The following is a 60,948-nucleotide window of genomic DNA, read 5'->3' as shown; positions in this document are numbered from 1 at the left end:
CAGGGACACAATAGCTAGGAGCCAAGGGGTGTAGGCCTCACAGGCTTAGGGCCCCGATGACCCATGGCTGTAAACATTTTAGAGGGGCCCACGTGTGCATTGACCCTGCGGCCCAAGGGACCCAGGGGGAAAGGGGCCCAGGGGGAAAGGGGGCTAAAGGCCTCGTAGCTGAGGGGGCAGAGGGGGTTAAGGGGCTTTTCTAATGAGAAGAGGATTTTTTTTTCATATACGGTGGAGTTGTATAAAAGCCAAAAATATACTGGATAGAAACTCACAAAATCTTAGAAAAAAATGGCAGACCACAAGAGAGACTTCAATCCAGAAATATACCATCTTGGATTCAGGATTACGGTTACGGTCCCAGAGACAGGAGGTCCTTCCTTCCTTCCTTCCTTCCTTCCTTCCTTCCTTCCAGAAGGGCCCAGCCTCTCTCTGAGGAGCAGCCCAGGAGCCGGACCGTCCCAGTTGGCACCAGTTTGGCTAAACTGCCGCCCAGGAGCCTCTCTGGCCAGGAAGGGCAGGGCCCAGCACTCGGAGCACAGGTGCCACAGTCTGTGGGACGGACTCGGGTGCCGAGGAGGAGGAGAGGAGGCCGGCAGGGTCCCAGGGCAAAGGCCAGCGGAGCAGCAGTAGTGGGGCACAAGCGCCCAGGAGGCTCCTTGAGGCGGGTGAGTGGGGGGCGCTGGGGGGCTAGGACTCCAGCTCCTCTTCTGGTCCCCGAGGGGCGGAGGGAGAGGGGCAGTGGGGCGGGGGTCTCCCCGGGTCTCCCCACAGCAGCCCCCTCCCCTGGGCTCCTGCTGGCTTTCCAGGGGGCAGCCCCTTCTCTGGGGGGGAGGGTGGGGTGGAAAAGGGGGGCGTCGGTGGGGAGCAGAGTTGGGGCAACGGGGGGCTCTTTCTGGGGGGGAGGTGAATCATTCCTTTCAGCCCAGGCAGGTTTCTTTAGAAAGAAAGACAGGAAAAGACCCCGCTGTCCTCCAGCTCCCCCCCCCGCTCTCCCTTCCCTCTCCTTCGGTCGTCCCGGGAGAGCTCTGTCGGGGGAGGGGGTCGTGGTCCCTCTTGGGAGCCCCTCCTTCTCCTCGGGGGGCGCCCTCTTGGGCTGGAAAAGGAGGCAGGGGCCTTCAGTGGGGGGAGGCTTGAAAGGGGGCTGGGGCATCCCGGCGGCCCCCTGCCTTCCTCCCCTCCTTCCTCGAGGCCAGCCTTGTGTCGGGTATCAACAAGGCCGAGGAGGAGCCACTCAGCCCCGCCGAGGGCCAAGGGCAGGGCAAGGGGAACAGGAGGCGCAGGAGGACAGAATCCTGCCCCCTTCGTTTCTCCCTTTCATCCCTTGTTTTACGATGCCAGCCTCCTGCCGTTTGGTCCTGTCTAGAGCTTGCCTCAGGACAGAGGTTTAAGCTGCCATCTCCAAGCCCCCAAGGATTCCGTTTAAAGCTTTCTTGATCAGATTCATTGTGATTTTGCCGAAGGCGTTCTTCCCGGCCTCGCCGTTTCATCGGCCCAATAGGGCTTCTCCGCCACACGCCTAACTTAGGGCCACTCTCAGGCGCTGTGGGCACTGATGCCTTCTAGCGTTTTCCTTTTGCCGCAAGGTCTTCAAGCCATATGGCAAGTGAGAGCCAGCCGGCGGAGCCCTGGGCGGTCGGTCAGTGAGGGTCAATGAGGCTCCGGCCAGGACTGCAGGCGGCAGAGAGCCTTCTTCAGAGGGAGGCCCTCCCTGTCTGTCTGTGTTCTTGGTTCCCACTTTAGGACAGAGATAAACCATTTTAATTAATATTGTGTCTTCAAAAGGGCTTGAGAAAACCAATTGAATTCTACCAAGATAGAATGTTTTGATGAAAACATATCTTTATTGATCATGAAAGAAGAAGAAGAAAAGCATTCTTAAAATGAAACCCAGAGAAAAATCATATCCCTCTGAGAATAAGCCCGAGTGGCAAACTGAGATTAACATCATAAAATTGAATTTGTGCTTCAAGCCTTTCATCTAATCAGCAGCTGGAGGGGGGGCTGTGTGTGTGTGTGCGTGCGTGTGTGTCTTCCCATCGCCTGGGAAGTGGGGGGGGGGGGGTTTGAGCAAGTCCTCCTCATTCTGGAAACACAAACGAGACCCTGCTGCCCAAGGACTCTGGCTGGCTGATGCAGCCCCTATTGATCCAGAGGGAACTCTGCAGCCCCTTTGATGGGGGAGGGACATGGGGGGTTGTGGGGGGGGAGTTGCAAGGACCCCATTCATCACTTCCGCTGCAGCCAGAAAGGAGCCATCCCTAGCCTTTGGCTCCTCAGATTCAAGGTTGTTCTGTTTCTGTTTTATACCATCTCTTTTATTTCTTCATTAATGAATGGCAAAATTTCTGTATTGACCATCAATGGCCAAACCTTTCTAGACAATTCACAAAAAAGATGTTGAAACCCTAGATTGAGAAATGTACCAACGAAACACAATGCAGAATCTACAAGCAGAGGGCAAAAGCAAAGGTGGGCCAGGTGCCAAGGGCCACAGCCATTTGGAAAGCCAGGGAGAGTGTGTCCAGGACAGAAGGGCTCCCCCATGACAGACAGGCCCCCTCTGTCCTCTGGCCAAGGGCTGCCTCTGGGCAGAAGGCACTGCAGGCAGAGAGCTCTCCTCCAACAGCAACTCCTGGGAGGACACATGGAGGACAGGCGGCAGGTTGGGAAGGGCAAGGGGAAGGGATGGGGAGACCCCCCCTGCAAAACTCTCTAGTCCTCTCCTCAGCCTCCCTCCCTTGCACTGCATTTCCTCAGTCTCTTCAGCCAGTTTTTGGGGGGTTTCGCTTCTGCACAAATTTGCATTGTATTTGCATATACTGGTTAATGCATATTGAAATGTTTGATAAGCTGATCTGTAAATTATATATATATATATATATGTTAGGAAGGATCGAATTAGGGGAATTTAATTAGCTCAAATTTACGAGAAGCATGTCCTAACAACGCACGCAGCGGATCGTGTCCCTATGTGTATACCAGAGGTCATCTAGTCCAACCCCAAGAAACAGAGACTCCAGTGCCAATGAGTTGCAATTAAAATGTAAACATTTATTAAAGCCACACAACAAAGGGGATCACACACACACTCACACATTCAATGCTAAAGCAAGAGAGGGGAAGAGTTTGGGAGTAAAGGAGAAAGGATAGAGGCACCGTTGAACTAATTACCTTAGGAGTCTTCTCCAAGCGACGGATGTGAGGGATGTTGGAAGGTGGACACGGCCGCGGGGAACAGGGAAAGCAAGCGGTGACCGAGGTGGCTAGGAGCTAAGTTCCAGCGGGCCAAGCTAACAAGAGGCCCGAAAGAGAAAGTGGGCTTTGTCTTGCCCAAGTGATTTCAGCGGGGCACAGTGCCCAAGAGAGCTCAAGTCTGGAGCAGTTGCTCGACAGAGTTTGAGGTTTGGAACTTTGTAGCTCACAAGCCCAAAGGAGGACTGGAATCTGGGTCTTATTTATACTGCAAAACGTGTCTGCAGGCTATAGCTACCTGCAGAACAAAGGTCTTGATGGCTTATCTTTGTCTAAGATTAAAGCTAAACAATGGATACACAAAAGGGTCTGCCACTTCTTTGGGAGAGGACCACTATCTAGATGGCTGAGTACTTAATGCCATCAATAGGAGAGGCATACTTCCTTTGTCCTCATTCTATCAGGTTGCCTGCGAAACTGGTAGGGCAACTCCCAGAACTGGTTTCTTAAGATTTAAATCTACCTTTTGCTATAGCCATGCCTTGCAAGGCTCCCTGGCTATGTGGTCAGCTCGCCTTTGGGATAATGGCGGCTGCGATGGAGTCAGTCAGGGGTCATGATTTTTGATCGCTTGGCACCCAAAATTTATATAAATCCAAACTCGATAACATATATATATATATATATATATGTGTGTGTGTGTGTGTGTGTGTGTGTGTGTGTGTTTTCTTCACCCCAGAGAGCACCCTGTGTGTGCTGTGTGTATGATGCCACAGTTGAGATCCTCCTCAATGTCTCTCACAGCTACTCATAAAGATCCAAGCAATAGATATAAAAGTTTCCATCTCTGCTTGACCTGCTGCAGCAATGTCTCTCCCCTTCCCTGTTTTCCTTTTTTCAGGTGACCCTGCCATGAAGTCCTCCATCCAGGTTGTCACACTCTGGGGGAGAAGAGCCCCGGCGCACAGCATCACGGCCATTCTGATCACTGAGGACCAGAGGAGCATTGTTACCGGCAGCCATGAGGGGCAGCTGTGTCTCTGGGACCTGTCACCAGAACTCAAGGTTGTGGGCCACCCACTCATCCATGAGGGCCTCCTGCCTTCCTGCCCCTCTCTCTTCTCCTCATTCCTCCATGTGCCCCCCTCTGCCTCGCCCCTGGGCTGGCCATGTTCTGCCACCAGACCCACGTGTCACTTTCTTCCAGTCGGCAGTCCCACAAGTGTCAGGTGCCAGGCCTGGGCAGGCTCTGGGCAGCCACAGGGAGGCTGACCGCAATCCCCCGGAGCTCACCCCAGTCTCTCCACACAGAAGCCCCTCAGTTCCAGTCTCCCTCCAAGTGCCCTCCCTGTGCTCTTTCTCCAAGGCAAAATCCACCAGGAACCCATAGCTCTGTCTTTCTCACCCACTGGACTTCTTGCTCTTCCAGATTTCACCGAAGCAACTGCTTTTCGGCCACACTGCCCCCGTGACGTGTTTGGCAAAGGCCAGAGATTTTGAGAAGCAGCCGTATGTGGTCAGTGCTGCTGAGAACGGGTCAGTTGCTTTGCACTCCCCATGTGCCCACCTTTCTCCCCATTGTAGTGACAAAAAGAGTGGCAGGTAAGGAGCCCCAGCATGGTCCTTGTTGGAGAGGAGCTCTTGCCAGGAGAAATGCCTGTGAGGAGCCACCAGGAAGGCCCCTTTGGGGCTGGCTGGGGTGGCACCAGAGATTCCCCCCATGGCTGCCCACCAACCTTCCTCAGGCGGCATTCTTGGTGGGCGATTCTTCTGCCTGGGAGGGAGGGAGGGAGGGAAGGGAGAAGTGAGGAGAGGGGTCCTGATGATGTCCAGAGGCCTCTGCCAGGAGCAAGGGACTGGTCCCCGCAGTCGATGTTCATATGGAAGACAGAGGCAGAGAGCAAGAGAGGGGTACTCTATGGAGACTGTAGTCATGCCTGTTCCAGTAATTTCTGTGGTGAATGGGAATGTGCCTGTTCCAGAGGCAAAATGGCAGCCTTTCCTCCTGATCCTCACCATATCTCACATCAGAGGAGGAGTTCCACCGTAGTGCTTTCAAAGTCAAGGATTGCATAAGATAGTGTCTACGTGTGCACACTTGTGTGCATAATTTTTGCCAGCTTGACCACTCCATGATGTTGCTCAGCCACATGTGTCCTGGTTTTCACCTGTGATTCTGGACAGGTGTGCCCCCTCTGCCCAGGCTGCCTGAAATCCTTCTCCCTGCCTCCCAGCAAAGGGTGGGGAGAGTAACATCTGGCTCTCTTTTGGGCAGAGAAATGTGCGTTTGGGACATCACCTGCGGGGAGTGTGTGAAGGACACCCGCCTTCCCTTCTGCCACACCGCCATCTGCGTAAGTATGGCCACTTCTGGCCAGGGCCCTTCTAACCGCACCTCTCCCCCCCTTGAGGAGCACCTTCTTTACTGCCTCAGCTCCTTCACCCCCAGAGGGTTTGCGGGTCTGTCTTTCTGTCTTCAAGGGCCAGAAAGCAAGATCCACAGAGATCCCACTCAGGGCTTTTCTTCCAGGAAAAGGTACCTTCCCTGCATGCAGGACATGGAGCTATCTCTCTGCTTTCCACCATTTCTTGCTTGAGATTAGGATGGGTGGTCTCATTTCTGTCTCTGGCGTCAGGAGCCATCAGTGCTGATGCACATGGCCAAGGGGGAAGGGAGAAGCCCCCAAGGGGAGTGGTATGCCATGGCAGGGTGAGCGGCAGTTGCAGGGAAGGTGCCAGGCCCTGACAGGTTCTCTGTGCCCACCTTTGGCCCGTGGCATGAAGGAGGGTCTGCCAAAGGAGAGATGGTACTTGGGGGAGTGGGGAGGAAGGAAGCCCACAAACCTGGCTGGGCTTATGGGGCCATGTTCCTTGTGATGATCTCTGCATCTGTTTGCCATGTTTTGTTTCCTAGCACATGAGCCCAGAGGCCTGGAACTGGGCGCCATCTTTGTTGGTGCACCAGGCTAACCTGCTCCGGCTTCTCCCCATCTCCTCTCCCATTACCACCCCACTCTTTTTGCTCAGTATTACCACAGCTCCTTCCGCATGACGGGTGAAGGCTGGCTCCTGTGTTGTGGGCAGTATGACAACATCCTCATCCTGGATGCCAAGACACTGGCCGTCCTCCATGCCTTGACTTCTTCCCACACACCAGACTGGGTCAGCTGCATGTGCCTGGTCCACTCCCCCCGGATCCAGGGTATTTCTCCCACTCCATAGCTCTCGGGGGAAGGGAAGAGTTCTGTTGGGGGGGGGACTGTGGCACACCAAATTTCCCCATTTATCCCCCTGTGTGCCAACCCCCTGTGGTTCTGCCCCACTTCCTTCCCACTGAGTGAGGTCCCCCCTTGGGCTGCCACAGCTGCTTCTTCCTCTTCCTCCTCAGAGGACTCCTTGATCGCTGTCTCGGCCACTGGAGTCCTGAGCGCCTGGGACCTCTCCTCTTCCATCACCAAGATCCAGGTGAGAGACTGGGGGGGGCACCTGAGGGAAGGTGGGCTGGCAGGGGTAGGATGCTGCTAGTAGGGAGTGTGGGTTGGCTGTGGGGGAAGGTAGCCCGGAGCCAGCCCTAGTGGGGCACAGGCTCTTCTGCCCCCCATTGGCAAGTAGGTGAGGTGAGGGAGGCCACTCAGCTCTGCCCCCGTCTTCTCCTGCTTTGGTTTGTAGGACGGGCAGAGGGTCGACGAAAGGGAGTCCACAGCACTGGGTTGCTCCTCCTGCCAGGCCATCTGCTTTTGCACCTACACCGAACGGTTTCTCCTGGTGATCTTCTCCACCTGCTGGAAGGTAATGGTTGCTGGTCCCCTCTCCCCACTCTGCCCCAAGGCAGGCGGGCAGGCTGGGGAGCTCTCTGGTCTGGTGGGATTCCAGGTCCCATCTGCCTCATTAGCCTCAGAGCCATCCCTCAGAATTTCAGCCCATCAGCACACTTTGCCCATCCTGATGTGACACAGAATTTCCTAAGGCAATCCTAACAGATGAGTAGAAATAGAAAAGCCACAAAAATAAAATTTCTTGTGTGAAGACAAAGTGAAGAAACCAAAGGGCTTTGTCTGATTTTGATTTCAACAAAGATTCACTTCTGCCCACTCTGGGGCACTAAACTAAGTTGATTCCAGGGATTTAATAAGTCATCTGGGGTCTTTCCTGTACCTGTCACAGAACTCTGTCTCAAATGTTCCTCTTGGAAAAATTTAGTGGGTCTTCCTCCTCCTCCTCAGGAATGAGGGGTCTGTCTTGAGGTCTGCCCTCCTTGCCCACACTCCAGAGCCCTCTGGCCCAAGGAGGCCGCCCCAGCCTTGACTCGGCAGCAGGCCTCCCATGTCAGACAGAGGGGGTCTCAGGCTCAGGCTCCCCTTTGAACTGGGGGCTCTGGGTTCTTGGGCCTAAAGGGGCAATCTCAAGCTCTCTCTCTGCCTGTCTAGAGGAGGAAAAGGAGGAAGAAGCCTGTCCAGGGATATAAACTGGAACCACCAATTTCTCATGCCAGTTGAAACAAGTTGAAAGACCTTTTTTTTCCTGGGTGTGAGAGAGACCCTTGTGGAATCTCTGCTCGTCAGGGACATCTCTGTTAATGTCTGTGTGTCAATACAAAAAGAGCACACAGACACATGCAGACACACACAGGGCCTCCTCCTTTTGTGACTTCAGGTGTATGATTACTGTGACTTTTCCCTGCTGTGGACCGAATGGAGTCCCAGGGGCCAAAGCTTTGCTGGGGGTGATGTCCTGGCTGCTCACCGGCTGATCGTCTGGACGGATGGTGGGCATGGATACATCTACCAGCTGCTGAACAGGTCAGCCCAGGGGAAGCCAAGAGAGAGACATGTTGATAGTGGCTAGTTAAATGTCCATGCTAAATTTATATTTTAGAATATTAGCGGCTTTTCTTACAGCAAATATATATAGCCTATATCCTGAGGTCAAATGTTGTAGCCACATTTTACTTATGTTGTGTACACATAAGCATATTTTCCTTGAATTTCCTTAATACCTTTTACTGATTTGTGCTGGCTCTGTGCCATAATAAATGTTGGATGTTGTTGCCCAGGAGCAGCCCACCCCACCCCAACCACATTTTGGGCACCAGCTGGCCCTGGAGGGGCTTATTGTGGATAAATGCCCCCTCCTCAAATGTTACCAATTGGCTGTGGTGGGTGGCATGGGCTGGTGCTGCTGGCACCAGGTTCTCTGAGGAGAGGGGCTGCCTGGCATGAGTCCGAACTGGACATGGGCTTCCTGCATATAACACACACACACACACACACTCCACTGCTTGTTGCAGAGATCCATTGCGGTTGTCTTGACCTTCTCGTCCTCTTTCCCAATTATTCAGCGGCCTTTCCCGGAGTATCCAGCAGCCATCCGGGGGAGGAGTCCTCAAAGAGACAGTTTACCCTCTTTTACTCTCCTCTATTGATGTAGAAGATGAGAAGGTAAGACCCCCTGCTGGAGGATGACTCTGTGTGTGTGCTGCGGGGGCAACATAGCGGGGTTCTTCACTAGAGGCAACTGGGGGATTCCCATGCTGGTGGGGCTCTGAGTCCAGCCCACGTTTTGCTCCAGGGTGAGAGGAGCTGCTCTCTGGGGGCAAGGACCGGGAGGTCCAGAGCTTTGGACAGCTCCTGTGGGGCTCCCCCAGCCCCCTGGGATGAGGGCACCAGCCACGGGGGGGGGTCCCTGCGGCCCCTTGGCAGGAAGGGGCCCCACCCTGAGCCAGTTCAAGGCAGGAGCCTTAATCTCCTGCCTCTGGAACTCCCTGAAGGAAATGGAGGAAGGCTGACATGGCAGCTCTCTCTGTCTCTGTCTCTCTCCTTAAAGCAGAGTTTCTCTTACATAATGGGCTTCATGAATGAGAGAAAAGAGCCCTTTTATAAGATCCTTTTCTCTGGAGACGCTTCCGGGAGAATCACATTGTGGCACATTCCTGACGTCCCAGTTTCAACTCTAGACGGTTCTCCGAAAGGTTGGGGCAGTTTCTGTTTGGGGTCTCTGGGCTGGACTGAGCAGTCTGCTGGATAAGACAAAAAAGCCAGGACAGATATCCAGTCAATAACGACCCATCAATGGAAGGAAGGGAGAGGGAGGCCGAGGCTTAAGGGCAGGCCTCAGTGTGCCTTCCAAGGCAGCAGCAGAATGTGGTCCCGTTGATCTCTGTGGTTACTGCCTACAGTTCATGGGATGAAATATGGGTGGCCGGCATGGCCATCATTTCAAGGCTGTTCTGCTTCAGACAGGCCTCCTTTGCCTTCCCTGCAGAGATCCCAAGAGTAGCATCCTCCACCCTGCAGGAGTCCTTCGACGCTCACCATCTGCTCATGGCAGAAGGGTTCTGGGGCCGCCTCTGGGGCAAAGCGGACACCACTCCCACCACCACATTCACCCTGTACATCCCTAGCCTCGATATGCTGGTGTGTGGCTGTGAAGATGGCAGGATTGTAGTTCTGCCAGCTCTGGCTGCTGCCAAGGTCTGCCTCTTGGAGGATCCATCCTTCCGGAAAGGTGAGTGGCACCGGCAGACTTCCCCCCAAGAGGAGGATCTGGTCAGTGGTCTCTGAGGGAGGAGGCTTCCAGGTGGGTGCCATGAGAGCCCCTCGTCCAGCCGCCAGCTGCTTGGCCCTTGACTCTCTGCCAGCAAAGCCTTCAGTGGCGAACAGGGGGCTCTCCTTCGGCCCTGCCTCATTCCCCCCCCCCCATTGCTGCCTGTCTGTGTTGACATTGCTGAGGAAACCCACCTCAGAAAGCCCTGGCCAGAATCTCCCTCTAGCCAGAGAAGGCTCTGTTTGGTCCAGACCCTTGGCTGTCACAGCAGATGACTAACTGGAAACCCCCAAGAAGCCCTCTCTCCTCCTTCACCCCAATAGTTGCCCCACTGTACCTCTGCCTTTCACTTTGGTGGCCATGTATAATGCCCGCCCACAGCTGCTAGCTTTTAAGAGACCTCCATGAATGTATCCCTCCCTATTTAGAGCCCACATCCTTTCTGTGGCAGTGAGTCCCACAGGTCAGTCAAGCACTTTGTGAAGAAATGTTCCTTTTTCTCTGTCCTGAACAGTTGGATTTGGGCTGTGTGAGTGGGTGGGAGAGAAGGTGTGTCCACTGGTGGGGGAGCCTTCTGGGGATGGCCACGGACAAGTCTGACAAAGAGGTGAAGGACAAATAGGAGGAGAAGGAGGATCACACCCCTGGTCCTGCCTCCCTGCAGCAGTCTTGGCCACCTTTCCCCTTCAGCTGCTGCAGCTAAGTCCCTGGAAGCCCATATGAAGAGTGAGCATCCACGTTTAAGACCCTGGAAACCCACAGATGGGGGCAGTCAGGGGCCAACCCGCCTCTTCTCCAGCCATCTAAACGTCTTTGTGACCACAGTGATCCAGATGAGTGAAGGGCCAAATTAATAGATTGCACATAGTGCCACTCCTGCGGCCCCCAGAGGACACAGCAGGACCCACTGCAGAAGCCCTGTGGGCCCCACAAGTGGCCTTTTACCACAGGATGTTGGCCCCCTTTTGTGAGGAGAGGTCTCCCCCTCCCTTCCTCTCTTTCAGATGCCTTGCCCTACAGGACGCTCAGCGGCCACAGCAGTGGGGTAACAGCATTGCTGTACCCGCATGGCCGATCGGCTCAGTTTGACCCCAGCTGGCTGCTCTCCGGGAGCCAGGACTCCCATGTCATCTGGTGGGACATATTCACTGGGGAGAAGCTGCACGACTTCTCCTTGCATGCTGGTCGCATCACAGATATGCTGCTCTCCTCAGAGAATTACCAAGTAAGTGGGGAAGGAATTGGGGGAGGGGGGGAGAAAGGCCCAGCCAAAGGACAGCACGGCAAGTGTTGGAGGGCAGCGGCAGTCGGAGGAGAGACCAGGAGCAGGGCACCATTGGCTGGCACCAGGGAACCTCCGTCGCACCAGGACAGTTCTTGCGTAGGCAGCAGGGAGCCAGCTCACAGTTGACGCTTCACTCGCACATCCATCAGCTGTTCGGTGGCCTCCTCTGTGCAATCGCTGCCTGCGCTCCACCTCACTCACCAGGCAATTTGCCTAGTTTGGCTCTGCAGCTATTTCTGTCTTGCGTGCTGGCGGATGGAATCAGGCAATGGGTGGAGGAGTGCAGCTTTTAAGATAAATGGCCTACCCTCAACATATAGAACCTCACCCAGCCCCTTTGCCTCCTCCTTCTGCACTAAGGCAACTGCTGCTGCTTGCGAGCGCCCTCCTCTGGTCAGATGTAGTTGCACTGGGATCTGAGTGCATTTCTGAGGATACCGCCAGTTTCCATACATGGAAACAGTGGCATGCCCACACTGGTGTCACATGGCGTGGGGGGCTTTGCCAGAGGGGCATCCAAAAGGGGGGGCTCAGCCCTCTCTTTGGCCATGACAGGAGATCTCATGAGGTAATAATAATAATAATAATAATAATAATAATAATAATAGAGGGCCATGATGATGATGATGATGATGATGATGATGATGATGATGATGGAGGACCCAACCAGGGGGGCCCCTCTTCTGAGATGTCACCCAGTGCAGACCCCACACCCCATGCTCCCTAGTGATGCCACTGCTTAGAAAAATGGTTTCTGGAGTTTATCACATGGGGACAACTGGAAGTATAAACTGATTAACCCGTAATAATCCCACAATTGCGCAAATGGTTTTCACACAACGTTGAGAGGAAACATGATTAAAGTGCCACTATCCTGTGAATAACCAGGCAAGAAACAGCAGCAGATCATTCACAGGATTTTCCCATGAATGACTTTTTGCTGTTTATTGCCTGGTTATTCCCTGGTTATTCACAGGATAATGACTGTTGTGTTAATCTCATTTTAATCATGTTTTAATATCAATTGCGATTTTCACAAGCTAATCACTGTTTAAACTCCACATTTCCCCCTGAGTGATAAACTCTGTTGGATCAGAAGTAGGTTCCTGGGCCGTCAACCCCTTTTGTGGGAAAGAGGAATCCTGGTTAAGTTAAGACTCAGCCTCCTATGGCAAAGTTCACACGTGAAAGTGCTGAATCTCTTCAGTCTCTCTGAGACTAGTTTTAGCAAAGTAAGGTAAATGGGCACTGTGCAAGTTTCATATCTAAAAATGTATTAATTACATTTAACGGCACATTCAAATCTATATGCAGGCAGTGCCTAACTATAGGAAAGTTTCAGGTAGAGGAGCCTTTCTGCAGATCTTGCCCTCACCATCTTGAAGGAGGAGGCGGAAGAGGCAGGGAAGGGAGGTCTTTTAGGTGCTCCTAAACACACTTGGAAGGTCCTCTGGCCACGTGTCATGGGTCCTTAGGAAATGCACCTCCACAATGGATGACCGGGCCAATGGGGAAAGTTCCAGGATGCCAAAGATGGAGGTGCGCCAGCAACCCTAACTGCCTAAGCCCCCTTCCTCTAACAGCAGTTGTGTGAAGGGGTTTAAAGGGAATGCTTGGTTGAGAAGCGCTTCCCAACAGTTTCCTAATGGAGCAGCTGCAAGAGAGAGCTCTGCCACCATTTACTTCTGCTTCTGGCCTCTGTTTAAGGTGGGAGATAAACTGCCCAAATGGTAGGCCATCTACTCAGAGAATTGCAATGCCCCTCTCCCCAGACTCCCCAGATTGTGAGAAGGTCTGTGTGTGTGTGTGTCAGTGTGTGTGTGTGTGTGTGTGAGTGAGAGAGAGAGAGAGGGAGAGAGAGAGGCTTTGTGCAGCAATGGCCTTGTCTTCAATGTGGAGGTGGAAGACACATTTTCACTGCCTTGAGACGCCCTGCGAAAAGATTGAATTTCCATACTCAATGCAAATCATTTGGATCTCCCAATTGTTTTGCTTAGGCATGTTCCCTTTGCCACTAACCTGACATTGAGCAGTGCAGCATTGTTGTAATTTTTAAACACTTCCAGAATTGTTTTCCTGGCCTTTCTTTGCAGTTTAAAAGCCACCGGCTTGTCTGCTGCCTGTGTGGCGACCACTCCGTGGTGCTTCTGCATATCCAGGCCCGGAGGTGCCTCTTGGAAGCCAGGAAACATCTCTTCCCAGTGAAGACACTGCGGTGGCACCCTGTGGAAAACCTCCTGGTTGTTGGCTGTGAAAACGGCTCCATTTATATTTGGGATATTGAGACAGGTAACCCAAAAGCACCTCTCCTGCCAATGCTGGGCGGATTCCCTTCTTTTTTGGTTCTGTGGCGGCGCTTCAAGAGGCAGACCCTGACTTTTCTCCAAGGAGCTTGAAGGCAGGTTCTGGCTGCTTTTTCCAATGCTCTGGACCTGGTCCGGAACAAAGGGAATTCTCACCCTATTTTTAGTAGCCAAATAGATGACCTTGTAGGAGCTGGAAATATGCCCACCCCACCCCTGCTCACCGAATTAACAAACTTTACCCCATGGAAAAGCTGGCTTTCATTTAGGGAGCCATTATGGGACCCTTGCATTCTCCCTGAGAGCTCTGCCAGCTTATGGCTTCTTTCCCTGGTCGCTTTGATTTGGGGAGAGGGGCTTTCCACAGAGGCTGGATCACAGCCATCTCTCCAGAGTGCTTTGGATGTAGATTCTTGCATGGCAGGGGTTGGGAGACATGGTCCTTAGGGGCCCCCTCCAACGCTAGGATCCATTCTGTGGGAAATCCTGTCATTGGCTACAGTGGTGTTGGGTTGGGCTCGACTGGCATCACTCCTGGTGTCCCTCCGAGGCAAGAGTAACTGCAGGCAAAGCCAACAGGAAGAAGGAGGGCTCCGTCAGGAGCTCCAGGCAAAGACATGTCAAGGGGAAGTACGTTAGGGAGACAGAGAAATCCTTGTTTAGAAGCCTCCTCCTCGTTGTCCAGTCTCCTCCTTCTCTTTGGCACCGGGAACACTAGAGGGCAGCCTTCCAACGCAAGTGGAGGAGAGGATCCTAGAAAGGTTGGGGAAATTTCAGTGGATGGAATGGAGTCAGGTGGGAAAAGGAGGAGGCCAAGGGACACCCACAAGCCTCACTGGGCACTCCTCCCCGCTGGGCACGCTGCGCATGTGCCCTTGCACTCCAGCAGGTGCCCTGGGCCAATCTGCCAGGCTCTGCACAGGCGCCAAGCTGCTGACCAGAGGTCATTCCACAGCCTGGATTTTTCTTTTCTGGGCTGCAGAAGAGATGCCTGTGCAAAGGTAAGTGTGTGTGTGTGAGTGTGCGTGATCGGGATAGGGGGCTGTGCATCTTCCCCTTTTTTGATAGGAAGCCCATTTACGCTTGTATGCACATGCTTGGTCTCTTTCTGGTCTTCTGTCCCAGAATGGTAGAGTTTGGCCCTGGGCTTGGAGGACGCTGATCACAGGCCTTGCAGGCATGACCGGTGTGGTGCTGCTCTTTGGTGCACCGTGTGCTGCATCTGCTTCACCACCTCAGGCTCAGACCCTTCCTGCCCCTCTTGTGCCCTAGGAGTTCTGGAGCGCCATGAGAGCGGTGAGATGGCCAAGGCGATCCTGGCTTCCTGCGAAGATTCGGCCATTGCCACCATGGCTGACCCCTTGCTCCGGGTGTTTGAAGAAGACAGTTGTGACCAACACTTTGGGGGCATACAAGCCTCCTGCATCACCTCCTTCTATTCCGGCTCCTGTAAACTTGGATCCCCCACTTCCTCCAGTGGCCTTCCTTCGCAAGCAAAGTCCTCTTGTCTCTGGGTGAGTGGACAGGAAGGGTCAGCTTGGGGGAAAAGAATTCGGAGAGGAACCATTTTATTTGCATTTCTATTCGTGACGAGCCCCATTGCAGAAGGGGTGTGTGTCTGTGTGCAGTATGCATACTTTAAAACACACGCGCACACACACAAGCAAAGCCATGTAGATTGTCCTGAGAGCATAGCAGGGAAAGCAGCCTGAAAGCCCCTTGAAAGTTCAGGGATCTTCTTTATTCAGAAAGCAAAGCACTGGAGGAAACACCTGCCTGCCTCTGAAATCAAAAACAAGTAGCTCAGTTGGGCTGTGGACCCCACAGTCCCTTCCATTCCCCAATGTTTGCTCTTTTGCAAAGCCTGCAAATCAGCTGGAAGGTGAAAGGTCCTCTCTCTCATTTATCTTGACCTGCTTGGGCCCTCTCCTGCCAGCCAATGCACCCATCTGTTTGGTGGAGATACTGCAGCGGTCAGGGGGAGGCTGCCTGGAAAAGGTCAGTGGAGCCTCTTGACCTTCTCTCCTTGTGTGTCTTCCCAAAGCGCTTGGAGCGAGGAGGGGGGCATGGAGTTGGGCGTAGGGTGCTCTCCCTCCTCCTCTGGGGTCACAATGGGAACCAAGGATGGAGGCAGAGTGGGAGTGCAACAGATGGGGCACCTGAGCTGGAGATGGGGCACCCTCCTTTGCTGCCCTCCACTCCAGTCGCAGCAGCTGCCCAGAGGAATCAGGTAGAGAGGGGGAGGGGCTCTGCACTTGGAGTGAAACAAGGTTCTGCTCCTGGTAATGGAAGCAGTGAAGGTGCTGGTGAGGAGGGCTGTTCTGCTCCCAGCATGACCTTCACCATTGGCTTGGACAGATTTTTGCCATGACACTGCCAGCTGAGCTCCTGGCTCTCCTTCCTGTGGCATGGGGCTGTGAGTGCCTGGTTGCTATTTACCTCCAATTTGTGCTGCTGCCCATGGGACATTCAGCTCACAGAGACAGTGCAGAGGGATTTGCTCTTGCTTCCCTCTCTCCAAGGCTGCCTGGAGACACTGCGGAAGGCCTCCAGTGCTCCAGTCAGGCCCCCTGCCCCCCCAGTCTGGCTACTGTGTCTTCTGGAGGCTGTCTTCTTTGAGCTCCGGTTGGGCATCCTCATGAGAGGGCTGGCAGAAGCAGGAAGAAAGGATCAAGCGGCCTGCCCCATGGGACTGAAACGGGGTCTGGCTCTCCTGGAGGTGGCCAGCATTCAGCAAGAGCAGCACAAATTGGAGGTAAATAGCAATTGGAGGTAAATGCAGGCCAGGCTGGCCCTGAAGTGCAGATCACAGAGACATGCATTTCTCAGATGGAAGCCAGGACAGGTGTGGCCAAGCAACACCAGAGTGTGGTCAAGATGGCAAAGGTTGTTGATGTGGAAGAAAAGATAAGCCAGGAGGGGCTGCAGCTGTTTGCTTTTGCTTTAGTCTGCAGGGAAAGGCAAGATTCCTCCTCTCCTTTCCCTGATGCTTCTGCTGTGATGCAGTGGCCACCCAGCAGCTCCTTTTGGGTCTGGCATGGCTGCTGGCTGAGTAAGAAAGGGACCGTCTTCCCTCCTGGCCAGCAACCCCACTGGAAGGGGCTGCCATGCAGAGGCACCATCCCACCCACACCAGGGGCCACAGCTGATGGATGGCAGAGGCTCCTCACCGGCTGTTCAGCCCCCTTTGAATGTCACCCTGCATCTCACTAGTGATGCCCCTGCTTAACAGGCCTTTCACTTCCTGCCCCTTGGTATATGCATTGCTCTGTTCTAAGTACTATTTGCAACTGCTTTGGACATTTGCTTTTTCACTGAAGATCTAGAACTTATCATGTTGCTTGCCACCATGCATCCCTTTAGTCAGGACAGTGGTGATGTTCCTCTTACCTTTTCTCTTTCAGCAACCCTCCACCTGCCCTGGCCAAAGGCCGTTTACCATCCTACCAGTGAAGACGAAATGGGAGAAGGCAAACTTCCACATCCTTCTGTTTGATCTGGAGAAACTGGCAGAGTGGCTGCGGTCCCCTCCGCTCAACAACCTGAGGTCCTCCAACTCCTTCCACAGCTATGGGGCTCTAAAGAGAGCTAAAAGCTCTGCAACAGAGAAGAGGATGCTGGTGCTAAGGAGGAACCGGACCTCCAGGTCCCTCTTCCCACCAGGTGGGGCGGCCAGGGAGGCTGGGGACGCACAGGCCTTTGGGGAGAGCCACACTGGCGCTGCCCCCATGACTCGGCCCCTGGACCAAAGCGGGAGCGGCCTCAAAAGGCACAAGAAGCCCAAGAGCTCAAAGAAGGCGAAGCGGCAGTCCTCTGGAAAGAGCAATGTGCCAGTGGCCACAGAGGTGGGCAAGCTGCTCCTGTCGTGCCTCTTGCCCTGGGGAATGGACGGGGAGCAGGATGAGCTCTGCATGCGGTGCCTAGACATCTGGAGGCTTCTCTCCCCAGTCTCCCTTGGACAGATTTCGAGAGACAGCCATCTCTCTCTGGCACTGCCAGGAAAGAGGAAGGCGGTTCTTCCCTGGACGGTGAAACCTGAAGGGAGGAACTTGTTTTCCAGCAAAGTGCTGGACTTGTGTGATAAGTATATGAGCATCACTCGAGAACAACAAGCCAGACAGAGCAGCAGAAGCACCAAGAGCAGCTCTGAAAGATCTCCAACTCTGGTTTATTTGCTGAGCAGGATATGTTTAGTCCAGAGGATTCTGAGGATGCCTCAAGAAAATATTGGGTAAGAACGTCCACCTTCATGCTTTGCACCAAATAAAGGCAGTGCACCTGTTCCTATTCATTTCCCCATATTTCTGACAGCAGGACTTCACACTGACCACCCTTGAATGCCATTTTGTGTGTTCTGCCCACTTTTCATCCCACCGAGAGCATTTTAAATCTCAACTATGTTGGTGGTGGTCCTTCCCAGGTCCCCCATGACTGGCCCAGAAGCCAGTCCAAGAGCCTGAGAAGGATACCACAGCTGGGTCTGGGGCATCTGCTCCTCTGAGAGGGACATCTGAGGAGGAGGGCTAGCGGCGGCCTCTTTGCCCTTTCGCAAACCCTTTCACACCCAGATCATAGTTCCCAGCTGTGGGATCTTTGTCAGCTTCTCCTTGGATGGGCTCCTGAGCCAAGCCAAATGGGAAAGATGTATTCGGTAATGGCTTTGAGTGGTGGGGATGATGTCCATCAGGAAACCAGGACAGCAAGAATTGGGGTTTGTGGGGAGGAGGGGAGGAGGAAGTTGTCATAATGCTGAATTAGGAAAAAGGCAGTAGGAGGGGATATTGGGAGGCAGTAGCCTCAAAGGCCCCCCCCTCGCCCCATGACAGATGGGCATTTGCCCAGTGACTCTGGGCGGGTCCGAGAGCTTTCCATTCCAGCTCTGTTTCCCAGGTTGCTGGGGACTGGTGCCACTGCCTCATTGGTGGGAGGGTTTTTCCCCTGTGAAGCGGCTCCATCCACAAAGCTTTTGACAGCAAATGGCTTCATTCTTGCCAGGCTCCTTTTGGAAGATTGCACTACCATCCTAGCCCCCATTGGGCTGGGACTCCGAGGGCCAAATGGAGGCAATGTGGGCACAGCTTGTGAATGTGCTGACAGCCCTCTTGGGAAAGGACTTTCCTTGGCTGGTCCCTTGGTGCTTGCCTTCAGGGCCATTTGAGGGCTGGATCATAGTGGTGGGGGGCAGTGGCCATGGTAGCAGAATTGACTGGCCCCCAGGCAAGGGGATGCTGTACTGGAGAGGCCTGCATGGCTGCAATCCCACTGAAGGCACCTTGCCCTGCGGTTGAGCCCAGCAGTTATGGCTGCCTCTATCACAGCCTTGGGGACCACCTGGGGACCAAGGTAATGGGGCTGGGGGGGAGTGGGATGCCAAGAGGTTGTAGGGGGCCTGAAAAACATGGGGGAGGAGGCTGTCCCCCCCACCCCCACCCCCCAGTGACCGGCATTATCTGTCCACTGCCACCCAGCCATGAGCACCCATCTTTTTGCCAGGCTGCCAAGGTTTCCTGGCCAGGCAGTGATGGTTTTCCCTTCAGTCCACAGAAACCAGAGCCTTCCCGCCCCAAATGGCGTCCTGCCCCCTCTACTGGGGTCCCCAGTCTTCACCAGGAGCCTGCCAAATGTGAGTATCTGGGGAGAAGGCTGGATCCTCCCCAGCATTGCCTGCTTCACTTCCTTTGGGAAGTGAAGCAGGGAAGCAGAGTCCATATGCAAGCATTCATTCTCAGCCTGGGGGTCTCCACAGGGTCTTCGGGGTCTTTGGGCCTTGGCACCCTTATAGGCCCCTGGATCTCCTCCCTGCCTCTGACATCCCACCACCCCTCCTAGCCTCTCCAAGCCAAACACCTCCTTCCAGCTTTTCCCAGCATTTCTTTTACCTTCTTTTCCTACTTAAATGGCTTCCTCTGGTGAACTCCAGAGTGGGGTGCCATAGACATTGGGGTTGGTGTTAGGGGGTTTCCCTGCTGCTGACGAGGAGAGAGCAGGTAGCACCTCCCTGGCAAAGCCATTAGGGAAAGGGTCTCTGCCTGGCGGGGGCATTTGGTCCTGGCACTCTGACGAACGCTGTCTCATTGGCTTTGAGGTGCATTTGGGGTCCCGGTTGGTGGTCTGGAGGACAGTTCCCTTGTCAGACTAATTTCTTCCTGGCGAGACCAGTCCGTAGAGGTAAGTCATGCTTACTGTACACTTCAGGCATACAGCAAAGTGGGGAGGGGCATGCATACACGCGTTTGCCCCTGTGGGTTGCCCCACTGCCTGGCTGCTCTCCCACCTTCCTCTCCCCCTCCACCTGTCCTTCCTTCGTTGAGCATGCCTGTCCTCTCCCTCCCTTGCCCCCCCTACAAGAAAGGCTGGCACCTCTTGCCCCCGCTCACCCGGATCTGCTTCTGTTGCAGGTGGCAGAGGCCATGCAAGCAGCTCTACTGGCAGAGGTCCAGTGGGGCACGAGGAGCCGGCGGAAGTCGCTGGCCAACGGCCATGGGCAAATGGGCGCCACTGCCAGGGAAGTGTCTGGCCATGGCCAGCCAGAGAGAAGGAAGAGCCCTCCTGTGCTGGGTGAGTGCAAGGCTCTTGGCCTGGGGGTAAGTGGGGAGGGGTCAGCAGGAGACCTCCCTCCCTCCCTCCTTCCAGTGGTCCATCTAAAAGAGAGGAGCCAAGGAGTCAGGTGGGGAAGTGTTGGGATATAGCAACTTCGCATGCTGAGACCTTCTAGTAATGCATGTCTATGGTAGTTTATTGCTTACTAACAACCCCTCCTCATTCCCTGTTTACCCAAAAAGAGCACACCTCACCTTTTGTCCCTGAAGAAGAATCGCCATTACTATCTCTTCCCTTGCCTTTGTCCAGAGCTGATGCCTTCATGCTGAGGGAACCTAAAATCCCAAGGTAGCCAAATTTTGGTTTTGTAGCTGAAGAATTGCTTTGGTGTCACGATGAGCAAAGCATCTGTGCCACAGTCCAAGGCTGTCTTCATCTATATGCCCTTGAAGCATATTCACTTGTGCAGTTGAAAGATCTACTTCATAGATGCCATCAGGAAGCAGGGGTCCTGTTTGCCTCCCCTGTTTGCTCCCATTCCAGCTGCTGGTAATCTCTGTATTTAAGGTACGGAGAGAAGCGTACATTTGCAAGTGCTTCTGGGTGTCAATGCCACCTTTGAAACCCCCCAGAAGCAACTGAGATGTGTCCTTTTTATGGCCAACATTAGGCAGCTACAAATTCTATGGAAACGAGGCAACATTCTCAGATTTATCTTTTATCAATGAGATCAGGTACCTATTAAGCGCTCGCTGTTCTCCTGTTGTAACTTTATAATACAAAATGTGGAGTCTTTATGATTTGGATCCACACCATGGAAATAAGTTTTACAGTTGGATCGTTTCTTTTTACAACAGACCCAGTCTCTACTGTATAACTTTTAATGCTTTTGCTCATGTGGTGGAGAGTCCGCATCTGAATTTATGTTACAAGGTGATATCCAATTTTCTTTAGCCCATTAGCTGAGCTTTAAAATTAAGTGACCCCAAGTTCATATTCAATCTTATTAGTGAGCCTTCTCAGTGATAGCTAATTTATAATCTCATGCTGTGGCTATCTGTCATGAAAATTTGTGACTAGGACAAACAATCCAGGAATCTAAGGAAGGTCCATTTTTTAAAAAGCCATAAAGAAAACCAACTGTCTTTTGGAGGGATGCTCATAATCACATGCCAGTACCGAAGCCCCTTCTCTCGCTGGCCCTTTCTGTATGGGGGGCAGGGGTTATGCTATGTTTTAACTGCCCCCCAACCCTGCATTTCAAATGGTTTCTCCTCAGCTCATGCTTTCTCTCTTTGTGCCTTCAAGTCACACATAGACTTCATGATGACCCCATGAATCTTCTTGGGTTTTCTTAAGCAAGGAATATCCCAGGTGGTTTGCCCTTTACTTCCTCTGAAATATTGCCTACAGTCCCTGCTATTCTTTGGTGGCTCAGAGCAGGTGGGATCTGGTGCCTTCAGGGTGTTTAGGCCTTCCTCTGTTCTACCCAGGTTTGTTTGGAAGGAGGGCATCTGACCTTGCAGGGAGTTCAGACTGCAAACAAGGCATTTGGGAGCAGGTCTTGGTTGCTTTGAAGGAGGCCTATTCTAAGGAAGCCTAAGGGTGCTCAGATCCCTCTGGTGGTGAGGGAGGAACTGGGCAAGGGGCTTTTGCAGCAGGGTCTCCATGGGCGAGGTGTCCTCCCCATCACTGCTGGTGCTGGCACTGCCTGGGTTTGGAGAGGTACCCTCTGCCAACTGCTGAGTTTTCCCATCTTCTTCCTTTTTCTGGAAGGAAAGATTGGGGTGAAAGAAAGTCGAACTATGGAATCATAGGTTGGAAGGGACCACAAGGGCCATATAGTCCAATCCCTGCCATGCAGGACGCACCCTTAGGGTATGCCAAGAGATAGTCATCCAACCTCTGTTTAAAGAGCTCTGAAGAAGGAGAATCCACCAACCTCCAAAGCTGTCCGTTCCATTGTCAATGTCCAGGTTTCTTCCCCCCGGGAAGGGCTCTCTGTGGGCGTCTTTCCCCCATTTCATAAATATGCTGCAGGAAGAAGAGAAGGGGTGCCTTGGGACTTTTGGAGTGCAAGGGGCTGGGGAAAGGCTTGGAGAAGGGGCACTTCATCCCCTGCAGGCAAAGGAACACCAAGGGAGGAGGAAAAGAATGCTAGGCAGCCTTTGGGGAACCTCAGTGGATGGGAAAGGAAAGCCTGAGAGGATCCAGAGGCCCCACTCCAGCCCTCCTTCTCGATTTAGCAATGTCAGAGCTTCAGGAACTCAGTGAAGAGAGGGCAGAGGACTACAGTGTGTGCATGTGTGTGGCATTATTGTAGAGAATTTATAACCAACTCAGTATTCAGTGGTTTTGGAGCAAAATTCAGCAGATTGAAGCAAATGATTGCAAAAAGTTGCAATAGCACATAATATGTTTGTAACAAGGAGGATCAGAACAGGTGTGCTTGTGTGTGCATGACTGCAGGGACCATTTGAGATGTTTGCTAATGCTGTACCTTTTCCCCTTTCCCTCCTCTTCCTCTTCAGGGTCCAGTGCCATGGACAAGGGCAAGGGCAAGGGCAGGGGCATCCTGATCTCTGCTGGCTTCCTAGAGGCAGAAGAGGTGCCAGCAGCTGTCCAGCGGGGCAGCTTGGAGGATTCGAATTACCCAGGTGAGAGATGATCACCTGTCCTGCGGGGCACACACCTGTTGTCACTATAGACCCCTCTCCTTCCTAGATGGGTCAAGCCCCAGTCACCTCCAAAGAAGACCAGAAGCTGAAGCTTGACCTCCTCCTTCCTCCCTCCTTTCCTTGGCTGTGAAGGTGGCAGGATGGGAGGAAAGGCCCAGCCCAGTAACCAAGGGGAGGATGAAAGAGCAGTGCAAGGTCTGAGAGGTACAGAGGGCAGAGTGTGGCAGGAAGAAGTGGCACACAGGTGCTGGGCCCATATTTGCAGCCAAGGGCCCTACAGCTCTGCCTGGGCAACCTCCCTTCCTGTGCTTCAAGAGCCTTGTCTCCGAAGCAGGAAGCCTCCAGAGCCCCCCTCCAGGGGAGATGTGGCTCTGTTGCCATGGCAACCTCCTTGTGCCCCCCTCCCCTCCTATTGATCTGTGTGGAAAGGCTTCAGTGGGAGATGAGTGTGAAGAAGGCATAGGCCATGATGGTGTCCGGGCTGCCAGCCTCCCTGGCGGTTGCCCACTCTCACCTTCACCTGGAGGGCAAGGGAGCCCCCCACTTCACCTCAAAGCAAGCCTTGTGCCACCCGCCCTCCCCTGACCCTGGGCTGCCTTTTAGCAGGAAGGGGAGGGTGAGACCCTCCCAAAGACCCCCACTGACCCTGAGAGAGAGAAAGAGAGAAAGACAGCATTGATGGCCTCTGGGAGGGAGGGAGGGAGGGAGGGAGGGAGGGAGCAATCAAAGCTCCTTTTGGGTCACAATGCCATAAAGTATGCCTTTGGCTTCATTCTGACAAATAGTTTTGCTCATCTTTGGGTGAAGGAGAGAAAGACAGAAAGGGTTTGCTTTTTTAAAGTGTCAAAATGTTCAGAAAGGCCAAACCCACCTCTCTCTTTTTGGCTCTTTCTCTCACAGAGGAGAAGAAGCCTCTGCCCTGGATAGCCAAGGTGTGTTCCTGCAAAGTGTGCTAGATTCCTGCCTGGAAAAGGAGGCTTTGGCCCTCTCTGGCCAGCCCTCCTCAGGCCCTTCTTCCACAGCAGCGCTTGCCAAGCATTTTCCCTTCTGCTTCCCTTCCCTTGCCTCAGTGGACCAAAGACCTCAGACCCTAAGGAAGAAATGCCCTCCAATAAAAAGACACAAGAAGAGGACTGGAACCACAGATCTGCCCTGGTTGCCAAAGCCCTCTGCTAGTGGTCAGCTGAGGGTCCTGGCAGTGCGAATGGAAAGAGAGAGAGCGATGAGACCCTTCCCACTTTGGTTCTGCCTCCATGCATGATGGCAACATGCTGCTATCGGGTTTTATAGAGTCATGGAATCATAACAGTTTGGAAGGTCCCTCAGAAGCCTTCACTCCTCCCTGGGGTCCCTTGCCATGATGGAAGACTACCTTGGACTGGGGCAGCGGGGCTGGAGGGCTGGGGCAGCTGTGGAGGGGGGGTCTTCTGGGCACCTCCCAAAGGAGCAGACTCCTGATGCCCACCCCAGCCCAAGGTCTTGATGGTGGGGAAACTGCTGGGAATCTTAATTTACAGGATTTCACCATTTGATGGCCTTCTTTAAGACATTACAAGTGATTAAAAGCAGCTAAATGTAGTCTTTAAAGCTACTCATGCATTCTTAATGGGCAGCCTGTTAATCTGAGGTCTAGGTCATTAATTTGAATGCTCTTCACTAAACACCTCTCTGGCAAAGAAAGCCAATTTTCCTTCAGGGCAAACAGGAATTCGTTAATTGTAATTAAATTAAACATCTGTGACTAACTGGAAATCCCAATTTACCTCCTGTGCAACCGCCAATGGCTAGTTGGCCCTCCTGGCCATTTTTCGGTTCTGGTGGGACAGTTTGGCCGGAGGGTAGTGGCCCCCAGGAGGGAGCATCTAGGGAGAGGGTTTGTGGGGACTTTGCTGGTTTGTTTAATTTATATCCCTCCTTTCTTCCATACAAGTTAAAAAGCACATGGCACATTCCTAGAGCATGTGTGAGGCCTTTCCACACCTGGCTTTCCTCCAAGGACCGCCACTCTTTCCAGGGGATTTTGTGACGGGTTGGGCATTATCACCTCACTTCATGTCATATTTAGGCAAGGCTTTCTTCCTCTGCAACGTTTCTTTCAGACTTTTTCCTCTCCTCATCTGAAATGGGTTGAGCCCTTTCCCGTTTCATCAGCCCTTGCTTCAGGGACATCTGTGGTCTCTTTGAGACTCTGTTTACTGCCAGGTCCAGTCAGCTCTGCAGTCAACCTAAAGGCATGTGGTCCTCTTGCGGTGGCTGCCAGTCTTGCCTCGCTTCTTCAGTCTGGCTTCCCTTTGGGCTGCCAACTCTCTTGCCTTCAGCAGCAGGATGCATAAGCCCTTCCCAGGGACTCTTCTTCTCAGGGCTTCTCTGTAGGGTCTTACCATATCTTCAGCAACCATGGGCAATTCATTGTTGTTGTTGTTGTTGCTGCTGTTAACTGCCCCAGAGTCAACCTTGACTCATGGCAACCCTGTGGATGAGGCATCCCCAAGACTCCTTATCCTCCACTGCTCTGCTCAGGTCCTGTGAATTCAGGCCTGTGAACTCCTTGGTTTAGTCCATGCCTCTGGTGTGCAATTTTCCTCTCTTTCCACAGAGGCTTTTAAATACAGCCAGTTGCTTTTTCAAAGGGCAGTGCTATGCAGAAAGGTGGTAGGTTGCAAGTCTTTTTGTGGCTTGTGGTACAGGAGGCTCTGTCCCTGCTTCCTCACTCTCTCTGGTTAGAAATGCCTAGGTTTTCACATCTGTTTTGGCATTATGTAGTGCAACAGTAGGGGACCCACCAATAGCGGACCCATTCCTGCATTTGCTTCACTGATAATCCCTGGCCCAAGAAGCAGCTAAACCAGTCCTTCTGGGAACCTGCTGCAGACTCCTGACTGAGCTTCAGTTCTGCAAAGAGGCAACTCACTCTCCAGGTGGCAGAAGAGTCCCAGAGGAAGGAAGGCCCCTATCTCAGGGGGGCTGGGACCATCCCAGTGTTTGGGTAACTTTCAATGAGCTCTAGGACCAGTGCAAGGACATTTCCCAATTAACTTCCTAATTAACTTCCCATTAACCAAAAGGCTACCATTGAGCCACAGATGTATTCTACTGATAGCGGCAGAAGTGGAGGTGTGTTTTCTCACTGCAAGTTGTGCATTGTACATTCTGCATTGTGGTGTGCATCCTATAGTTTGCACTGTGATTGTGCATCATGTCTTGTGCATTGCACAATGGTAACTAGTCATTGGCCTGTGTTGTGCAAGGGTGGTATTCTGGATGGGAATAGTGTAACTCTCCCTTAGCAAATCTTCACTGCGCAAATGGGATGTTGGTCCAAAGCCCCAGACGGTCCCCAGGGTCAGAAAGAGGCCCCTGGGAAAGCCTGGGGGGGCATTGTCCAGAGAGGCAAGGAGAGACCTTGAGCCAAGAGTGCCGTATGGTTGTTGTTGTTGTTGTTCTAAGGGGACCCATTATTGGCACCACACAATTTGGAGAAGTGGCTCCTTTGCGGAGGGATGGTGTGATGTTGCCACTTTAGAGGAAAGAGCCCATGAATAATTGACTTAATGAGTTAATGTTTCCAGACTCTCCAGTGAGGCCTCTTTAGCAGAAGACCTCCTCCTTCTCCTCCCCCCAAGAGAAGTGGGGCAGGCAGAGAGAGGCTGAGATGAGCCCCTGCCAGTCCGCATGGGGTTTGGTCTTGGCCTTAGCCTTGGCCTTGGATGGACACAGACTCTCAGGCCGGACCTTCACTCGCCTCCCTGCTTCAGGGCCCAAGAGGCTGGCTGGACATGGCAAGGGCCACAAAGAAGTGTGGTGCCCACCGAGGCTGTGCCAGAGAAAGGGGGCAGACGTCTCTGCCCCTGGCGAGGCTGAGCCCTTGGCATGAAGGAAAGGCCGCTCTGCCCGCCCTCCCTCCTCCTGGCACTTTGGGCAGTAGGGCAGCTGGGGGGGGGGCTTGACCTCTGGTTGAGGGGAGGGAGGGAGGCAGGCGCGTCTCCCAGGGCCATCTCCTCCTCCCCCGCTTGGTTTTTTGGTTGGTTGGGGATAGGCTGACCCCTGTCTTGCCCAGAGCCCCCTCCCCTCCTTGGCCCACTGGCTGGCAGGATCCTTTTGACGAAGCCTCCAAACGGCCCTTCCCTCTGCCCCCTCCCCACTGGGCTTCTTCGGAGCAGATGTGGCCCTCGGGAGGCGGTCCGTTTTCCCTTTTTCCTGCAAAGGGGGGGCCGCCAATGGAGACCCCCCAGGATCGGGAGCCCCAGGGAGGGCCGCTTCCTGGATTCCTTCAGAGGGCAAGAGCTTTCGCATTAGCGACTCGCAATCCCAGTTGTAAAAATGAATGCGAATGAATTAATAATGATTGCCTAATTATCTGAAAGTGTCACCCTCCTTCAGAATCCATTTCGCCCCTTTGCAGCAGGGGCTAATGACTCCCGCACTTCCGGTCGTAAGTCGAGCCGCGAAGCAGGGGCCTCAAAGGGGGGGACGGTGGGTGTCCTCTTCGGTGGGTGGCCCACTCCAGGCATCTGGGTCGGGGGCGGGAGGGGGCTGCTTGCCCTGAACCAAGGACCAGGGGCGGCGGGGTCCTGTCTGGGGCTGGACCAGCCTCGCCCTCCCCGGCCCCACCGGCCTTTCCTCTTCCTCTCCCTCTTCCTCTTCCTCTAGGCAAAGGGGTCGCGGGCGCTGCTCGGGGAAAGGGCTAATTGCTGCCCTGTTTAACTGAACTTTTTGTTGTCTCATTTACAATTAAATAATCCGTTTTGGATTTAGGACAGAAAATCCGATTAGGGCTACTGATCAGGGAAGGCGGCCGTGGGGTCTGTGTGAGGCGGGGGGCCTGAATGTCAGCCCTCCAGGGTCCTCCGGATCCCAGGCCGCCGAGGGCAAGGGAGGACAGGGACTCTTCCTCCTCCTCCGCCGGACCTCTGCCCTCCCCCTCGGCCCCCGGTGCGGTGGGGGGTGTCGCGGGGAGCAGAAAACACGGGGCTGCCCTCCTCGCCGCTGCTGCTCCGCACCCCCTTCCCGCCGTCTCTGGGGCTGAGAGGAACCCCCTCCGCTGCCTCCCAGTGGGTAAAGTGCCCCTTTTGACTGTGATTTGCCATTAAATTAAGTACGAATTCAACTGGGAGAGGTGTTACCTCTCGGTTCTGGAGGAAGGGAAGGAATGGCCGAGAGAAAGAAAGAAAGAAAGAAAGAAAGAAAGAGGCTCTCTTGACCTCAGTCGACCTCCTCAATTGATTCGAGGCTAGGAAAGCTCTTGCCCCCAACTTCGTTCTCTTCGTTAGTCCAAAATTCGCTTTGCAGACTGATCCGGAGTGGCTTTGACTCCTGCGACTTAACTGGGGAGTCTGCTAAACTGCTTCAAGCTCACTTTCTTTTAAGCAGCTGAACAGGATCGAAGCCAAAGCCTGCTGCTTATTAATTGAACCATTCCGTTCCGTTTGTTATTCATTCCAATCAATCTTTATTTGTAGTGATGCCTACCAGAACCCAGAGCCAACTGGGAGGGAGTGCGGTCTGGTCGCTGCACAGAAGGGCTGGCAGCCTCCGTCTTCGCTGGGGCCCCGGAGGGGAGGCAGGGAGGTTTCTCCTGTTTCCACAGACCTTTCCGCAGGCCCGGCTCTCCGGACCATCTCCGCCTCCAGAAACGAAGGGCTGGCCCAGGTCCAAGAAAGGCGAAGGCTCCGATGGCTCCCTGCTTCCGGTTCCGTCAGCCCCGGGACACACACGAGGAAGGGCGGCTTCTCTGCTCGGTTTCCCTCACTCCTTTCCTTTGGTTGCAACGAACAACAGAGAAGCCTTGGTTTTGAAAACTGATCCTTTCCGCTTTACTTCCCTGATTCCAGCCCTAATTCGTTTATTTATATTTATATATAAATACTGCCTTCTTCTGGAGGCTCACAGATAACACTGATTAAACTTTAACGATCGAAGGTTTGAAACCAAAGCATCTCATTAAATATAAAATTGCATTTCAAAACGAAAAGGTCATAAACCGAACCAATGGCCGGCACCAGGTGCTCTCTCCGGGGAGGGGGCTGCCTTAATCCGAGTCCGGCTGCAAAGGCTCCTCTGCTCCCCCGCTGCTGCTGCTGCTGCTGGCCCTACTCCTGAAGGGTTTCCCTGCGTCACGCCTTCCCACGCGCTCCTGGCGCCCAACACGCGAATCGCACAGGCAACACACACACACTCCCCGCGCGCAAAGAGCCTCCGGAGGGACTCTCGGGCTTGGTCCCCCGCCGCAAGGAGCCCGGGTTCAAGAGGGAGACCCGGGGACAGGGCCGGCGGGGGCCGCGGGAGGCTTCGGGTCCCAGAGGTCTCTAGCCCTTCTCCCGCTCAGTCATCCCTGAGGCCCCACTTCCCGGCGGGCGGGGGGCGACCTGCGCAGGCTAGACCTACGAGGGGGGGTCTAAGCCGCAGTGGCGCGGGGGGAGGCCCGGAATCCCGAAACAACAACGCCTCTCCCGCCGGGCCCTGAAATAGTTGGTCCCTTCACTCCCAAAAAAACTCCACCGGAGACCCTCTGGCGGTGGATCCGCTGCCAGGAGGTGCCGCGTGTCTGCGTGGATCGGCTTTGAACCCTTCTTCCTTTGTCTTCCTTCGGCCCCGGGAGTCGGCGGGGGAACGGAGCCCTTCCTCCTCCGGCTCGGCGGCGAGAGGAGTGCCGAGACCCCGCTCCGAGGAACGGGTCTCCTCCCGACGGGCCCCCGAAGCCTTTCCGACTGCGGCCCGGAAGGGGCTCCTTCAGGCCCCGAAGCGCCTTTACAGTTGCTGCTGCGGACCTTGCCGCTGAGGCTGAGAGAACAAGGGCTTGAACCCTGGACTCCAGGCGAGGCCTCCCCCGCCGGGGCGTCTCTGGGGCGGTTCTTTCCAGGTAAAACCCCCATCGGCCTTCCTCCTTCCCCAGGGCCCTCGCCGGGGGGCTGCGAACCGGACCCCCCCACCGACCCAGATTTACCAGAGGAGGGGAGGGACTCTGGGGGCCTCCTGGCCCCTTCCGCGCCTAACCCTTCCGGGACCCAGGCCACTGGGCCCGCTTTCAGCGCCCTGCCAGGGCCAGGCCTTCCTTCCTTCTTTCCTTCCTTCCTTCCTTCCTTCCTCCTGGAGCGGGCTCCTTTTCCGGAGGCGGCCTAAGGCCTCTCTCTCTCTCTTTGGGGAGCAAAGCGGGGTTCTTGGCCTGCTTTTGTCCCGCGCCGCCCGATTCCATCGGCTCCAAGTTCCAGCGAGCCAACCTTGGAAGGAGAGCCCCGGGGGTTTCCATGGCCCTGCGGGATTTAGACCCTGGTTCCGGGGAGTTCTTGGACAGCGCTCAGACCACTACGCAGCGTTGCCCTTCGGACTGACCCCGGCCGGAGAGGAGGCATTTCTCAAACCCCCACCGGATTGCACCCCACCGATCCCGAGCTTAGTCCCGAGGAGATTCAAGGGGGCAGCAGGCGGGAACCCTGGCCATTGAAGGGCTGGACCTTCTCCTCCGGGGTCAAAGGGCAGCAGGACAAGGCCTGCATCGGCGCTGCAGAAATAATCTAGTTTGACACCACTGTAACTGCCACTGCTCAAGGCTACGGGATTCTGGGGTGTGTAGTTTGTTGTGGCTCCACAACTCTCTGACAGAGAAGACAAAATAGCTCACAAAACTACAAATCCCAGAATTCCATTCCGCGGCGCAGCCAGAGTCGCTCTGGCTTCAGCTCAAGGAGCTCTCCGAGGTCCTGAAACAGGTTGGAACAGGTCCGCCGCCCGGAATAAAACTCAGGGCACGTTCGCAGCAGCCCCGGACACCAGAGAACGAAGGAAGGAAGGAAGGAAGGAAGGAAGGAAGGAAGGAAGGAAAAGAAAGAAAGAAAGAAAGAAAGAAAGAAAGAAAGAAAGAAAGAGGGAGTGAGGAAAGGAAGGCACGGATTCTGCCCAAACAAATCGGTGCAGTCCCGATATATTACCAGGAATGTTTTAAGCAGCAGAAAAGGATCTTCCGGCAGAAGATCGGTTTCCGTTTGTTACGTTTCTTAAAAGCTGTATTGAGAGACAATTCCGTTTCAGGGCCTTTGCTGGCGCTTGGCGGAGAACGAAAACGAAGCCGGGCCAGGCCACCCTCATGAATCTTTTTCCCGCATTTCTGGGGCCATTTCAGGAGGGCTTTTGCAGCGGTTCCTCAGCTACTTCTCGGAGTCCGGGAGGCCCGTTGCCCGGATCGGGGCCCATTTGTTTAAAAGCCATGGAAAGGCTTACTCCGGCCTCCGTTCCCCGATGGAGGCCCCGAGCGGTGGGGAGCAGCTGGGCTTCCGGAGCCCTTCCTCCTTAAAGGACCGGGCTTCCTGCTGCCGGATTGAGCCGAAGGTTGAAAGGACGGACGGGAGGACAATCGGGGCTTTAAAACGATTAACAGCCGGGCTCCTCCGCTCCCTTGAACCTTTGGGCTGGTGGCCCGGTGGCCCTTCAGAGGCGGCCCCGGGGGCCAAGCCGAGCACGGAAGTCCAGTCCGGTCCCAGTTGTGTGTGGCCCTCCTTTTGCACTCCTCGGCGAGAGTGTGGGGCTTTTGGCCCTTTCCTGGTCCCCGCACCTCTTTCCTTCCCAGAGTTTCCCCTCCGGAAATCGGGACCCTGGCTTCGGCTTTGGGGCGACGAGGGGTGCTCTTTCCTCTGGGCATGGCTCCTCTTCCCTTTCCCCGGTCATTAGCGTCATTAAAACCCGCCATCAATAACCCGCTGTCGTTTGGAGCCAAGTCGGGCGGCATCGATCCGCGCTCGCTCCATCTCTGCCAAGGAAGACGCGGAATAATTTTCGCATTACAGTTGGTCGGATTTGCTTTTAATTCATATTTAAAGCTGCAACTGACTCTGTGGAGCTTTCTGCGAAAAGACTGGAGGCGCCTAATTAATAATAAGTTAGGAACGAAGGAAGGCACCGGCGATGAATAATTCAAGCGGGCCTCTCTGTCTCTTGGAATCGGCCTCTTTAAAGGCGGGGGGCTGCCATTTATCGGGGGTGATTTAAGAGAGCGATTTCCCCCTGAAATACGACACTAAATTATTTACGGAGTTTTGCAAAGCGTCCCTCAGTTGCCTCATTACTGGGCGCTGCTTTTGGAGTCGGAATGGGGCTGGGGGGGGGGGCAAGGAGACTGAGCCCCCCTTGGAAGAAGGATAGCCCTGAAAACCCACCCGCGAACCCACAAGGGGCCAGGAGCGAGGGGGCTTTTCTGGGTGGACCCCGATCGCCCACGGATCAGGAACAGTTTCCCCCCGCCAGACTGGGCCCAGGAGGACAAGAAGGGCCCTCTTCGCCCCGGCGACGTGAACGTGGGACTGTTCTGTGGGTTCCCCCCAGAATCCGCCTCCTCCCCCGCCCCTCTGCTGCAGGCGAGGGTCTGGCGGAGACCCCTGGTTTCTTCCCAGGGCCCCCTTTTATGCGGCGGAGGGCAGCGCTTGCTGCGCCTTTTGGACCCGGAGAGAGGCTGCGGTCCGCGGCGGGCCTCGGGCGCCCCTTCCCCTCTGGTCGGCAGCCGGGGCCCCCACTTCGGCCTTCAGCTGCTGCCGTCGTCGCCGTCGTTTATTTATATGCCGCAATCGAAGTAGACGGCACTTTATAAGTAAAACACAGTTACGCATTTTATTCATGGACATCCCTCCTTTCCTCCAAGGATGGGACTTCCAACTTGGTCGAGGCAAATTAAAAACGTACAAAAACGTCAGAAGAAACGTAAAAGTTATTTTGAAACCAAAAAACAAGTCCAGAGCCATCTCCGAAGGCCTTGGCGCTGAGGTCTGGGCTTCACCCGCCTTCCCTCCCTCAGTCGTCCCATAAGTGCTCCTTCGAGGGGGGGGCAGGCTCCCCTCCAAGGCAGCTTCGGGAGGGCTGGACCCCTCCCCCACTTCCCCCTCTTCCGGCCCACTTCCAACCTGACCAGCCCAGGTCCCACCCAGCGCCCCCCATCCGCTTCCCGCTCTCTTCCCTTCCGCCCTTCGGCCCCTGGCCCCCAGAGTCCGGTTGGAGCTCCATTTGGAACTGGGGGAGGGGGGTGCAGGAGGGTCCCATAAGTTACAGACCCTGATCTGGGTCCATCGCACAAGTGGAGACTGGTGTCCCCTTTGAGCTAACCACTCGGTGTGCAGTTTCCCTCTCTTTCTTCTCTCTTTCTTCTGCCTTCTACCTTTCCTAGCACCATTGTCTTCGCTAGTGATCCATGCCTCCTCATGATGTGGCCCTCAGTCTGGTCATCCTGCCTCCAGGGAGAACTCAGCCTTGGTCTGTCCAAGGGCCCACTTTCCTGTCTTTGGGGCTCTCTGGGGGATCCTCAGCGCCCTCATCCAGCCCTACATTTCCAATGGCTTTCCTTCTTTCGACTTGGTTCACTGTCCAGCTCTTGCATCCGTAAAAAGGTGATGGGAAGATTATTCCTTGGATTATTCTAACTCTGGTGTTCATTTGTATCTCTGTATTCATTAGGATCTGTTCCAGTTCGTTCATAGCTGCCCTCCCCATCCCTAGCCTTCTGGTTTCTTGACTCCTGTATGAGATTTATTTTACTATTTCTGTTTCCTCGTTGTCTAGGTTATTATTTTTAGCGCTTCCTTCTTTGGTCTTCCTTAGCAGTTGTTCTAGGTCTGCGATGTTTTCTTTAGTCCTTGAATCTTTGTGGTTCTACCTTTGTTCCTATCTCCCTTTTCTTTTCTTTCTCTTTCTCCTTTGCTAGTCTGCACCAGGACTGACTGAATTATATACAACAAATACCTTTTCCGACCTTACTCTCTCCCAAAAGAGTTTCCTCTCTGCCCCTCCATCGCCTTCTGAGAGATTAAAGACTTCTTCTTTTACTCATCTGTTATTGGATGTAGGCTTCCCCATGGATATGCAGATTCAGCCATCAATAAACTTTGGATAACTGTAAGTTACCTGCCTTGATTTTTGAGCCAATTTCAGTCCTCAGAGAAGCATCCCCAGAGTAGGAGGCGCTTTTGTTACTCTGCAGCTTGGAAGCTAATCTCTAGCAAGCATACCTTTGATATTTTTTAATGTTTAATTTTTTTGTTTCCTAAACAAAAGAGGAACTCTTAAGAAACCACCGGCCCTCCACTCTCTTGGCTGCTGCTGGGCCTCCTCAGCCTCTCTCTGTGTTCCCGGTCCAGGGTCCCTGTTTTCTGGAGAAGGAGATAACGTGGCCTCCGGGGCCCCCGGGGCCCCCGGAGCTCATGGCCTCCTGGCTGCCGGTGACCTGGGAGCCTCCAAGGGTCACCTTTGACAGGGGGCTCCTTGGCGCCTCCCTCCTCCGAGGGGCAGCCGATCCCGTGTCCTGGGCATAGATGGCCCCAGAGGCCCCAAAGGGCCGGGCTGGTTTCAGGGAGCTCTGGCCCATATCCCCCCGACCCCGACCCTGGGAGCGTTTCTTGGAGGCCTCTGCCCCGGAAGCCCCCCCCCCCGGAGCTCAAAAGGAGCCTCCCGGTCGGGCACCGGGGGAGAGCGGGAGGCGGGGTCGGAATTGAATTTTTCCTACTTTTTTCCTCTGAGATTTCCTCCCAGGATTTTAAAAATTGGATTATGGAGTATTTCCTATCAGAATGATGAATAACATGTCCAAGACAAAGTGTTCACTTGTTTTAGGGGATCATTCCTAAAAGCGGTTTCCTCTTTTTCTAAGAGGAAAAGGCTTTCCTTTCAGAGCAACTCCAGAAGGTTCCCAGGACGGGGCTCGGTTTCCCCGAATCCGCGGCGAAGGAGTGGAGGCAAACAGGCGCCTCTTCCCTTTTTCTGAGGCAGGCGGTTCCTACTCCTTTTTATCGTGGATTCTTCTTTCTTCTGCTTCAGTCCTTCATAGATCAGGCGTTTTCTATACTTCAGAACCTTATACTTCTCTTTGTGATAAAGCATAACATTTTTAAAAAGTAAGATCACTTTGTAATCAAATTCTGGATGAACTGTACTTTTCATATATCCTTTATACCCTATAAATCTTATTTTTTATCCGGCCGGCAGTTGCCCTTCTTCACGAGGGACACCCCCAGTTTGAGGGACAGAAACGGAAGAAGACCCCAAAAGCCGGTATTTGGGGGTATTTTCTTAAGGCCTGAAATGTGTGCATCACGTTGTTTATGGATGTGGGCAATATTAATTTTACAGAGCAATACACGCCAAGGTTGACTACCCTCCATCCGTTCCTTTGGTCGTGTAACGAGACTGGCCTCAGTTCTTTACTCTCCGTTAAAATTAGGTAGAACACGAAGTCGAGAATGGCTGATTTCGACGGAGCCTTGTGCTGGTCTTGAAAAGCCGCGGGTCCCTTCCTGCCTCCCGCCTTCACTCCAGCCCCATCGGCTGCAAACCCCATCGGAGCCACAGTCTGAGACCATGAAAACCGAAGTGGGCAAATCTGACTTTCATTTGGGGAGGCGGATGGGTGGGAAATGGCTTGCCAGAACAGTTGCTTGAACTCGCACCCGCTTCTCTGACCCGCGAGGAGGAAAGGGCCCCCGGGCAGCAGCCCAGGATCAGAGAGGGCTGGAAGGAGGCCCAGGGCCATCTGCTCCAGCCCCTGGAAGTCCGGAGACATCCAGGCTCGGCCGGCGAGACCCCTCCCTCCCTCCGGGGCTTCTTCGGCCGGAGAGGAGCTGTCGGGGGTGCTGAAGCCCTCAAGGCACGGAGGGCGACCGGGGAGGGCTTTCTGGAGAGGATTCCTTCCTCCCGGGAGGAGTTGCCCCCAGGATGTCCCTCTGGGAAGAGGCTTTCCAGGGCCGGACAACGGAGTCCTTGCCCCGCTGGATCGCCCAGGCCTTTCTGGTCCCCGCAGAGCTTCCTCGGAGTTTGGGAGAAAAGCCGGAGAGGATCCCCGGCCGGCCTTTTCCTTGCCTTGCGACCGCGACCGGGAGGGAGGGAAGGTCCCTGGCCGAGGGCGGCATTGGGGCAGGCAGCCAGGCGGACCCAGGCAGTGCTGCCCTCGCCGTCCTTGTCCCTCCGTAGCTCAGAGCAGCAGCCACTCGGGAAAGACGGGCCCCGAAGGACTGAGGCAGACCGAGGAGCCCCTCGACGGACCCTCCTGCCCAGGGGCCGCCGAGGGGCTTCTGCGCCTGCGCCCGGCGAGGGCGGGGGGGCGGGGGAAGCGCCTCCCGCCAGTGCCCCACTGCGCATGCCCGGCTCCTCTGGCCCCAGCAGCGCCCGAGGCAGAAGCACCAGCGGCGGCGATGGCAAGGCGGCGGCGGCGGCTGGGAGAGGCGGAGGGACGGCGGAGCAGGCGGCGACTGCCCCGGTGAGGGACAAAGTGCCTCCAATCGGGGCACCAGGCAGCGCCCTCCCCGCCGGCCCCGGATCCACCGAAAGCCCCACTCCCTCCCGGTCCCTTCGCCTCCTCTCCTGAAGCCCCGAGCCGACGGACCCCGCCATGAACGCGCAGCTGGCGCTGGAGAACCTGGGCGGCCTCCGCGGGGCTCGCCTTGGGCCCAGAGCCCCCGCCGGCAGCCCCTTCCAGCCCCACCGGGGAACTGGTGCCGGAGTCCACCGGGGCCGGGCGATGGTCGGGATGGCCTCCCTCCTGGAGGGCGAGTACCGGCCCCCGGCCCACCCCCCGCAACCCCCCCGGAGCCTGGTTCCTGAGCCCCCGATGGACGGCCCTCTGCCCCCGGCGCTGACGGTGGGCTGCGAGCCCCCTCCGACGCTGGGCCTGAGCGCAACCTACACCACCCTGACGCCGCTCCAGCCCCTGACGCCCCTCCCCGGCGTCTCCACGGACAAGTTCCCGCACCACCACCACCACCATCACCACCACCACCACTCCCATCATCCACCGGGCAGCGTGCGCGGCAGCTTCGCGCTCCTTGTCGGGGAGGATCGCGGGTTGTCGTCCGCCTCGGCCGTTGGCAGCCTCTACGCGCCTTTCGCCGAGCAGCCGCCGCACAAGGAGCCCACCGCGCTGGGTCCGGCGCTCTCGCCGCTCTCGGCCCTTGCCCACTCGCCCCCCGGCCTCCTCCATTACGCCGCCGCCCCCGGGGCCCCCGGGGTCCCCGGGGAGAAGCTGCTGGGACCGGGGGCCGGCTTCGAGGAACCTCCCCCCGGGGCCTTGCTGGGCCCCGGCCTCGCCGACCGCCAGCCCCCGCCTCAGCCACCCTTCCTTGGCGCCTCTCCACTCCAGCCTCCCCTCCAGCCCCTCCACCCGCCGCTGGGGCTTCCTGGCCCGGTCCTGACGGCTCCCTCCTCCGCTCCCTCCGCCGCCTCCCGGGCCGCGGGGCCGGAGGAAATGAACACACGAGAAGTGGCGGCGCGGATCACAACGGAGCTGAAGCGCTACAGCATCCCGCAGGCCATCTTCGCGCAGCGGGTGCTCTGCCGCTCACAGGGGACCCTCTCCGATCTGCTCCGCAACCCCAAGCCCTGGAGCAAGCTCAAGTCCGGCCGGGAGACCTTCCGCAGGATGTGGAAGTGGCTGCAGGAGCCCGAGTTCCAGCGGATGTCCACCCTCCGGATGGCAGGTGGGGCAGGGCAGGGGGTGGAGAGGGGGTCCCCAGGGCGAGAGAGTGGTTCCTGGGGGCCCTCCTCGGGGGAGACACACTGATCCGGCCCTTCGTCTGGAGAGGGGCCTCCGTGGCTTCGTAGCCCGGGCTGGGTCTGCGCGCCCTCTGCCGCAGAGGCCATTCGCGGGGCCTCCCTCTCGATGGGGCTCAGGCCCTGCTCTGGGACAATCCAAAGGAGGTACGGGCTTGGTGGGTTCAGCACCGGGAAGAGCTCCTTGCGGTGCTGAAAATTATCCCGAGCAAAATACGGGCAGAAAGAGCTGCTGGTTTGGGGAGGGGGGCGTGAATGGCGAGCCCCTCTCCTCTTCCTCTTCCTCTTCCTGGCGCCTGGGCCCCGATCTCTCTCACTTCCGCGGGCTCCGAGGCCGGGAGAGATTCTGTCTTTCCCCATTAGTTCTCCACGAAAAGGAAGATTGAAGCCATTCTAAACTTCTGTTCAAGTGGAAGGCTCTTTGTCTTCGGTTGTTTTGGGGTCAGGATGCTGCGCGCAGAAGAGGGACACCCTTTTTATATGAAGCTACAGGGAGAGTTTCAGATGTCTAAGTGCATTTCCCCATGACAAAGGTGCCTTAATTGACAGATATATTATAACATCCAGTTTCCTCATCCCCCTCTCCTTTCCTCCCACCTCCCAGTCTTGCTGCGCGTATGCGTGTGAGTGTGTATCTATCTATCTACACAAACACAGACACACACTCACCCAGTATATGTCTCTGCCTGACCGTGTATCGCCACCATATATTTAACTTCTCTTCACAATACTAACAAAGGTTTATAGTATATTATTCATGACTTTCAGAAAAAGGTTTGAAGTGCTGCCGTCCTCCGGGAGATCAAAGGCAGCCCTCCCTCGGACACAGTGGGAGCAATGGGCACAGCGCTTCCTTTGGGGTCCTTAGGGCGCCCCGCCCGAGCTCCCAGGTGCAGGAGGGGGGTTCCCTGGCATCCCGAGCGGAGGGGCAGGGCCCCCCTTGGCACAGGCGCCCAGAAGACCCGAGGAGTGGCAGCGGAGGAAGAGGGGGGGGCGCTTTGGGTCTCCCTGCAGCCGAGTGGCGGCTCCTACCCCACCTGGGTTCCGCTGCCACCTCTCTGCCATCTGCGGGCCGTCTGCTAAGAAAGGCTGAGCCGAACCCTCACAGTCTCCCCTCTTCCCCCCAAAACAAAACCGCGTTTCCTTCCAAAACCCCAAAGTAATTTCTAGATAATTTTAACGGGAGAAATCTGAGGCGGTGCATCAAGTGCTCTTTCCTTGGCGCTGCCTGGTGCTTCCGTGCCCCGGGTCCCGGCGCCATCCCCAGGCCTACCGCATTGGCCCCATTGGCCTCTCCCTCCCTTCTGTGGGGCAGGAGACCCCTTCGCTCGCTCCCAAAGGGGTGCAGCTGCCTTTCCGAAGCCCCGGTGGACGGTCTGCAGCACTCCTTCGGGCGGCGCTCGAGGCGGAAGGAAGGAAGGCGCTGCGGGGAAGACCAGGCGCTGCTCCCTGGGCTCCGCTGCTCTGGCTGCTCCGGGGAGCAAACAGGTCCCTTGCCGGCTCCAGAGCAGCCTGGCCTCGGCCCCACTTTCCTCGCGAGGTCTGTAGAGCCGGCTGCAGAAGAAACAGTGCAGAAGCCTACAGGGAAGACATGTGCCTTTCCTTCAGGGTTTAGGAAGGAAGGATAGTCTTCGGATGTCCCGCTAAAATGGCAGGTGCATTTTGAAAACCTTTTCCGTTCAGCTGCAGATGTCAATGTTCCCCCCATTTTCTACTGTTTCTTTCCCGACGAAAGCGAGGGAGTGGGGCAGGGGAAGGGGCCGGTCTTTCCCCTCCCTCCCTCCCTCTCTTCCTTCTTTCTTCCCTCCCTCCCTCCCTCCCTCCCTCCCTCCCTCCCTCTCTTCTTTCTTTCCTCCCTCCCTGCTCCCTTCCTCCCTTCGTTCCCCATTAACGCCCCGGTTGTGGTGTGTCTGCTTCCAGCCTGCAAACGGAAGGAGGGAGAGCTGGGCAAGGAGAAAGGGAAACCCCCCAAGAAACCGAGGCTGGTCTTCACCGACTTCCAGCGCCGAAGCCTCCAGGCGGTTTTCCGGGAGAACAGGCGGCCCTCCAAGGAGCTGCAGGCCACCATTTCGCAGCAGCTGAGCCTGGAGCCCAGCACCGTCAGCAACTTCTTCATGAACGCCAGGCGCCGAAGCCTCGACAAATGGCAGGAGGAAGGCCACTCGAGGTCCTCCTCTTCCTCTTCCTCTTCCTCAGGCATCGGCGGAGAAAGGGCCACGAACTGACCCTCGGCGGAAAGGCTTTATAGCCACGGATCAGGACTTCCAGAAAGCAGCTACACTTGCAGTCTTTGAAAGACTATAAGCCCAGAGAAACCAAAGACTCGATGGCACTTTGCTCTCAGAAACACACTTTCGTGGGAAGAAGAGGGAAAAGGGGAACCTACCGCCAGTCCCTTCCTAGGGCTTCCTGTCGATACGTGGCTCCCTTTCCGCAGAGAGGCCTCGAAGGGAACGGCATCTGGGCAGAGAAGCCATCTGGTCCTGTGGCTTTGCTCTCTTGACCCTTCAGCCTTCAACCATGGAGCCCGTTCATGGCAATCGGGAGAAGAGGCTGGGAAGGAGCCAGATGCCTTCTCTTTGTTTGCTCAGGAACATACCCATTGCCAAAACGGGAAAAACACAAACAAACAAGCAAAAGTGTCAAGTTGTTGTTGCCCTATAGGCCCCACAGACACCCCCCTCTCCTCCTTGACAGTGCCAGGCAGCCTCTCTTCCTTCTGCCCTCCATTTCCCAGCATCCTTGCCTTGGCAAAGATTCATTTCCCCTCAGGATGAGGCCACAGTTTACTCATCTTCGCTTCTGGGAGACACCAGGCTTCATCTGTTCTAGAGACCATTTGTTTGTTTGTTTGTTTGTCCGTCTTTGGACTTTTCTCCAGAATCTCAACTGAGCTGCTGTTGTTTTTCCCTTTTGACAATCCTCGCTTTAGTGCTCTTTGCACCTTATGATAGCTACCTTTCCCAATCCTAGTCTTCTCCTGATTTTTTGATCAATATTTGACCCAAGGCATGGCAACTCTGCAACTACTGCAGTTTTCTTGTTGTCTAGGATGAATTCTTGTAGATCTTCCATGGTCGTTATTATTATTGTTGTTGTTGATGATGATGATGATGATGATGATGATGATGATGATGTTGTTCAGCACTAATCCATCCTTGGCACTTTCCTCCTTAACCTTCTTCAGCTTTGCTCCAGGTTTTTCTTTCTGCTGGAAGCATTGTGCCATCTGCACATCAGAGGTTGCGCGTTTTCCTGCCTCTGAGTTCAGGCCCCCTACGGGCTGAATAAATAGCCCTGGCTGACCCTTTGGCCATTGGGAACCATGCTGCTTCTCCATGTTCTCTTCTGAAGGCAGCCTTTTGTCGCGCATCAGGACAGTTGGATGTTGTAACACTTCCATTCCTCTGAGCACAAGGCACTGCTTTCCCTGATCCATAAAAGCTTTCCTGGAGCCCATAAAGCACATGCTGACCTCATTCTGGAAGGTCTGTAATGTGATCCCTGGTGCATTTTCTAAATCCAGTCTATACCTCTGGGATTTCATGCCCCAAATATGGTAGGAGTCTTTGAGCATGACTTTGCTTCTATGGGAAGTTAGCGCAATGGTTCCATAATTAGTGCAGTTTTTTTGTGTCTTCTTTTTTGTGGATGGGGATATGTCTTGGTCTCCTCTGGTCTGAAGCCTTTGCTTTCCATGTTTCTTGGCAGAAGTTAGTTAAAACTCAGCCTGGCTCTGTCTCTGAGGACTGTGCTCCATTGGTGCATTATCCGTTCCTGGTGATTTGTTCTTTCCAAATGCCTTGAGTGTGGTTTTCACTTTGCCTTCTAAAATTTGTGGCTCATCTTCAAATTCCTTCTTTCCATTCATCATTCATCTTTTCACATTTTTACACATCTCTTCTGCATATTGTTTCCATCTTTTTGAAATGTAATTGTGGTCCTACATTATGTTCCTCTTCTGATCAAAGGGCTCCCTGCCCTTGGTTTACATTTCTCTTTGAATTCTCAGATCTTGTGGAAGAGGTCTCTTGTTCTTCCTTTTTTGTTGTCAGCTTCTAATTCTTCTAATTCAGTGACTGTTGCAGTAGCTCTCTTCATCCTTATGCGCTAGGTTATTGTTATGAAGCAAATTGTTATGCAAGGTTATTGTTATGAAGCAAATAACACAATTTAAACTGTAGTGCAGGCACTGCTTTTAATGCCCAGAATCTATTTTTACATTGAATTCTATGCAAAGTTCTGGGGATACACTGATGTTATCATGATATAAAACAGCCAAACAAGAGCGAGGCTGTTACTCCAATTTACTGCCTCCTTTCCTTTCCTTCTCAGCCATTTCCAGAACTCATAAGAAACAGTGGCATGGCTCTGGCCTGGCCTTCAGAGCCACTTTGGCAGCCCATGGTTGCTCCCAGGAATATGGTCTTGAACAATTGTGGAGGGCTTCATAGAAGGCTTCTCTTACTGGAGTCAGGCCAGTGGAGGTCAGCCATTTTGAAAGCCGTGGGGCATTTTCCCCTCAGTTTGGCCAGGAGGGAAGGAGGAGGAGGGCTTTTGGGTGGGCTTTTGCTTTTCTTGGCAGCCGTGAGAGAAAGAGCAGGATGGCAGAGAGGCAAGTGGCCCAGTCCTGGCTCCTGTGATTCCATGTGGCTTTTCCTCGCGAAATTGCCATGCGCCTGTGCGCAGGAAGAATCATAGAGTTGGAAGAGACCCCAAAAAGGGCCCTGATCCAGTCCAACCCCTTTATTCTGCCATGCAAGAACATTCAAAGCATTCCCATTGACAGATGGCCATCCAGCCTCTGCTTAAAGACCTCCAAGGAGGGAGACTCTCTTGCTCTCTGAGGGAAGGCCAGAGGGACCCAGGTGCTAATGAGAGGCTACTGCGCAGATGCAGTCTTTCCATTTTGTAGCTGAGGGGCTTTGAAAACATGGCTGCAGCTGGTGGCCAAGTCATAATGGAGCCATCATTTTCTTCGCTACACCAAGAAAACGTTTATATTCAGCAACCTCATGTTTCTAGCAGAAAGGAAAACATTTAATGGTGTGCCTCTTAGATTGCAATGTTATTATGAAATAGTTTTGGTAAGTGGAAATTCAGTGCAGGACGGCAAGGCAACAGGATCCATACTGTTAAATGACATTTCAAGAGTCTGAAAAGACCGTAGCAGTGAAAGTCAGCCAAAATCCCCACTCAGACCCCTCAGATGTTATCTTTCCCCCAAACTCTTCATTAGCTGTTGGATGCAGCTCTCCATGAATAGATAGATTCAAGCCATTTGAAAACCTCTATTCAAGCGCAAGCCTCTTTGTCCCTGGCTGTTTTTAGTCAGGATCCGGACCCATGTCAGGGTGGCTTCTCCAATTCATTTCGCAGCCTCTCTTGGTGAATCATTGCTCCCAGAGTTTTGTTGCCATGCCATGCCATGTCAGGGGTGGGCTGGGCCTTCTGTCTCAGCCAATGGCATGCAGTGCCCCATTGCATGGCACCTCCAGATCAGTACTATCCAAAGAGATTCACCAAAGAGTGAAGATGGCCAGAGAGCTGTCCTTCTGGTGCCAAGATGCCTGAGCTGCTGAAGAAGGGGCTGGTGCTGGTGGAGGGATGGCTTTGAGGGCCCCTTTGTGGCAAAGGGACAGGCCATGCGCTGGGGCCACTGGGCATGTGAAGCGTTAGTCTCTTTTTCAAAATAAAATTTCAGACTGCGCTGGAAGAAGGCTGGTTCTTCCCCAGTTTTCCCCAGTCAGGCCTCTTCATTTTGCCACAAAAGTGGTGCCCTTTCCTTGTTCTTCAGGGTTTGAGGAGAACACTCTGCATTTAGCAAACAAAGAGAAAGCCAACTCCCTTTTCCTTCTTGCCATGTTTGGGGTGCATTCGAAGGCTCCAGAGACCAAAGAGAAGCTTTTTCTTATGCCTTATGGGATATTATTGTGGGGTGGTTCATTTTACAGTATATTTTGTAACTGTTTCCTTAAGCAGAAAGTACGTGATGGTTCCATGTGCATCATGACAAGAAAAAGGGGAAAGTGTGTGGAAAGCTCAGCTATTTATAGTGCAAACCAAAGATGCTACCTCACTCAGTTTCCATTGCTGATTTTAATCGCGTTGATGAAACCAAAGAATACTGAATTTGGACAGAGCACAGCCTGCTTCTGAAAGGGCTCCTTCTGCCAGGCCTTGCCTTTCCTCCTCTGCCTGGCATTTGGGCCTCTCTTCGTGGCTGTTGAAGCCACATGGACCAGGATGGGAACAGCCCCTTCAGAAGCAACAACTGTCATGCGCCAAGCAGAACGTTGCGGACTTTATGATCATTAAGATGAGTGCCTTCCTTGAACCAAAGCGTTAAACCACTCTCAGCCTCTTCATAGCTCACTTTGCAGATACTCTTCGGATACCTCAGCCTGACAGAAGGGCCACAAACAACAAAGGAAAAGAAGAAGAAGTCTTCAACATGGTGCTTTTTGCCATGCTCCCATGAAAACAGACTTTTCATTTTATGTCTCCCTCCCAAAGGAAAATGTTGTTGTTTTTTTTAAATTCTGCTTCCTTGCTGGCAAACCAGTTCCCTGTCTCTGTCTCTGTCTTCCCTTCCCTTTGGAAGTACCTTGAGTCCCCTGAACAGAGAGGATGCACGCCCCTCCTCCAATTGCTCCAAATTCCTCACAGGAGTAAATCACTGGGGTTGCAATGTATAGAGAGAAGCCATGAGAAATGGCAGAAGGTACAGAGTTTGCTTATGGCCAGGTTCATTTTAAAGGTGGTTTATGCAGTTCAGATTTGTTTGTAAGGAGTTTTATGGCTCGTTTTGTTGTTGTTAAATTGGGATTTGTTATCCTTTGTTCTTATTGAATTGTTATAAAATTATTATTATCATTATTTAGTATGTATTGCTATGTTATGTTTTATTATTTTCATGTTTATTGTTATTGCTTTGTATTATCCCCACTGTTGTAAGCCGCCGGATTCCCAGTGATTGGGCGGGATATAAATAAATCCTATTATTATTATTATTTTATTTTAATTTTTTTTTTAAGAAATGGCTCAGTACAATAACACAAACCTTTCCTCTAAAAAGTGTATAATGTTGTTGAACAGCTTAAGAAACTCCCTTGCCTTCTTTGGAGACTTTCTCTTGAAATGTTAATGTCCATTTTACAGGGTACAAACATGACAACCTTTGTGTTTCTGTATGTTTTGTGTCGTTTTGATCTAACCATGTACTTATTCCATTGCTCCTGTAACTTATGTCAGTGATAGAGTCTCCATATGATTTCCAAAGCTGCCTGCCAGAGCCCTGGATGCTCCTAGGGCTTGGAGGCCTCTTGGCCAGACGTTCGCTCCATTTGGGCAGCTGCTGCCTGGCCTTTGGTACTCTCTCCTTGCGCTCAGCACACGACAGACGGACGGACAGGAGCAGCCTTTCAGTCCATCATCCTTGGGCCTCTCTCTCTCGCATGCAAAAATGCAGAAGAGCACTCCAAATGTATGTTTCTTTCCATCTATTGTCTGCTTTATTCAAGGGATACGATGAGGGCAAGCACTGCCTATCTAAAGAAATTAAAAATTGTTAAATGTCTGAAGTATTTGTACAAGACTTTGCTGGTTTTATTGTACCCTTTTTTGCTATTTACAGAGATAAGGGTAGTGGGAGGCATGCAACTAAACTGAATTGAATATGGAAATGTCCTTCAATAAACGATACAAGCAACCACAAACATCCATACAGAGCAAAAGGGCTGGGATTATTTATCAGGGCGTTTGTGTGATGATGGTGATGATGATACATGCAGCCCTTCTACACAAATGTGAAACTCAGGAGTTGCCCAAACTTTTCCACGCCAGACGGACTGGGCTAATTCACGCAGCTGGGAGTGGGCCCATTAGAGGCGCTATCTTGGACCCAGGGACGTAGCCAAGGGGGGGGGTTGGGGGTTTGGACCCCTCCCTTCAGGCCTGTGGACGTTCAAGCTCCTTCCTTCCCCCCCTCCCCTCCATCAAAAGCACGGAGGGCTCAGAAGGAGAGGGAAAAGAGGAAAGACAATTTAAGTTGCAGGCTCAGAGAAAGAGAGAGAGAGAGAGGGAGGGAGTGGGAGTGGGAGTGGGCCCTGTGCTTTCTTTCCCTTTCCTTTCCTCTCCATCCCAGTCCTTCCACTCCTCCTCCTCCTCCTCCTCCCCTGTGCTTTTGCCAGAATAAAAGTTTCCCAGTCCCTTCCTGGGGAAGGAAGACAGGAAGGAAGGAAAAAAGGGAAGGAAGAGAAAGGGGAGAAAGGAAGAAAGAAAGAAAAAGGAAGGAAGGAAGCTTCTAAAAGAAAATATAAAAGAAAGAAAAGGTGACTTCTAACTTTCCTTTCAGCAGTTATATCCATATACAATATAGAATAATAATAATAATAATAATAATAATAATAATAATAATAATAATAACCTCTTATCAACTACAGCTTGAGTCTCCCTTACCCAAAATGCTGAGGACTAGATGTATTTTGGATTTTGGAGTTTTTCAGGGCTTGGTATATTTATACCAATGGGATATAATGGGATATAATGGGAGATGGTTCCCAAGTCCAGCCAGATGTTTCATATGCATCTCATAGACATAGGCTGAAGGTAATTTAATACACAATATTTTTAAAATAATGTTGTGCTTCTGTACACTGAGCAGTCAGCAAAATTCCGAGACCACTATTCCTTGTATAATTCAATAATTCAGTAATTTCTCTAAAGCTTCAGGATTCCCAAGTTTCCTTGAGCTGGGGTCAGACCAGATGCTCTCATTGTCAGTTTTGGATTTTTGAATAATTCAGATTTCAGAAGTCTAGAGAAAGGAGACAGGGGCTCTACTCTGTACATTTCTTCTGATAATGAACTCAGGTTTTCAAAAACAGTCATTTCTGGATTTTTGCAACAACAAAAAAGAAGAGGGTCTGTGATGCAAAAAGCAAGAGGCTTCCTTCCAGCCTTGTTTTTTCTCTTTTTTAAAAGACAAATAAAATAAAATACAGTTAGCTGGCCCCTTTTCAGCATGTCAATGGGGATGCTTTGATGGAGAGTTCCTGCATGGCAGAATGGGGTTGGACTGGATGGCCATTCTTGGGGTCTCTATGATTCTATGATTAATTAATTAACATGCAGAAGCAATCTAAGTGGGTCTCCAATGAAAGGTCGGCTGCAAAGGTCTGGGCTCTCTGCCTTCCTGCCTTGGAAGCAAAGTCCATTGGCAGACCTCTGGGTTTTACTTTACAAGGAGTTTTTGATTTTCTTTATTTTGGTCTTTTAAAGGAGTTTCCCCCAAATTCTGCCAGAGGATGAACTGGGGCTGTGGAATCCTATGGCCCTGCTCTAGGCAATGCTAGACTGCAGGTCCCATCATCCAGCAGCACCACAGACTGCTGGGAACTGCAGTCTAATAAGGCTGCACACTGCAGAAATAATACAGTTCAACACCACTTTAATGCTATGGTAAATCCAGGGATTTGTAGGGTGTTGAGGCACCAGAGCTCTCTGACAAAGAATGCTAAATGTCTCACAAAACTACAATACCCAGATACTGTTGTTGTTGTTGTTGTTGTTATTTTCTTATATTCCGGCTTTCTCCCAATATACGGACTCAAGTTGGTGATTTTCCATAGCATTAATCTATAGTATGTCTTTCTACAATGTAGATGGACACCCCCATTACATAATTTTTTGGGCATGCTTAGATTTAGATTTCCTGCATGGCAGAATGGGGTTGGACTGGATGGTCCTTGGAGTCTCTTCCAATTCCATGATTCCATGATTCTATAGCACTCTGAGCCTACTGTGATTTTAATTGTTTTTAAAATTATAAAGTTATAAAGTCTTATAATGCAAGCCATGCACTGATGGACTATTGCACTATAATTTTTTATTGATTGATTTTATACCTTGCCTTTCTCCCAAAATAGGATTCTCTTAAAGGGGTTTGTTTTTCATAAAAAGAAAGGAAGGTATAATTTCTTGGAATTTAAAATTATGATTGATTGATAGATAGATAGATAGATAGATAGATAGATAGATAGATAGATAAGAGTCTTGGAATTAAAAATTGTGTGTGTGTGTGTGTGTGTGTGTGTGTGTGTTGGAATTAAAAATCCCTCTTGGAAGTGGGAATGAAATGTTGTGTGGATGCAGTCTGGGTTCTTAGCTCAACTCAGAAGTTGGAATGCAGTGTCTCTGAGCATGAACAGAGTGGCTGCCACTCATTGCTTGAGCAGCTACACTTTGCTTTATCGAGCTGAATGTATCTGATGTAAACACCTTCAGAGGAAGACTCAGTTTGCATCTGCACTGAAAAAATAATCCAGTTTGATGCTACTTTAACTGCCCTTGACTCCATGTTGTGGAATGCTGGGATTTGTAGTTTGTTGTGGCACCTGACAGAGATGGCCAAACAGCTCCTCAAAACTACAAATCCCAAGATCCCATAGCACAGAGCCATAACAGAAGTTAAAGTGGTGCCATCCTGAGCTCGACCCTCTTTCTTTGGGGGGGGGGGGCTCTGAGCCTCTCAAAATGGTGGCACTTAGTCTGGACCCCCGTCCCTGTTGGACCCGATTGCTGGAAGCTGCAGCTTACTCCTCTGTCGACCGTTAAGCCAAGCCCATCTCCTCAGTTTGCTCCAGAAGCTACAGTCTCCAGGATCCTCTGGGTGGGAACAGCAAGGAAGTCAGTCTTGTTTTGGGGCGGGGGCCTGCCGAGGCCGAGGGGGCCGTTGGGAAGGAGGCCAGGGAGGGACGCAGAGCCAGAGCCAGCCCCTTCAAAGGCCTGGGGGGGAGTGATTTAAGCCCAAAGGGCCCCGTCAGAGAGGCAGGAAGCCAGCATCACCCCCCACGAATGGCCCAGAAAGGGCCCTCCCTGCCTCCAAATTTTATTTAATGTCTTGTTTCATTTTCATTTTTGTTTCTTTTAAAATTAATTATATTGCATTTATTCATTCCATTTTGTTTCTGCTTTTATTTTTATTTGATTGGGTGGCGTTTCTTTTGCTGTGCTTTCCCTTCTCGTCCAGCTGTGGCCCAAAGGAGACAGAGGCGGCCATTCGCCCAAAGGACCCTCGCAGCAGCCTTTCCAGCGAAGGACTGCAAGGGCAGAAGGGGCTGCCATGCTCCGCTGCGGCCACGAGACGGCGCCCAAGGGCAGGGAATGAGGGAAAGCCAAGGGAGGCAGAGGAAGCCATTCGGCCAAAGGACCCTCGCAGCCTTCCCCAGCGCCAGAGTCAATGGGCAGAAAAGGCACCCGCCGGCCATGTTCCCTTGCGGCCACGAGAGGGGGAAAGCGCTCTGATTGGCTGTCTTTCCCTGAGGGGTTTGGCCTCATTCCTTTCACCTGTCCCTTCCTCCGCTCTGATTGGCTGCCTATTTCTGAGGGGTTTGACTCCCTTCACCTGTCCCTTCGTGGGCTCTGATTGGCTGTCTGATAGCCTATCCGCTCTCGGAGAGCCGGCCCTCTAAGTGTCGTTTGCTAGAACGTCTCCTTGTGACTCTCTACCCCTGCGCGACTCTGTGGTAGGCCCTCTGAGACAGAGTTCTAGATCGTCGCTATGGGAACGCTCTAGCTCTTCTTGACTCTATGGTTGGGCCGTAAAATATCGCCATGGAGACGCTTTAACCCTGCGCTACTCTGTGGTAGGCCCTCTGAGACGAAGTCCTAGATCGGTACCATGGGCCTGGCCTTCCAGACCTAGGAGCCACTCTGAGGCATGGCACCTTCGCCTCTTTGAATGGAGGCTGCGGGGATTGTGGCGGGAAGAAGGAAATGGCAGCCTTTGGGCTCCTGACAGCGGTGGTCTGGGATTTAATTCTTCTCCTGAGAGAGAAATTTTCATTTGTATTTTATGATATGTTTCATTTTCAAAGAAGTTGTATCCCAGCATTATTTATTTAATATAATTTTTTGTTTATATCTCAGGTTTCACTTTGTTTTAATTCTTAGCTATTTTTTATTTCTGTTTTTGTTTGCTGTTTGATTTCATTTTAGTTTTATTTCTTTAAAATTTATTTTTCATTTATATTTCAGTCTGTTTTACAATTTTTTAAAAATATAATCTTTATTGATGTATTTACAATTAAAGTACAATATTGTTTACCTGTTCCCATATTAATCTTTTCCATCCCTCCCTCCCCCAATTTCTATGCCAGCAGCCCCCATTTACAGCCATTCTTTTTCTGTATATTCCTCTGATATTTATTCCATAACTTCTTTATCTCACATATTCAAAATTATATTTTGTTTGATGTAAAGAACTGTGCACTACTTGAATTATCTTTGCTTCCTTGTCACAAGAACTCTGATATCAGCATTTCTTCCCTTGAAGTTACCATCATTTACACCTTTAGCTGCTGCTCCTCATTTTGCAAAGAGCGGATAGCTAGCGGCTCCCATGTGTCATCTTCTTCTTCTGCCTTGTCCTTTGAAAGTAGGGATATTTTATCCATTTCTATCACATCAAGTGACTTTTTCAACCATTCATCGATATTTGGTGTTTCGTTACTTTTCCAATATTTTGCTAACATGGTTCTGGAAGAAGATATCATACATAATAATGGTTTTAGGATTTTTCTGGCATTTATATTTCTAACCATATTCAATAAATATAGTTCTGGTTCTAATATCCTGTTTGTATATGTTTTGTATTATCTGGTGGACTTCTTTCCAAATTTTTTTACTTTATCACCACATATGATAGAATGTGCCTATTTGTTTTTTACATTTCCAACATTTTCCATTTGGGTTTCCATATACAGTCGGCACTTCTTATACAGTGGTACCCCGGGTTACGAAATTAATTCGTTCCGCCGCCGCTTTCGTAACCCGGAAACTTTCGCTAGCCAAAATGCCCTTAGGCGCTAATAGCGAAAGCCGCGATTCCGTGTGAAATCGCGCCGAAAAGCACCAAATTTTTTTTCGTAACCCGAAATAACCTTCGTAACCCGGAAAAATGTTTTTACATGGATTTTTTTCGTAACCCGGAAATTTCGTAAGGCGGCGCATTCGTATCCCGGGGTACCACTGTACACGGATTTTTTATACACAGATTCAATCATACACGGCTTGAAAATGTTCCCCAAAAGTATAAATTTCAAATATCAAACCTTGATTTTCCATTTTTATAAGGGACACCATTTTGCTATGTCATTATATTTAATGGGACTTGAGCATACACGGTTTTTGTTATACACGGGGGATCTTGGAACCAAACCCCAGCGTATAACAAGAGTCCACTGTATCTTGGACAGTATGTTAGGTGTTAAATACCACCTATGCAACATCTTTATACAATTCCCTTTTATATCCATGCATTGTGTAAATTGCAAACTGTTAGGAAGGATCGGGGAATTTAATTAGCTCAAATTTACGAGAGGCATGTCCTAACAACACACACAGCGGATCGTGTCCCTATGTGTATACCAGAGGTCATCTAGTCCAACCCCAAGAAACAGAGTCTCCAATGCAAATGAGTTGCAATTAAAATATAAACATTTATTAAAGCCACACAACAAAGGGGATCACAAACGCATGCACACATTCAATGCTAAAGCTAGGGTTCGTGTTAGGGTTCAGGTTCATGTTAGGGTTAGGGTTTTAGGGTTAGGGTTTTGGGGTTAGGGTTTTAGGGTTGGGTTTTAGGGTTAGGGTTTTGGGGTTAGGGTTTTAGGGTTAGGGTTTTAGGATTAGGGCTTCGGGTTAGGGTTCTGGTTAGGGATAGGGTTAGGGTTCAGGTTAGGGTTCGTGTTAGGGTTAGGGTATTGGGGTTAGGGTTTTAGGGTTCGGGTTAGGGTTCAGATTAGGGTTAGGGTTCAGGTTGGGGTTAGGGTTCGGGGTAGGGGTAGGGTTCTGGTTAGGGTTCGGGTTAGGGTTTAGGAGTTGGGGTTAGGATTAGGGGTTAGGGTTTAGGGGTTTGGGTTGGGATTAGGGTTAAGGTTCGGGTGAGGGGTAGGGTTAGGGTTAGAGTTCGAGTAAGTGTTAGGGTCGGTTCAGGTTAGGGTTAAGGTTCGGGTTAGGGGTAGGGTTAGGGTTAGAGTCAGCGTTAGTTAGGGTTCGGGTTCGGGTTTGCGTTCAGGTTAGGGTTAGGGTTCAGTTTAGGATTAGGGTTCAGGTTAGGGTTAGGGTTCGTGTTAGGGTTTGGGTTAGGGTTTGGATTAGGGTTCACGTTCAGGTTAGGGTTAGGGTTCAGTTTAGGGTTAGGGTTCAGGTTAGGTTTAGGGCTCGGGTTCATGTTAGGGTTCGGGTTCGGGTTCGGGTTAGAGTTAGGGTTCAAATTCGCATTCGGGTTATGGTTCGGGTTAGGTTTAGGATTTGGATCAGGGTTTGTGTTAGGGTTTGGGTTAGGGTTCAGTTTAGGGTTTGGGTTAGGGTTCTGGCTAGGATTAGGGGTAGGGTTCAGGTTAGGGTTCGGGTCAGGTTTTTAGGGTTAGGGTTGGTTTTAGGGTTTTTAGGGTTCGTGTTTGGGTTAGGGTTAGGGTTAGGGTTCGGGTTAGGGTTTAGCGTTAGCTTTCGGGTTAGGGTTCGGGATAGGTTTAGGATTTAGGGTTAGGTTTCGGGTTAATGTTCGTGTTAGGGTTAGGGTTTAGGGCTCGTGTTAGGGTTAGGTTTCGGGTTAGGGTTCAGGTTATTGTTTGGGTTAGAGTTAGGGTTCGGGTTCATGTTAGGGTTCGGGTTCGGGTTCAGGTGAGGTTTCGGGTTAGGGTTAGGGTTCAGGTTTGGGTTACGGTTAAGGGTAGGGTTCAGGTTACGGTTAGCGTTAGGGTAAGGGTTCGGGTTAGGGTTCATGTTAGGGTTTGAGTTCTTGTTTGGGTTTTAGCGTTAGGGTTTTAGGGTTAGGGTTTTGGGGTTAGTGTTTTAGGGTTAGGGTTATAGGGTTAGGGCTTTGGGGTTAGGGTTAGGGTTTGGGTTAAGGTTCGGGTTAGGGTTTAGGGTTAGGGTTAGGGTTCATGTTACGGTTGGGGTTCAGGTTAGGGTTTGGGTTAGGGTTTGGGTTAGGGTTTAGTGGTTCGGGTTAGGGTTCGGGTTAGGGTTTGGGTTCGGGTTAGTGTTAGGGTTCGGGTGAGGGGTAGGGATAGGGGTATGGTTAGGTTTCAGGTTTGGGTTCGGCTTAGGGTTCGTGTTAGGGTTAAGGTTTGGGTTAGGGTTTGGGTTCGGATTTGGGTTACGGTTAAGGGTAGGGTTCGGGTTACGGTTAGCATTAAGGTAAGGGTTTGGGTTAGGTTCGGGTTAGGCTTCGGGTTAGGGTCAGGGTCAGGGTCTGGGTGAGGGTCAGGGTCAGTGTTCAGGTTAGGTTTAGGGTTAAGGTTAGGGTTAGGTTAGGGTTCAGGTTTGGGTTTGGGTTCGTGTTAGGGTTCGTGTTAGGGCTTCAGTTGGGGTAGGGTTCCATTTAGGGTTAGTGTTAGCATTAGGGTTAGATTTAGGGTTAGGGTTCGCTTTCGGTTCGGGTTAGGGTTCAGGTTCGGGTTCGGGTTCAGGTTAGGGTTCTGGTTAGGGTTAGGGTTCAGGTTAGCGTTCGGGTTAGGGTTCGAGTTCGTGTTCAGGTTTTAGGGTTAGGGTTTTAGGATTAGGGTTAGGATTTTGGGGTTAGGGTTTTAGGGTTAGGGTTTTAGGGTTAGGATTATAGGGTTCGGGTTCGGGTTAGGGCTAGGTTTCGGGTTAAGGTTTGGGTTTGGGATAGGGTTGTGGTTAGGATTAGGGTTAGGGTTAGGGTTATAGGGTTAGGGCTTTGGGTTAGGGTTCGGGTTAGGGTTAGGGTTCGGGTTGAGGTTTGGGTTCGGAATAAGGTTCGGGTTTGGGTTTAGGGGTTCGGGTTACGATTAGGGTTCTGGTTAGGGTTTGGGTTCGGGTTAGGGTTCGCGTTTGGGTTAGGGTTAGGGTTCAGGTTTGCATTTTGATTCGGGTTTGGGTTAGGGTCTGGGTTAGGGTTCAGGTTAGGGTTCTGGTTAGGGTTTGGGTTAGGGTTTGGGGGTTAGAGTTTTAGGGTTAGGGCTTTGGGTTAGGGTTTGGGTTCGTGTTAGGGTTAAAGTTTTAGGGTTAGGGTTTTAGGGTTAGGGTTTTGGTATTGGGGTTAGGGTTTTAGGGTTAGGGTTTTAGGGTTAGTGTTCACATTCAGGTTAGGGTTCGGGTTAGGGTTCGGGTTAGAGTTAGAGTTAGAGTTCGGGTTAGGGTTAGGGTTCGGAATAGGGTTAGGGTTCGGGTTCAGATTTAGGGGTTTGGGTTAGGATTAGGGGTTAAGGGTTAGGGTTCGGGTTAGGGGTTTGGGTTAGGTTTAGGGTTCGGATTAGTTTTAGGGTTCGGATTAGTTTTAGGGTTCTGGTTCGGGTTAGGGTTCGGGTTCGGGTTAGTGTCTAGGTTAGGGTTCAGGTTAGGGTTCTGGTTAGGGTTAGGGTTCGGGTTTGGGTTTTAGGGGTCAGTGTTTTAGGGTCAGTGTTTTAGGATTAGAGTTTTGAGGTTAGGGTTTTGGGATTCGGGTTTTAGGGGTAGGGGTAGGGTTTTAGGGTTAGGGCTTTGGGTTCGGGTTCGGGTTGAGGTTTGTGTTTGGGATAGGGTTCGGGTTAGGGTTCAGGTTGGGGTTCTGATTAGGATTAGAGTTAGGGTTACGGTTAGGGTTAGGGTTCGTGTTAGGGTTAGGGTAAGAGTTTTAGGGTTAGGGTTTTAGGGTTAGGGTTAGGGTATTGGGGTTAGGGTTTTAGGGTTAGGGTTCAGGTTAGGGTTCGAGTTAGGGTCCGGGTTAGGGTTAGGGTTCGAGTTAGGGTTAGGGTTCGGATTCGGGGTAGGGTTCGGGTTCGGGGTAGGGTTTGGGTTCCCCTTGTGTATTTTTTCCAATGTGTATTTTTTCCAATGTGTATTTTTTCCTAGGTGTATTTATTTATTTTCCCCTGTGTATTTTTTCCAATATGTATTTATTTATTTTTCTTCTGTGTATTTTTTCCAATATGTATTTATTTATTTTTCCCCTGTGTATTTTTTCCACTGTGTATTTGTTTATTTTTCCTGTCTGTATTGGAAAAAATCCACAGGGGAAAAATAAATAAATACACCTAGGAAAAAATACACAGGGGATAAATAAATAAATACACCTAGGAAAAAATACACAGGGGATAAATAAATAAATACACATCGGAAAAAATACACAGGCGAAAATAAATAAATCAATACACCTTGGAAAAATACACAGGGGAAAAATAAATAAATACACATCGGAAAAAATACACACGGGAAAAATAAATAAGTACACTTTGGAAAAAATACACAGGGGAAAAATAAATAAATACATATTGGGAAATTTTTCCCCTGTGTATTTTTTCCGATGTGTATTTGTTTATTTTTCCCCTGTGGATTTCTTCCAATATGTATTTATTTATTTTTGCCCCTACGTATTTTTTTCAATATGTATTTATTTATTTTTCCCCTGTGTATTTTTTCCGATGTGTATTTATTTATTTTTCCCCTGTGTATTTTTTCGAAGGTATATTTATTTATTTTTCCCCTGGGTATTTTTGACAATGTGTACTTATTTATTTTTCTACTGTGTATTTTTTCCAAGGTGTATTTATATATTTATTTATTTTTCCCCTGTGTATTTTTTCCAATGTGTACTTATTTATTTTTTCCCTGTGTATTTTTTCCAAGGTGTATTTATATATTTATTTATTTTTCCCCTGTGTATTTTTTCCAATGTGTACTTATTTATTTTTTCCCTGTGTATTTTTTCCAAGGTGTATTTATATATTTATTTATTTTTCCCCTGTGTATTTTTTACAATGTGTACTTATTTATTTTCCGCTGTGTATTTTTCCCAATGTGTATTTATATATTTATTTATTTTCCCCTGTGTATTTTTTCTGATGTGTATTTATTTATTTTTCCCCTGTGTATTTTATACAAGATGTATTTATTTATTTTTCCCCTGTGTATTTTATACAAGATATATTTATTTATTTTTCCCCTGTGTATTTTTTCTAATGGTATTTATTTGTTTTTCCCCTGTGTATTTTTTCCAAACTGTGCTTATTTATTTTTCCCCTGTGTTTTTTTTCCAAGGTGTATTTATATATTTATTTATTTTTCCCCTGTGTATTTATTCTGATGTGAATTTAATTATTTTTCCCTTCTGTATTTTTTCCGAGATGTATTTATTTCTTTTTCCCCTGTGTATTTTTTCCAATGTGTATTTATTTATTTTTCTCCTGTATATTTTTTTAAATATGTGTTTATTTTTCCCCTGTGGATTTTTTCCAAGCTGTATTTATTAATTTTTCCCCTGTGTATTTTTTCCGATGTGTATTTGTTTATTTTTCCCCTGTGGATTTTTTCCAATGTGTATTTATTTATTTTTCTCCTGTGTATTTTTTTAAATATGTGTTTATTTTTCCCCTGTGGATTTTTTCTAATATGTATTTATTTATTTTTCTCCTGTGTATTTTTTAAATATATATTTATTTTTCTCCTGTGTATTTTTAAAATATATATTTATTTTTCCCCTGTGTATTTTTTCCACTGTGTATTTATTTATTTTCGCAGTGTGTGTTTTTAACAAGGTGTATTTATTTTTCCCTTTTTTTTTCCAAAGTGTACTTATTTATTTTTCTCCTGTGTATTTATTCTGATGTGAATTTATTTATTTTTCCCCTCTGTATTTTTTCTGAGATATATTTATTTCTTTTTCCCCTGTGTATATTTTTTCCAATGTTTATTTATTTATTTTTCCCCTCTGTATTTTTTCCAAGGTGTATTTATTTCTTTAGTTTTTCCCCTGTGTATTTTTTCCAAGGTGTGTCTATATATTTATTTATTTGTCCCCTGTGTATTTTTGCCGATGTGTATTTATTTATTTTCCCGCTGCATATTTATTCTGAGGTTAATTTATTTATTTTCTCCCTCTGTACTATTAAAAATGTGTATTTATTTATTTTCCCCTGTGTATTTTTTCCAAATTGTACTTATTTATTTTTCCCGTGTGTATTTTTCCCGATGTGTATTTATTTATTTTTCCACTGTGTATTTTTTCCAAGGTGTATTTATTTATTTATTTTGCCCTGTGTATTTTTTCTGATGTGTATTTATTTATTTATCCCCTGTGTATTTTTCCACTGTGTATTTTTTCCCCCTTGTGTATTTTTAAAAAGGTGTATTTATTTATTTATTGCCTCTGTATTTTTTCCAAAGTGTACGTCTTTATTTTTCCCATGTGTTTTTTTTCCCCGATTTATATTTATTTATATTACCCATGTGTATTTTTTCCAAGGTGTATTTATTTATTTATTTTCCCCTGGGAATTTTTTCCGATGTGTATTTATTTATTTATCCCCTGTGTATTTTTTTTCTAGGTGTATTTATTTATTTTTCGCCTGTGTATTTTTTCCAATATGTTTTTATTTATTTTCCCCTGTGTATTTTTTCCAAGGTGTATTTATTTATTTATTTTTCCCCTGTGTATTTTTTCCAAAGCGTACTTATTAATATTTCCCGTGTGTATTTTTTCCGATGTGTATTTATTTATTTTTCCACTGTGTATTTTTTCCAAGGTGTATTTATTTATTTATTTTTCCTCTGTGTATTTTTTCAAAGGTGTATTTATTTATTTTTCCCTTGTATATTTTTTACAAGCTGTATTTATTTATTTTCCCCGTGTTTTTTTTCCAATATGTATTTATTTATTTTTACCATGTGTATTTTTTCAAAGGTTAAGTCCAAGTTTTCAGATCAAGGCTCGGACCAAGGATTCATATCAAGGCTCGCACCAAGGATTCAGATCACGGTTCGGACCAAGGATTCAGATCAACGTTCAGAACAAGGATTCAGATCAAGGTTCAGACCAAGGATTCGGATCAAGGTTCAGACCAAGAATTCAGATCACGGTTCAGACCAAGGATTCAGATCAAGGTTAAGACCACAGATTCAGACCAAGGGTCAGACCAAAGTTTTAGATCAAGGTTCAGACCAAGGATTTGGATCAAGGTTCAGAACAAGGATTAAGATCAAGGCTCAGACCAAGCATTCAGATCACGGTTCAGACCAAGGATTCAGATCAAGGCTCAGACCAAGGATTCAGATCATGGTTCAGACCAAGGATTCAGATCAAGGTTAAGACCACGGATTCAGACCAAGGGTCAGACCAACAATTCAGATCAAGATTCAGATAAAGAATTGACATCAAGGTTCAGACCAATTGAGATGAAGGTTCAGAAAAAAAATTGTGATCAAGCTTCAGACCAAGGATTACGATGAAGGCTCAGACCAAAGATTCAGATCACGTTTCAACCAAGGATTCAGATCAAGGCTTGTAGCATGAATTCAGCTCAATTTCCAGACCAAGGTTCAGATCAAGTCTCGGACCAAGGATTCAGATCTCGGTCCGGATCAAGGTTTCAGATCAAGATTCAGAAAAAGAACTCAGATCAACGTTCAGACCAAGGATTGAGATCAATATTCAAACCAAGGATTCAGATGAAGCCTCAGACCAAGGATTCAGATCAAGGTCAAGGATTCAGATCAAGACTCAGATCAAGGATTCAGATCAATATTCAGGCCAAGGATTCAGATGAAGCCTCGGACCAAGGATTCAGATCAAGGTTCAGTCCAAGCATTCAGATCAAGGTTCAGAAAAAGGTTTCAGATCCAGGTTCAGACCAAGGATTTAGATCACGTTTCAACCACGGATTCAGATCAAGGCTTGGAGCAAAGATTCAGCTTAAGGTCCAGACCAAGGATTCAGAACAAGGATTCAGATCAAGGCTCAGATCAAGGATTCAGATCAAGGTTCAGACCAGGGATTGAGATCAATATTCAGGCCAAGGATTCAGATGAAACTTCGGACCAAGGATTCAAATCAAGGTTCAGTCTAAGCATTCAGATCAAGGTTCAGAAAAAGGATTCAGATCCAGTTTCAGACCAAGGATTCAGATCACGTTTCAACCACAGATTCAGATCAAGGCTTCGAGCAAAGATTCAGCTTAAGGTCCAGAACAAGGATTCAGATCAAGGCTCAGACCAAGGATTCAGATCAAGGTTCACACCAAGGATTCAGAACAAGGTTGAGACCAAGGATTCAGATCAACGTTCAGACCAAGGATTCATATCAAGGCTCGATCCAAGGATTCAGGTCAATGTTCAGACCAAGGATTGAGATCAATATTCAGGCCAAGGATTCAATTCAAGGCTCAGATCAAGGATTCAGATCAACATTCAGACCAAGGATTCACTTGGTCCAGACCAAGGATTCAGATCAAGGCTCGAACCATGGATTCAGGCCAAGGTTCAGACCAAGGATTGAGATCAATTTTCAGTCCAAGGATTCAGATGAAATCTCGGACCAAGGATTCAGATCAAGGTTCAGAAAAAGGATTCAGATCACGTTTGAACCAAGGCCTGTACAAAGTATTCAGATACTGGACCTTGATCTGGACCTTGATCTGAATCCTTGGTCCAAGCATTGATCTCAACTTGAGCTGAATTTTTGCTCTGAGCCTTGATCTGAATCCGTGGTTGAAATGTGAACTGAATCTTTGATCTTAGCCCTGATCTGAATCCTTGGCCTGAACCATCTGAATCCTTGGTCTGAACCTTGATCAGAATACTTGGTCTGTGCCTTGATCAGAATGCTTGGTCTGAACCTTGATCGGAATCCTTTGTCTGAACCTGGTTCTGACTTCTTGGTTCGGACCTTGATCTGAATCCTTGGTCTGAACCTTGATCTGAATCCTTGGTCCGAGCCGTCATCTGATCCCGTGGTTGAAACGTGATTTGAATCTTTGGTTTGAGCCCTGATCTGAATAATTGTTCCGAACTTTGGTTTGAATCCTTGCTCTGTGCTGTGGTCTGAATCTTTGGTCTCAGCCTTCACCTGAATCCTTGGTCTGGACCTTGATCTGAAATCGTGGTCTTAACTTTGATTTGAATCCTTGGTCCAACTCTTCATCAGAATCCTTGTTCTGAACATTGATCGCAATTGTTTTTCTGAACCTTGATCTGAATCCTTGATCTGGACCTTGACCTGAATACTTGGTCCTAGCCTTTACCTGGAACTTGAGATGTATCTTTGCTCTGAGCCTTGATCTGAACCCGTGGTTGAAATGTGATCTGAATCATTGGTCTGAGTCCTGATCTGAATCCTTAGCCTGAATGATCTGAGTGCTAGGTCTGAAGCTTGATCTGAATCTTTGATCTCCATTTTTTTTCTGAACCTTGTTCTAAATCCTTGGTCTGAACCTTGATCTGAATCCTTGATCTGAACCTTGATCAGAATACTTGGTCTGTGCCTTGATCAGAATGCTTGGTCTGAACCTGGTTCTGAATTCTTGGTTCGGACCTTGATCTGAATCCTTTTCCTGAATCTTGATCTGAATCCTTGGACCTTGATCTGAATCCTTTATCCAGGCCTCCATCTGAATCCTTGGTTGAAACATGATCTGAATCTTTGGTTTGAGCCCTGATCTGAATATTTGTTCCGAACTTTGGTCTGAATCCTTTGTCTGTGCATTGATCTGAATACTTGGATTTAACCTTGATCTGACTCCTTTCTTCGAGCCTTGATCTGAATCCTTGGTCTGGACTATCTGAATTATTGATCTGAACTTTGATATGAATCCTTGGCCTGAACCTTGAACTGAATTCTTTTTCTGAATCTTGATCTGAATCCTTGGTCCGGATCTTGATCTGAAACCCTGGTCTGAACCTTGATTTCAATCCTTGGTCCGAGGCTTCATCAGAATCCTTGTTCTGAACATTGATCACAATTCTCTTTCTGAACCTTGATCTGAATCCTTGATCTGGACCTTGATCTGAATCCTTGGTCCGAGCCTTGATCTTAACCTTGGTCTGGAACTTGAGCTGAATCCTTGCTCCAAGCCTTGATCTAAATCCTTGGTTGAAACGTGATCTGAATCTTTGGTCTGAGCCTTCATCGGAATCCTTGGTCTGAAGCTTGATCTGAATTCTTTTTCTGAATCTTGATCTGAATTCTTGGTCTGACCCTTGGTCTGAATCCTTGGTCTTAACCTTGATCTGAATCCTTGGTCCAGACCTTGATCTGAATCCTTGGTCTGTAGCTTGATCTGAAAACCTGGTCTGGACCTTGATTTGAATCCTTTGTCCAAGGCTTCATCAGAATCCTTGTTCTGAACATTGATCACAATTCTCTTTCTGAACCTTGATCCTTATCTTGATCTGAATCTTTGGTCCGAGCCTTGATCTTAACCTTGGTCTGAACATTGATCACAATTCTTTTTCTGAACCTTGATCTGAATCCTTGATCCTGACCTTGATCTGAATCCTTGGTCCGAGCCTTCCTCTGATCCCGTGGTTGAAACGTGATTTGAATCTTTGGTCTGAGCCCTGATCTGAATAATTGTTCCAAACTTTGGTTTGAATCCTTGGTCTGTACCGTGATCTCAATCTTTGGTCTCAGCCTCCATCTGAATCCTTGATCTGAACCTTGATCTGAATAATTGGTCTGGACCTTGATCTGAATCCTTGCTCCAAGCCTTCATCTGATTCGTTGGTCTTAACTTTGATCTGAATCCTTGGTCTGAACCTGGATCTGATTTCTTGGTCTGAAACGTGATCTGACTGCTTAGACGGAAACTTGATCTGAATCCTTGGTCTGAGTCTTCATCTGAATCCTGAGATCAAGATTCAGACCAAGCATTCTGATCAAGGTCCAGACCAAGAATTCAGATCAAGACTCGGACCAAGGATTGATATCAAGGTTCAGACGAAGGATTCAGAACAAGGTTGAGACCAAGGATTCAGATCAATGTTCAGACCAAGGATTCAGATCAAGGGTAGAACCAAGGATTCAGGACAATGTTCAGACCAAGGATTGAGATCAATATTCAGGCCAAGGATTCAGATGAAGCCTCAGACCAAGGATTCAGATCAAGTT

The 60,948-nt window shown here is 50.6% G+C and overlaps 2 protein-coding genes across 2 annotated transcripts; both read left to right on the top strand.

The window, feature by feature from the left end:
* The first annotated feature begins 604 nt into the window (after positions 1-604).
* Positions 605-23,719, top strand: LOC149307075 (WD repeat-containing protein 72-like). The gene is made up of 21 exons (XM_089537704.1): positions 605-668; positions 4,097-4,260; positions 4,625-4,731; positions 5,471-5,549; positions 6,223-6,397; positions 6,584-6,660; positions 6,865-6,984; positions 7,849-7,994; positions 8,534-8,633; positions 9,019-9,163; positions 9,457-9,699; positions 10,743-10,963; positions 13,117-13,312; positions 14,599-14,840; positions 16,731-17,557; positions 18,864-18,949; positions 19,412-19,494; positions 19,725-19,884; positions 22,398-22,523; positions 23,445-23,476; positions 23,615-23,719. Exons 2-21 carry the CDS (start codon positions 4,108-4,110, stop codon positions 23,636-23,638), a joined length of 3,342 nt encoding a protein of 1,113 aa, XP_089393830.1. The 5' UTR covers positions 605-668; positions 4,097-4,107; the 3' UTR covers positions 23,639-23,719.
* A 12,179-nt stretch (positions 23,720-35,898) lies between these two features.
* On the top strand, positions 35,899-39,280 carry LOC149307074 (hepatocyte nuclear factor 6-like). Its single transcript, XM_089538260.1, has 2 exons — positions 35,899-36,982; positions 38,976-39,280. The coding sequence occupies exons 1-2, from the start codon at positions 35,899-35,901 to the stop codon at positions 39,278-39,280; spliced, it is 1,389 nt and encodes a 462-aa protein (XP_089394386.1).
* Positions 39,281-60,948: the final 21,668 nt, after the last annotated feature.

The sequence above is a fragment of the Sceloporus occidentalis genome, unplaced genomic scaffold, assembly GCF_023333645.1.
Source record: "Sceloporus occidentalis isolate IW3139 unplaced genomic scaffold, rSceOcc1.0.p SCAF_9, whole genome shotgun sequence".
In the NCBI taxonomy this organism is placed as follows: Eukaryota; Metazoa; Chordata; class Lepidosauria; order Squamata; family Phrynosomatidae; genus Sceloporus; species Sceloporus occidentalis.
Note: the sequence above shows the minus strand (reverse complement) of the source record. Positions and strands in the feature narration are given on the sequence as shown.

What these genes read in the sequence shown, in the direction of transcription:
- LOC149307074 (XM_089538260.1), top strand. Translation starts at nt 35,899, where the DNA reads ATGAACGCGCAGCTGGCGCTGGAGAACCTGGGCGGCCTCCGCGGGGCT. An exon ending in GTCCACCCTCCGGATGGCAG is followed by an intron (nt 36,983 to 38,975) that starts GTGGGGCAGGGC and finishes GTCTGCTTCCAG; the next exon opens with CCTGCAAACGGAAGGAGGGA.
- LOC149307075 (XM_089537704.1), top strand. Translation starts at nt 4,108, where the DNA reads ATGAAGTCCTCCATCCAGGTTGTCACACTCTGGGGGAGAAGAGCCCCG. An exon ending in CAAAGTCCTCTTGTCTCTGG is followed by an intron (nt 14,841 to 16,730) that starts GTGAGTGGACAG and finishes TTTCTCTTTCAG; the next exon opens with CAACCCTCCACCTGCCCTGG. An exon ending in TCACCAGGAGCCTGCCAAAT is followed by an intron (nt 18,950 to 19,411) that starts GTGAGTATCTGG and finishes ATTGGCTTTGAG; the next exon opens with GTGCATTTGGGGTCCCGGTT.